The sequence below is a fragment of the Oncorhynchus gorbuscha genome, linkage group LG08 (assembly GCF_021184085.1).
Source record: "Oncorhynchus gorbuscha isolate QuinsamMale2020 ecotype Even-year linkage group LG08, OgorEven_v1.0, whole genome shotgun sequence".
Lineage (NCBI taxonomy): Eukaryota > Metazoa > Chordata > Actinopteri > Salmoniformes > Salmonidae > Oncorhynchus > Oncorhynchus gorbuscha.
In genome coordinates, this window is record NC_060180.1 from 24,156,885 (window position 1) to 24,217,832 (window position 60,948).

Below are 60,948 nucleotides of genomic sequence, written 5' to 3' on the forward strand. Positions count from 1 at the left end.
ATTTTTAATGAATGTATTTGCAAATTATGGTGGAAAATAAGTATTTGGTCAATAACAAAAGTTTATCTCAATACTTTGTTATATACCCTTTGTTGGCAATGACAGAGGTCAAATGTTTTCTGTAAGTCTTCACAAGGTTTTCACACACTGTTGCTGGTATTTTGGCCCATTCCTCCATGCAGATCTCATCTAGAGCATTGATGTTTTGGGGCTGTTGCTGGGCAACATGGACTTTCAACTCCCTCCAAAGATTTTCTATGGGGTTGAAATCTGGAGACTGGCTAGGCCACTCCAGGACCTTGAAATCCTTCGTTGCCCGGGCGATGTGTTTGGGATCATTGTCATGCTGAAAGACCCAGCCACGTTTCATCTTCAATGCCCTTGCTGATGGAAGGAGGTTTTCACTCAAAATCTCACGATACATGGCCCCATTCATTCTTTCCTTTACACGGATCAGTCGTCGTGGTCCCTTTGCAGAAAAACAGCCCTAAATCATGATGTTTCCACCCCCATGCTTCACAGTAGGTATGGTGTTATTTGGGTGCAACTCAGCATTCTTTGTCCTCCAAACACGAGTTGAGTTTTTACCAAAAAGTTATATTTTGGTTTCATCTGACCACATGACATTCTCCCAATCTTCTTCTGGATCATCCAAATGCTCTCTAGCAAACTTCAGACAGGCCTGGACATGTATTGGCTTAAGCAGGGGGACACGTCTGGCACTGCAGGATTTGAGTCCCTGGCGGCGTAGTGTGTTACTGATGGTAGGCTTTGTTACTTTGGTCCCAGCTCTCTGCAGGTCATTCACTAGGTCCCCCTGTGTGGTTCTGGGATTTTTGCTCACCGTTCTTGTGATCATTTTGACCCCACGGAGTGAGATCTTGCGTGGAGCCCCAGATCGATGGAGATTATCAGTGGTCTTGTATGTCTTCCATTTCCTAATATTTGCTCCCACAGTTGATTTCTTCAAACCAAGCTGCTTACCTATTGCCAATTCAGTCTTCCCAGCCTGGTGCAGGTCTACAATTTTGTTTCTGGTGTCCTTTGACAGCTCTTTGGTCTTGGCCAAAGTGGAGTTTGGAGTGTGGCTGTTTGAGGTTGTGGACAGGTGTCTTTTATACTGATAACAAGTTCAAACAGGTGCCATTAATACAGGTAATGAGTGGAGGACAGAGGAGCCTCTTGAAGAAGAAGTTACAGGTCTGTGAGAGCCAGAAATATTGCTTGTTTGTTATTGACCAAATACTTATTTTCTACCATAATTTGCCAATAAATTCATTAAAAATCCTACATTGTGATTTTCTGGAATTTTTTTTCTCATTTTGTGTGTCATAGTTGAAATGTACCTATGATGAACATTACAGGCCTCTCTCATCTTTTTAAGTGGGAGAACTTGCACAATTGGTGGCTGACTAAATACTTTTTTGCCCCACTGTATATATCATTTGTACCAAAACAGTGCTTGTATGATAAGTAATGGTAGCCTTAGTATCGTGTCCCATACATTCCATTCAAAAAGGTAGAGTTCTATTAGAATGGCTTCATGTCAAAAGTTTGGGCACACCTACTCATTCAAGGTTTTTTCTTTATTTTATACTATTTTATACATTGTAGAGTTGAAGTCGGAACTTTACATACACCTTAGCCAAGTACATTTAAACTCAGTTTTCACAATTCCTGACATTCAATCCTAGTAAACATTCCCTGCCTTAGGTCAGTTAGGATCACCACTTTATTTTGTTTTTTTATGTGAAATGTAAGAATAATCGTGGAAAGAATGATTTATTTCAGCTTTTATTTCTTTCATCGCATTCCCAGTGGGTCAGAAGTGTACATACACTCTATTAGTATTTGGTAGCATTGCCTTTAAATTGTTTAACTTGGGTCAAACATTTCAACAAGCTTCCCACAATAAGTTTGTTGAATTTTGGCCCATTCCTCCTGACAAAGCTGGTGTAAATGAGTCAGGTTTGTTGGCCTTCTTGCTCGCACATGCTTTTTCAGTTCTGCCCACAAATGTTCTATAGGATTAAGGTCAAGGCTTTCTGATGGCCACTCCAATACCTTGACTGTTGTCCTTAAGCTATTTTTCCACAACTTTGGAAGTATGCTTGGGGTCATTGTCCATTTGGAAGACCCATTTGCGACCAGGCTTTAACTTCCTGACTGATGTCTTCAGATGTTGCTTCAATATATCCACATAATTGTCCGTCCTCATGATGCAATCTATTTTGTGAAGTGCACCAGTCCCTCCTGCAGCAAAGCACCCCACAACATGATGCTGCCACCCCCATGCTTCACAGTTGGGATGCTGTTCTTCAGCTTGCAAGCCTCCCCCTTTTTCCTCCAAACATAACGATTGTCATTATGGTCAAACAGTTTATTTTTGTTTCATCAGACCAGAGGACATTTCCCCAAAAAGTATGATCTTTGTCCCCATGTGCAGTTGCAAACCGTAGTCTGTTTTTTTATGGCGGTTTTGGAGCAGTGGCTACTTCCTTGCTGAGCGGCCTTTCAGGTTATGTCGATATTGGACTCGTTTTACTGTGGATATAGATACTTTTATACCTGTTTCCTCCAGCATCTTCACAAGGTCCTTTGCTTTTGTTCTGGAATTGATTTGCACTTTTCGCACCAAAGTACGTTCATCTCTAGGAGAGCGTCTCCTTGCTGCGTGGTCCCATGGCGTTTATACTTGCGTACTATTGTTTGTACAGATTAAAGTGGTACCTTCAGGCGTTTGGAAATTGCTCCCAAGGATGAACCAGATTTGTGGAGGTCTACAAAAACAATTCTGAGGTCCTGGCTGATTTCTTTTGATTTTCCTATGATGTCAAGCAAAGAGGCACTGAGTTTGAAGGTAGGCCTTGAAACACATCCACAGGTACATCTCGAATTGACTCAAATTATGTCAATTAGCCTAACAGAAGCTTCTAAAGCCATGACATCACTTTCTGGAATTTTCTAAGCAGTTTAAAGGCACAGTCAACTTAGTGTATGTAAACTTCTGACCCACTGGAATTGTGATACGGTGAATTATAAGTGAAACACTCTGCCTGTAAACAATTGTTGGAAAAATGACTTGTGTAATGCACAAAGTAGATGTCCTAACCAACTTGCCAAAACTATAGTTTTTAACAAGAAATTTGTGGAATGGTTGAAAACGAGTTTTAATGACTCCAACCTAAGTGTATGTAAACTTCTGACTTCAACTGTAGAATAATAGTGAAGACATCAAAACTATGAAATAACACATATGGAATTATGTATTAACCAAAGCTGACATCAAGGAAAGGATGGCTACTTTGAAGAATCTCAAATATAAAATATATTTGATTTGTTTAACACATTTTTTGGTTACTACATTATTCCATGTGTGTTATTTCATAGTTTTGTGCTAACAAACCTTATGAAGCTTAACTAATCATAATTAAAAAGCCTGCACAGCATCGTCTGTGGGTCCCCAGTACCAGGGTTGAAGAACATTGATTTGGTATGTTATTTGGTACATGATATTGACATGGAGTGTGTTTGTTTACTTTGACAGATAACGGCACTAACCAGACATCATACTCCTCCGGGGTAGAGAGTGGAGGCCACAGAGCAGCGGATGCTACCTCAGAGGAGGAGTCTGAGAGTGTGTGTGAGAGCGCAGGAGGGCCAGAGTTTCACTGTGTGTCCTCTGTGCTCTCCAATGCTGCTTCAGAGGGTGAGTGTGGACGTTTCAGTGAGGGAGGGGGGTGTCCTCTGAAGTACAGCCGTCCCGGCAGCGATACCTACCTCACGGCGTCCGATGACAGCAGCTCTCTGTTTGATGATGACATGGAGCGTACTAAGCGCCCCCACTTCCACCTGCCGGGGTCCGGGGAGGGGGGGCTGGCGGAGAAGGACGGGGTCAGGGAGAGGAAGCTTGAGGACTGCTCCTCGGACGAACTCAACAAACGCTTCCAGTCCCAGAGACTAGACTCTTCGTCCTCCTCCAGTGATCCCTCCAACACCCCTAGCCCCATCCTCACCCCCACCCTCACCCCCAAGCGCCCCACCTCCACCCAGGACTCCAGAGACCTCCCTGCCTCCCCCAAGCAGCCCCGCCTGCGGACGACCGCTGGATTTGGAGTGATGAGCGTGGCCCTGGCCAAGAGACACCTGAGCCAGCCGCCAATCAGCACGGAGGCGGCTCATGGACGGACACGCAATGCCATCAGCATGCTCCGCCCCCTTAGGCCCCAGGAGACCGACCTGGATCAGGAACAGGAGGTCAGCATGGAGACAAGTAGAGACACTCCCCCTCAGCCAGCCACCAAGCCGACCTTGAGCACCTCACCAGCCTCACTCGCCACGGACGAAGAGGAGCCCCCAGAGATCCCAGACCCCCCTCCCACGGTGCCAGGGAGCAAACCACCAACACCCCCTCTACACAGGTTCCCCTCCTGGGTGAGCACTAAGTTCTATCTACCTTTTATTGTACATACTTTGAGTGTTTTATGCTTTGCTTGTGTTGACTGTTACTTTAGGAAAGCCGGATATATGCAGTGGCTAAGTCTGGCATCAGGCTGTCAGAGACCTCATGTACAGACCAGACAAGCAAAGGTGAGCGAGAGAAGACGAAATTACTGGGTCAGTACCGTTCTGCCATTGGCCCTGTGTTTTGTAGAAGGCTCTGTGATTGGCTGATTGAACTGTCATTTCTGTTCCAGACCCCTCCCTCCAGTCCTCGTACCCTGCTTTTGTGCTCTACACATCCCTCATCTATAAGAACATGACCACGCCTGTTTACACTACGCTGAAGGGGGTAGGTGTGTGCATGTGTACGTGTGTACGTGTGAGTGTGCAAATATACTGTGTGTGTGTGTGTCACCCACAGAAGTCCTGTTTTTAATGTGACCCTCTAGTGTGTGTGTGTGTGTGTGTGTGTGTGTGTGTGTGTGTGTGTGTGTGTGTGTGTGTGTGTGTGTGTGTGTGTGTGTGTGTGTGTGTGTGTGTGTGTGTGTGTGTGTGTGTGTGTGTGTGTGTGTGTGTGTGTGTGTCAAGCTGATGGTGTGTATTACCTTCTCTAGAAAGCCACTCTGCTGAGCAGTGGTCCATTCTCAGAGTCATGCAGCTCAGAGTCGTCGTCTAGCTCAGAGGAGTCGTCCAGCTCAGAAGTAGAGGAAGCATCTAAATGTAGCTCACACCCCTCTAGATCCGGCTCCCGCAAGAACAGCAACCCCGGCAGCCCCCGCTCCCTCAAGAGAGGTACTGCGCACACACACAGGCTCTTCATAAATACAGACACACACGGTCAGACACCTCACACACATACACACACACACACACTACAAGAAAACTCACACAAGAGTACGCATCTCACATTGCTTCATATTAAAACCAAATCCATACGTGTTTATTACCATGTTCTCATGACTGTTTGTGTTGCCCCTGCTTGTCCAGCAGTGTCCATGTCGTCCATGACATCAGAGAGTGACTATGCCATTCCACCTGATGCCTACTCTACTGACACAGAGTGTTCTGAGCCAGAGCAGAAACTGCCCAAGACCTGCTCCAGCACCCGCGACAACGGCAAGAGTGTAAGAACATTGTCTTTTTGTTGAGCACGTTTTTGTTGACCACGTTTCTCTCTCTATAGCTAGGTTTCCATCCAACTGGCGACAGATTTTCATTCCAATATTCTAAAATCTGCATGATACAATACGCCACCAGAGGGGTGTTTCCATCAAACTGACTCGTTGCGGATAAAAAGGCGCTGCGTGATGATGTAGTGCACATAAAAAACACTTTAGCAGTTAAGTTCCCATGTATGTACCAAAGTTATATGTGTTTCCATTGCATTTTCAACTCTACCGATGGTTTTGTCTCATCAACTGTTCCAATAATACAGCGAACTTGCCCAATCTGGTTTTGGCGCACGCCCTCTTGACAAGAGTTTGCTGATAACGTGGACAGGTTATATGATGAAATTGTGAATAATCATTTTATTTGATAATTGGCAACCAAGCACCGATCATCATGTCACCAGCAATCAAATAATAGCCTACCCTCGATATTTAGCCTATTGAAGATTTGTATGATCAACTATAGTTAATCACCATGTGACGTCCATAACTTTTTTTCATCTGCTGATAAATTTTCATGCGTTTCTACGTCATGGTGGTAGGCCGACTCCTTGTGGCGGGCCGACACATTGGTGCAGCTGGCTTCCGGGTTAAGCGAGCGGGTGTTAAGAAGCGCGACTTGGCGGGTCATGTTTCGGAGGATGCATGACTCGACCTTCGCCTCTCCCGAGCCCGTTGGGGAGTTAGAGCGATGAGAAATTGAGGAGAAAATATTTTTTTGTAAATAAGTTTTATTTTATTTTATATATATATATATATATATATATATATATATATATATATATATATATATATATATATATATATATATATATATATTCAGACCCTTTGCTATTAGACCTGAAATTGAGCTCAGGTGTATCCTGTTTCCATTTATCATCCTTGAGATGTTTCTACAACTTGATTGGAGTCCACCTGTGGTAAATTCAATTGATTGGACATGATTTGGAAAGGCACACACCTGTCTATACAAGGTCCACACAGTTAACAGTGCATGTTGGAGCAAAAACCAAGCCATGGGGTCGAAGGAATTGTCCGTAGAGATCCGAGACAGGATTGTGTCGAGGCACAGATCTGTGTGACATTAGTGCTAGTAATAACTTGGACCCAGGTGCAGAGGTAATGGTTCCACCATGGGTAGCTGAACATCGACGGAAGACCCGAATGAGTCCTGGGTTCAAAATGTCCCGGGCCAGAACCCAGGAACGTTCCTTAGGCCCGTAACCCTCCCAGTCCACGAGATACTGAGTCCCTCGCCGGAACTGACGACTGGAGAGGATGCGTCGCACCGTATAGGCTGGCTGTCCCGCTATCATGTGAGGCGGAGGTGGGGGCCGAGTGGCTGGAACCAGAGGACTGAACACCACAGGCTTAAGTCTGGAGATGTGGAAATTAGGATGAACCCTCATGGACCGGGGGAAGACGATAGACCACTGGATTGATGCGCCGTAGAACCTTGAATGGCCCAACGTACCAGAGAGCCAACTTCCACACGTAGAGACAGATCTCTAGTAGACAACCAAACCATCTGGCCTGAACGCAGGAGGGGACTCAGGCGGCGATGATGGTTGGCCTGTCGTTGAACCCAAGCTGAGGACCCCAGGAGCGCTGACCGAGCCCTCTTCCAGGTCCAGCGGCAACGAGAGATGAGTCGTTGAGCGGAAGGAACCGTCACTTCAATCTCCTGATCTGGAAACAAGGGGGGGCTGGTAACCGTATAACACCTGGAATGGTGACAGGCCAGTGGAGGAACACTGGAGAGTGTTGTGTGCATACTCCACCCAGGGAAGGTGCTGACTCCAAGTGGGGGGGTTGGCGGACACACAGCATTGTAAGTTGGTCTCCAGATCCTGGTTCACCCACTCAGTTTGACTGTTGGTGATAACCCAAGGACAGACTGGCTGATGACCCCAGAAGAGTACAGAATGCCCTCCAAAGTCTGGAGGCAAACTGGGGGCCCCGGTCAGAGACTATGTCCAGAGGAAGTCCGTGGAGGCGGAAATAATGCTGAATGGCAAATGGAAGCTTAGGCAGCGGAATGAAATGTGCCGCCTTGGAAAAGCGGTCCACAATGACCAGGATGACCGTGTGTCCCTCTGAGGATGGAAGGCCCGTGATGAAATCCATAGAGAGATGGGACCAGGGTCGAGAAGGTGTTGGCAGCGGATGAAGAAGCCCCAGAAACTGCTGACGAGAAGTCCTGTACCGGGCTCATGTCGGACAGGCAGCCACAAAGGTCTGAGTGTCCGCCTCCGCTGAGGGCCACCAAAACCTCCTCTTCAAAAACTCTAGCATTCGCTGCCCTCCCGGATGAGAGGTGAAACGCGACGAGTGAACTGAAGTTCAAGAACAAAAAAGTATTTTAGGTGGACAGCCGTCTGGAACTGCCTCCCGACCTTGCACCTCCCTCACTACAGTCTCTATACACCAGGACACCGGTGCGAGGATTAGCAACCTGGGAATGAGAGATTCAAGCTGCCAATCCTCACTGGAACTGGCGAGAAAGGGCATCCGGCTTCACGTTCTTAGACCCCGGACGATATGATAACATGAATCTGAACCAAGTGAAGAAGCGAGCACAATGAGCATGTTGGTGGTTGAGGCGTTTAGCCTCCTGGATGTAGGCCAGGTTCTTTTGGTCAGTCAGTTTGGATGTTCCAAACCCTCCAACCAGTGTTGCCATTCCTCCAAAGCCAGTTTGACTGCAAGAAGCTCCCGAATGCCGACATCATAGTTCCTCTGCGCTGGAGTGAGATGCCTGGAGAAGAAGGCACAGGGATGAAGCTTGGTCTTTCACCGAGCGCTGAGACAGAACTTCCTCCCACGCCAACATCAGAGGCATCCCCCTCTACCACGAAGGGGAGAGAAGGATCTGCAAGAATGAGAATGGGTGCAGGAAGAAAACAACGTTTCAGGTCCTGGAATGCCTTCTCAGCAGCAGGGTCCAGCATACATACCCAGCCAAGCCCTTGTTGAGTGTTGTCAATGGCGCTGCCACAACACTTAAGTTTCTCACAAATATCTGGTAGAAATTAGCAAAACCCCAAAAACGCTGAACTTCCTTGACCGTGCTGGGTCACGGCCAGTTGACCACCGCTCCTACCTTTTTGGAGTCCATCAGTATACAGCCCTGAGACACGATAGACACGATAGGAGGTCTGAGGAACGTGAAACTCACACTTTTTGGCCTTCATGAACAGGTAATGAGTGAGGAGTCTTTGAAGAACCTGCCGGACATGTTGGACGTGTTCAACCATGGACTTGGAGAAGATGAGGATGTCATCCAGGAACACAAACACGAACTGGTGAAGGAAGTCGTGATGCACATCATTGTCCAGGTTCTGGAAAACAGCTGGAGCATTAGTAAGTCCAAACGGCATGACCCGGTAGTCATTATGTCCATTAGGAGTGTTGAACGCTGTCTTCCACTCTTCTCCGTCTGATGCGCACCAGATTGTATGCGTTCCGTACATCCGATTTAGACAAAACCGTAACTCTCTGGAGCCTCTTAAAAAAAGCTGATGACTTAAATGGAAGGGGATAACGGTTCTTGATGGTAATATTATTTAAACCCCTGTAATCGATACAGGAACGTAATCCCCCATCCTTCTTCCCAACAAAGAAAGAACCCGCTCCTGCAGGTGAAGTGGACAGCTGAATAAAATCAGCTTCCAGCGCCTCCTCAATATAACTGTTCATGGACCTGAGAGAGAATACAGCCCTCTCTGAGGAGTGGTGGCGGACAGGAGGTAGATGGCACAATCGTAGGGCCTGTGAGGAGGTAGTTTGCTGGCCCTCTGTTTGCTGAAGACCTGACCCAAATCCCAGTAATCCTGAGGTACGCGGGAAAGATCAGGCATGTCATTCCCAGCCAGAGGAACAGGAGGATCGGAAGTCTCCAGACGAGCAGGACCGGAAAGGTGTGGAGAGAGTTGCTGGCAGGTGAACTGGCATGAAGGATTCCATTGGCGAGCTAATGTGTGAGGTGCGTACCGTATCAGTTGTAGGAGACTGTATCTGACTCTCCAGAGCGGAAAGTGTGGTGCCTCCCAATTGCATCGGCTCCTCTGAAGGAGAACCATAGCCAAATTGAGAACCCTGACGGTGGACAGGCTCAGCATACGGCAGTGGAACAAATGAAGAATCGACTCCCTCAGCAGAGCCCGAAACACTGGAACCAACTCGGGACCCCTCCATCCGCTCATGACGACATTCCCAAAGCCGGTTGTCAATCCGGATGGCCAGAACGATAAGCTCCTGTCACAAGTCAGGTTTTCTCCCTTGAATATACTACCTGTGGTTGCCACTGGAGAGCATCCCTGGGTTTCTTCTAGTATCCAGGTGCTCTTCAGTGGCAACCACAGGTAGTCCACTCAAGGGAGAAAACCTGACCTGTGACAATCTGGGGAAGGGTACCAACACATTTCTTCAGCATTGAAGGTCCCCGAGAACACAGTTGCCTTCATCATCCTTAAATGGAAGACTGAGCAATCGGGGGAGAAGGGCCTTGGTGAGGGAGGTGACCAAGAACCCAATGGTCACTCTCACAGAGCTCCAGAGTTTCTCTGTGGAGATGGGAGAACCATTCAGAGAGTAGTCAGGCAGAAGCCACTCCTCAGAAAAATACACATGATAGCCCACTTGGAGTTTTCCAAAAGGCACCCAATGGACTTTCAGATTATGAGAAACAAGATTCTCTGACCTAATGAAGATTGAACTCTTTGACCTGAATGCCAAGCGTCATGTCTGGGGAAACCTTGCACCATCCCTACGGTGAAGCATGGTGGTGGCAGCATCATGCTGTGGGGATGTTTTTCAGAGGCAGGGACTGGGAGACTAGTTACGCTTGGCATTCAGGAGACTAGTTACGCCGGGAGACTAGTTACGCTTCTAAAAACCTGTTTTTGCTTTGTCTTTATGGGGTATTCTGTAGATTGAGGGGGGGGGGCGATTTAATCAATTTTAGAATAAGGCTATAACATAACAAAATGTAGAGGCAGGGACTGGTCAAGGGGTTTGAATACTTTCCGAATGCACTGTATACCCTACAGCTGATACTATACTCACACACCACTCCCCGCCTTGTGGGTTTCTAGGAGCCCATGGAGAAGTCAGGGTACCTCCTGAAGATGGTGAAGACGTGGAAGAAGACGTGGAAGAGGCGCTGGTTTGTCCTCAAAGATGGAGAGCTGCTCTATTACAAGTCACCGGTCAGTTAAAGAAACTCACACAGTCACACACACACACACTCGCTCAAATCATGTATACCAACTGTCCTCAAGAGTTTGCTTTGAAATGAATGTGGACTGACACTGTTTGGATCTGTTATTTATGGGTTTATATATAGCTGAGGTTATATTTAGTGTGTGCTTTTCTGCCATGTCTCCTTGTACAGGCTCAAGTCTACAGAAAACAGATCTTAATTTGAGCCAGTTTGCTCAAATAAACCTGTAGCAACAGGAAATGTGAATTATTATGTGGATTATAATTAATATACATTTTTTGTTGAAGTCTGACATTTTAAAGTGTAAATTACAAACTTTAGAAGTCTTTTTATTAAACCTTGAATACAATACACGTCAACAAAAGAGTGATCAAATTAAGCTCTACGTCTGTAGCTCTCATGACTGCTCTGATGATTTGGTTTAGTGAACTGTAACACTCACTTATGTCATTTACTGAACAAGCCCATGTGATTGGTCTTCCCAGAGTGACGTCATCCGGAGACCACAGGGTCAGATTGAGGTCAACGCCACCAGTAGCATCGCCCGTGGTGATGGGAAGCAAGTGCTCCAGGTACTTGTGCCTGCGACAGAGAGAGCAAGAGTGTGTTCATGTGGATATTTGCCTGCACATTTTTAGCATTAACTATCATTTCCTGTTTGTGTGCGTGCCGTGCGTGTGTGTGATCTCAGATTGTTACAGGGAAGAGGGTATACTATCTGAAGGCAGACTCTCCCAACCTGCTGGAGGAGTGGCTGAGGGTTCTACAGAGTGTTCTGAGGGTCAAAACAGCCAGCCCACTTTTTGCTCAGCCTGAGATACGACCCGGGATGAAGGGCCACCTCATCAAGGTTCTGACTTACATCACTAAATATCCCTGATAGCCATGAACTTTAAAGGGGCTACATCCGTTTTGTTACTTTTTAAAATTCATAATATATATCTATTGGTTCTTGAGGAATATAACTTATAAATGCCTCACGAGCTTAGTTCAACTGTCTAACCCAATCAGAACCCGAAATATAAGCTTTTTTTACTCCTTTGTTTATAAACAATGTCATTGTAAACAAACCTTGTACAGCCTCAAAATGTTGTTTAAACTAGCATATCATGGATGATCAGCCCTTGCATCCATAGCTCTGTCTATACATTTTAGAGTGGTTACATTTCTTCAGCCCTACCCCTCATTTCTGCATCGCTGTTTACCAAAACAGTGGCCAGGTGCAAGGCTTTGTTATTGTTTGAACTGCAGATTGACCCTTAAACTCTCTATTTGAACTATGACTCTATGAGTTGACTGTTGACATTTGGTTGACTACGGTGGTTACCAATGACCAGTGCCTCATTGAAGCGAAGGTAACTTTTTTGTATCTCCGTCAGGTGAAACATGGCTACTCCAAGCGGGTGTGGTGTGCCCTCATCGGTAAAACACTCTACTACTTCCGCAGTCAGGAAGACAAGGTACACAACTCATTCACTAATACTCACACACTCTACTCTCATCTAGCTTCCCATTCACCATACCAACGTGCATGTGTGCATGTGTGCGTGCTTGTGTGCCCCATCAGTTCCCCCTAGGTCAGATCAAGCTGTGGGAGGCTCGGGTGGAGGAGGTGGACAGGTCAAATGACTCGGATGAGGAGCTGAAGTCATGCGGGAGGGGCTTAGAGGCCCCACCCCACACCATAGCTGTCCATCCCCAGGAGCAGGGCCCCACCTACCTGCTCATTGAATCCCGACATGAGAAGGTATGAGAGGAGCCAAAATCAGTATGGATGCATGGTAGAGAACATCCCATGATAAAAAGTCAGTACAGTATGGTCACACAGACACAAACATTACCTACAGTGAATACATTTTAGTATGTGTTCCACATGCTACAATCAAACCCACAACTGAGGTGTTGCAAGCACCATGCTTTACCCAAGTGGTAGATACTGCTAATACTGCCATATTTAGCCAATATACTGTACAGTGCCTATCATAATTCCCCCCCCCGCCCAGTTTTCTGAACATTTCATTGTGTTACAAAGTGGAATTTAAATGTATTTAATAGGGACAAAATGGTCAAAGATCTACACAAAACACTCTGTAATGTCAAATTTAGATTTTTTAAAGATTTTTTATAAAACACACATTTTAAATAGGTATTCACCCCCCTAAGTCAATGCATGTTAGAGACATCTTTTTCAGCAATTACAGCTGTGAGTATTTTGGGTAGCTAAGTTGCTAAAATCTTTGCACACCTGGATTGTGCAATATTTGAGCATTGTTCTTTTCAAATTCTTCAAGCTCTGTCAAGTTGGTTGTTGATCATTGCTAGACAGCCATCTTCAAGTTTTGCCATAGATTTTCAAGCGGATTTAAGTCAAAACTGTAACTAGACCACTCAGGAACATTCACTGTCTTCTTGGTAGGGCAACGCCAGTGTAGATTTGACCTTGTGTTTTAGGTTATTGTCACCAGACCTTGCCGATGACAAGCATACCCATAACATTATGCAGCCACCATGCTTGAAAATATGGAGAGTGGTACTCTATGGTGCTGTGTTGGATTTGCCCCAAACATAATGCTTTGTTTTCAGGACCAGAAAGTGTCTGGTTTTTTTTCTTACCCGTCTACCAATCGTTGCCCTTCTTTGCCAGGCATTGGAAAAGCTCCCGGCTCTTTGTGGTTGACTCTGTGCTTGTAATTCATTAATCAACTGAGGGACCTTACAGATAATTGTATGGGTGGGGGTACAGAGATGGGGTAGTCATTCAGAAATCATGTTAACCACTATTATTGCACACAGAATGAGTCCATGCAACTTATGTTGCTCCCAAGTGGCGCAGTGGTCTATGACACTGCAGCTCAGTGCTAGAGGCGTTACTACTACAGACAACAGACAACCTGGTTTGAATCCAGGCTGTAAAACAACGGGCCGTGATAGGGCATTTGGCCGGTGGGCCATCATTGTAAATAAGAATTTGTTCTTAACTGACTTGCCTAGTTAAATAAAGGTTAAAAAAATATATTTTAAAAAGTGATTTGTTAAGCACTCCTGAACTTATTTAGGTTTGCCATAACAAAGTGGGTTAATACATTTCATTTTTAATACATTTGTAAACATTTATATAATTTTCTTTTCACTTTGACGTTATGAAGTATTTTGTGTAGATTGGTAACATAAAATCTCAATTAAATCCATTTCAGTGTGAAAAAAATCCAACGGGGATGAACACTTGATAGCCACACCGCTAAAGCTACGGTGCCTATGTGAAAGTTCTGTCCTGTCTTCTGGTTTCTTTAGGATGCTTGGCTGTATCACCTGTCTGTGGCAGCGGGCACCACTTTGGGCAAGGTGGGCACAGAGTTTGAGCAGTTGGTGGGCAAACTGCTCAATGTGGAGGGAGAACCAAGTGAGTGTCATACTGCTCTTCCTGACTTTTGTCTGATTCAGTATCTCAACAGTTAGTCACTTTCAACAGCTGAAGAGCCTGTAAGTCGGGCGTGCAAGACTTCTCCTCAGTATGTCAATAGTTTGGACTGCGCTTTCCTAACTTGCTATTTGTCTCTTGCTCTTTCGTTCAGACTCTCAGAGCTGGAGACACCCCATGCTGTGTTTCAGTAAAGAGGGTCTGGTCTCTGCCCTCACCACCCTGCCCTCTCAGGCACTGCAGACTGAGGCCATCAAGTTGTTTAAGGTAGGATACACACACACACGCACACAAACACTCACGCACACACACCAACAGACATGTACGCGCAAAGAGAGTTGGTTAGCATTGCAGTCGTTTGACAATAAATGATATTCAAAGAGCTATGTCCATTTTTCCGAGGACTCTCTCCTCCTTTCTCTTTCTATCTCTCTCTCTCTCTCTTTCTGTCCCCCTGTCTCCCACTCCTCCAGACATGCCAGCTCTTCATCAACGTGGCCATCGATGCTCCAGCTATTGACTACCACGTGTCCCTGGCCCAGAGTGCTTTGCAGGTGTGCCTGACCCACCCAGAGCTACAGAACGAGTTATTCTGTCAGCTCATCAAACAGACAACCAAGAGACAGCCCCAAGGACAGCCCTGGCCCTTACAGGTACACATACACACTCTTACACCATCCGGGGGCAGCAGGAGTACATGAAAAACTGCATACAGTCCACACCTGACAAACACAATGGCTTGTGGCGGCCATGAATAGATTGTTGCGAATGCGTTAAACTGTAGCATGCAGAGTATGTATTTGAATATGAACTAGTGAACTGCAATGGATTTAAACAGAGTTTGCCCTTATGCCCTTAGTGAATAGGCAAGACAAAAGATTTAAGTGCCTTTGAACTGCGTATAGTAGTAGGTGCAAGGCGTACCGGTTTGTGTCAAGAACTACAATGCGGCTGGGTTTACAATGCAATATTAGGAAGGTGTTCCGGATGTTTAGTATACAGAGGTAACAAATCGGAGTGTATGTGTGTATGGTCTTCTACAGGGCTGGCAGTTCCTGGCTCTGTGTGTGGGTCTCTTTCTGCCCCAGCACCCCTTCCTTTGGCTGCTGCAGGTACACCTTAAGAAGCATGGAGACTCAAGGTGAGCATCCACACACGCCCACACACGCACACATGCAAATTGTCCCTAGTCTGACTTCCTAGTCGCTCATTTGCTCACCCAACCCTGTGTTTACCTGCGATTTGACTGTACTTTCCCCTGTGTCTCTCTCAGAACAGAGGTGGGTAAATACGCCATCTACTGTCAGAGGTCGGTAGAGCGGACACAGCAAAAGGGTGAGCGCCAGGCCAGGGCGTCCCGTATGGAGATCCTGTCTATCCTTCTCAGGAACCCATACCACCACTCACTGCCCTTCAGTGTACCTGTTCACTTCCTCAACAACACATACCAGGTACAACACATACTCTCTCTACCAGTTGGTGTACACAGGGAGAGAGAGGCACGGGTGTGCCTGCTAGGGTTGCCGAGCTAACCGGTAATTTACCAAAGTTAACGGAATCTTCTGTAATTTTGGTAATTAACAGGTCATATATGGCAGTCTATGGTGGCTTTGGTCATTTATACTTAAATCACTTTTTAAACTCTGCAACACTTTCAACTATTTAATTTTTTTCACAACGGCCACCAGTTTGGTATCAAAACATTTACAACAAAGAAATTTGACATGGTAAAATATATCAAATATATTTCCTGCTGAAACCCTCATATTAAACACCAGTGGTATTCACAAAATAATCTTATTTGATTATTTTATATATTCTACATGTGATAAGGCCACACAGTGAGATAATTACAGACACCTGTAATAATCTGAAGTACCCAAAAGGCAACTAGATGTAATCTGATTTTAAAAAATAAAGTTTCAAGTAATATGCAACCCTAGTGCGCACACACACACACACACACACACACACACACACACACACACACACACACACACACACACACACACACACACACACACACACACACACACACACACACACACACACACACACACACACATTTACAGTGTATTTACAGTGTATTGTACCCCATACAGGTAGTGGGCTTTGATGCCTCTACCACAGTGGAGGAATTTCAGTGCAGACTGAACCAGGACACAGGCATGAGGAAAACTGGTCAATCAGGCTTCAGCCTCTACACGGACGACCCTACTGGACGAGAGCTGGAGCACTGTCTACAGGGGGGCATCAAGGTCAGACTGAATAGCTGGCCACGTTCACAGAATCAACACACAAATTAAATGAAGGAGTTTTCTCCACTTAAAAATGTGGGACAATATCTGCTGTGTTTATTAGAAAAGCACTTAAAGGGCAATATCGACACTTTTCAACCACATATTCATTGTCTTCAGCTCCATACCAGTGTCTACATATGTAAAAATGGCGTGTTTCTATGATCGGTGGTTAAAAAGATGAGATTAAAGGTCCTATAAAATGCTTCTCTATGGTTTTCTCCAGAGTTTCTAGACGGAGGGAGGGTATTTTCTTGCTCCTCACGTCAACTCGAATCTCATTGCGTTTGAAAATCACCGTTTTTACAATGTTTCAACTTTTGATAATGTCATCGGGCAGAACTTCTTAACCGGATATTTGTTTGTACAAAATGTAAAAATGTGCCGTTTTCACATATGTAGACACTGTTATTGTGCTGAACAAATTGGTGGAATTGCCTTTTCAGGGTTCTTTATTCATTTTTTTTCCCAACAAAGCCATCATCACAAAAGTTGCGTGTCTACCTCTCTCGCAGATCTGTGACATCATCTCCAAATGGGAGCAGGCCTCCAAGGAGCAGCACACGGGCAAATCTGAGAACACCAGGACTGTCAGGCTCACCTACAAGAACAGGTAGATTAGACACTTTACATTCACATACCGTTTGTATGTAGAGATCTCATTCGCCACCAGTCAACCTTTTGTAACACTCTACCTGTGTCTGGGTGTGTGTTTGCAGGCTCTACTTCTCTCCTCAGGTGAGAGGTGAGTCCGAGAGAGAGAGGCTGCTCCTGGTCTATCAGGCCAACGAGGCCATCGCAGCAGGACACTTCCCTGTCAACAAGGAGCTGGCTCTGGAGATGTCTGCCCTGCTTGCCCAGGTCTGTGGCGTCCATATGCCTACTGTATATCATCACATAAGTTATACACATCATTGGTGTCTTTTCTCTCTCCTCACTGTCTGCCCATTGTAAATTATGTATCATCTATTCTGCCTTTGTCTATGTGTTGAATGGGGATTTTGCAATTGTATTGAATGCCATTGTAGTACCCCTAGCCTGGGTGTGAGCAGTTTGCCAACTTGTCATTGTCTCACCTTGTTTTGAAAGTCAACAGTGTATTCAGAGTTGTAGGATGTAGACAGGTTTAATGGGAACCTTTTAAAGTATTCCCTGTCAGTCGTGGACATTAGACGGTATCGCACTGTAAAGCCTAGTGTCCCCTTTTTTAATGTTAATGTCATTGTTTTTGGTCTCAGGTGGAGTTTGGAGATTTTGAGCGTCCGTTCTCCACCCCAGCCAGCCCCAACTCAGCCCAGACCAAGTCCAACCAGACCCTGAAACAGGTACTGGAGAGGTTCTACCCAAAACACTACCGCAGGACATCCACTGAGGAACAACTCAGGTAAGTTGCTAGAATGTGTTACATTATACAGACCTGGGTTCAAAAACGTTTGTCTGGAATTGACGCAAAGGAACCAATAGAATAGTTTTAAAAGTGCAAAGCCCGACCATATGACACTCAGGGCACGCTAAAGCAAATGCTAAAAGTATTTGAAAGATTTCAAATAGTATTTGGACCCAGGTATGATATTATTTCCTTCTTTACCCAAGTTACATACACCTTCTGAAGGGTAATTATTACTCTCTCTCGTTCTCATTCAAATACTTTCAGTTATTTATTCATTCCCCTCACCCCCACTCTGTCATTGATAAACTACCCTCTTCCCCCCCACCAGGCAACTGCGCCAGCGTCTGTCCACCCGATGGGCATCACTCAGGGGTCGAAGTTCATCCGAGTGTGTACGCATCTACTTGACTGTGGCTAGGAAGTGGCCCTTCTTCGGGGCCAAGCTGTTTGAAGCAGAGGTGTGTGTGTGTGTTTATGTACTGGACAAAGACTAATGATTTTATTTTAAAATACTTCTGCATACACATTTACCTATTTGTTGACATTTCAGACAACCTCATCATTGACCACACTGAGCATTGGGTTTTTTCTATGACCTGCACCACATGCACACGCACATTCTCTAAATACAACAGGTGTAGACCTTACCGTGAAATGCTTACTTACAAGCCCTTAACCAACAGTGCAGTTCAAGAAAGAGTTAATAACATTTTTACCAAATGAGCTAAAGTTTAAAAAAAAATGTTTTTAAGTAACACATTAAAAGGCTCCTTAACAGCTTCTACCTCCAAGCCATAAGGCTGCTGAACAATTAATCAAATGGCCACCAGACTATTTACATTGACACCCCCCCATCTGTTTTATACACTGTTGCTACTCCCTATTTATGTACTGGGCCGTACGCACTACCCTCTGTAGCGCCTTATAGTCAGATGCCGAGCAGTTGCCATACCAGGCGGTGATGCAACCGGTCAGGATGCTCTCGATGGTGCAGCTGTAGAACTTTTTGAGAGTCTGGGGACCCATAGCAAATCTTTTCAGTCTCCCGAGGGGGGAAAAAGTTTTGTCGTGCCCTCTTCACGACTGTCTTGGTGTGTTTGGACCATGTTAGTTTGTTGGTGATGTGGACACCAAGGAACTTGAAGCTCTCAACCTGCTCCACTGCAGCCCCGTCGATGTTAATGGGGGCCTGTTCAACCCGCCTTTTCCTGTAGTCCACAATCATCTCCTTTGTCTTGATCACATTGAGGGAGAGGTTTTTGTCCTGGCACCACAAGGCCAGGTCTCTGACCTCCCCCCTATAGGCTGTCTCATCATTGTCGGTAATCAGGCATATATATGTGTTCCTTGCATTGAATGAAGATGTTAACCACCTATCACTCTTTCTCTGTGCTCCCCCCTGATTTGTCTCTCTGACCCTGTGATCGTTCAGTCCATCACACCCTCTCCTGAGCAGGGTGCCCACCTGTGGCTGGCAGTGCATGAGGATGGCATCAGCGTGCTGGAGCACAACTCCATTGTAAGCATTTCTACTACCATCTTTTCATCTTTTGGTTTATGCATGGTTTCCTGTGGTTTCCCACTAGTCTCTCCGCTCACTACGCCCATCACTCTCCATGTTCCCCTTTACTGTGTAGAAACTGCTGGTGTCCCACCCTTATAAGAACCTGATGACGTTTGGAGGCTGCAGGCAGGACTTTATGCTGGTGGTAAGCCAGAGCATTGGCAGTAATGCTACCAAAGACAAACCCACAGAGAAACACCTGTTCACTATGGCCACTTCCAAGGTTAGTGTGTGAGGCACACAAGAACACACTCTCCCTATCCCCTTCTCTCTCTCTTCTTTCTCTCCCTCGCTCTCTCTCTCTCTCTCTCTCTCAATTGTGCACTCTCACTCTCCTACTCTCTCAACAGCCATTTCCGATTTCAGAGGCTCAGGTGAACTATGTGCAGGTAGATTTGCACTTATGTAAAGAGGTGAAAAGGTTCTGTTTTGTTTTTCAGAACAGGGAGATGACCCTTCTCATCTCCAGTTACATCAACAGTGCCCATCAACAGAAAGCCGCCACCCACCACCTCTCTGCCCCTGCTTTGCTGGTAGCTCAGCCTGTCAATCTCAAGAGCAAAGAGCTAAGGAGTAAATCCCCACCAGCGGCGGGCAGACCTAGCAAGGCACCTACTCTCCTGTGATCGCCCTTCTACAAGCTGCAAGAACCGCTACATACATTTATATCAGGCCAGGGGATCAGCGGAGTACGTGGAATCAGGGTTGTGTTCAGTAGGTACGAAATGGAGTGAAACAGTGGGGGGTACAATCTTAACCTGTCCAATAAGAAACAACCATTTACTTTTCCCATTGCAAAACGTTTTGACATGTTGTGGCATAATGACGCCACCCAGTCTCGTCTCTGATCACGTGACAGGGGACTGACGAACTCCAGTGCAGAAACTTATGGCATGGTACAGTGAGCTTTTTCTCATCCCTGTGCACTTTAATTCATCCGCTGTAGATCCTTCTGTTCGCTCACCAAAGAGCAAGGTCGGTGTTATTTATTGACAGACAGCCTTAAACTCTAAAGCCTTCTCTAGTTTAAGCTTTTCAGTATTTTCTATTGCTTGTTTTATATTTTTTGTAACACAGTTTACTTCCTGCCTTTAAACTTTTGTACCTCTATTACTATAATAATAATTCTGGGGGTGCTTATATTTGTCCTGTTACACACTAGTGTGTACTCCAAATGTTTTTTGTTTGTTGCATATCCCAACTCCCCATTAGACACTCCACAAGGAGTGGGGTCACGGCCAGGGTCGCCGTTGTATAGCGCCTCTAGATATTTTTCTTCAGTTTTTACTGCGACCTATAATGCCAGTTTCCAACAGAGGACCTTTTTTTGTTGTTCATATTCCTGGGTGTGAAATAAGGTAAAGGAAACCAACACGATCAGCCTATGATATAGCCTTAAGTACAAGTGCCATGTAGAACAGGATTATTGAAAGGATATAGGATGACGTTGGGGTTGCTGTTTTAGCCAACTGGCCCACTATGGTTGGAGTGAAGAGATGAATAAGCTTCCTTCGTGCAAAGTTGGTTGCATGGACAGTACAGAGATTGAGGAAAGGGTGTGGTGTAAGTGGCTAGTTTGTGGAGACGTCGGAAAGAATGCAATGGAAGTGATTGATGCACATGATTGGGTAAGTGGAAGTGACACAGTACAGGATTGAGAAAGACCGCTTTATGAGTAGTTGGTATGTTAAAAGTCCAATGCAGCCATTTAAAAAAAATATCAATTCCCATTTCTGGGTAACAAGTAAGTACCTTACTGTGATTGTTTTCAATTAAAATGGTCAAAAGGGAACAACAGCAGCGTCTTAGAAAAATTATATTTCTCCGGCAAGAATGTTGCTAGGACTGTCTGAGAGTGGCCTGAGTGAGGGGCCTAATCGGAGGAGCCTAATGGGAAGGAAGTGTAACCTTAAAACCAGCTTTTATTGACAGAGATGAGGGAAAACTCTCTTTGTTATTGGTCTATTAACTTATCTCGCTTGGTGATGTCGATTGGCGGTCCAAAATTCCACCCAGTCAAACAAGCTGAAATGTCAGGCACCCTTTTTAAATAGCCCTTACACTAAAAGGGCATTTTCACAATTTCACAGTATTATTCCAACCTTTATAGTGTGGAAATATATATCAAACACAGGAAAATCATGTTTTAGACTGCACTGCCCCTTTAAAAGATGGTCGAGCCCTATGAAGTGGTGAGAAAATACTGCATCAACTTCAAAACTCCCTTGCTAGTGATACAATCATGTAACTAAGAAACTTGCTGGAAAGTAACTTCAAAATGATTTATTGTTTTGTTGAATAGTCATGACTGGTTTAAGATATCTGTCTTAAGATGGCGGTGACGAAGGATATCATTGCTGCATTCCAGTGAATTTCTCAATTAAATGATTGTATAACTAGCAAAGGGATTCTGAAGTTGCATAATTTATGGGCTCCCGAGTGGCACAGCGGTCTAAGGCACTGCATCTGTGTTAGAGGCATCACTACAGACACCCTGGTTTGAATCCAGGCTGTATCACAACCGTCCGTGATTGGGAGTCCCATAGAGTGGCGTACAATTGGCCCAGCGTCGGCCGGTGTGGGCCGTCATTGTAAATAAGAATTTGTTCTTAACTGACTTGCCTAGTTAAAATAAAATGTATTTATTCTGAAGTTTGGCAATGAGGATGAAAACTAGCATAGTTTAGCCAGGGAAAACCAGCTCGGGCCAGTTGCACATGTGCGCCAATGCACACTATTCAGTATATGTGTTGTGGGCCTGGGGGGGTGGGAGGGGGTAAAGGAGTACAATTCTTGGAAGGAGTTTGGGAGGGTGTGACAGTTGACAAATGGAATTTAAAGCAAAGCACGACCCATTTGTTCCATTTTGCATCACGTTACTATAAAGATGAACTGGAAAGCATATTTTTGGATCAGAATGATCATTCATTAGAATCTGAACCCATTTTGAGCTGTATGTTCCTTGTTTCTTGTGCGTGTTTTGCTGTTCATGCTGCGTGTCATTCAAAAATACAAGCTTATACTGTATGACTTAAGTATTTATTTTGATATGCCATGCATTTTTATAAATATATGTAGAATGCATCTTTTAAAATGGTCATTATTTGTACAAATATTTAAATAAACGCAATTGGCAAACGGACACCCTTGGAGTTGTGCTTCAGACAGGCATTTGGAATCCCCACAAAGATGGTCCAGGGTTAACAGACTGCCTGCAGCTATTTAAACAGTGTAATTATCCTATTAAAACAGACTTATTAAAAAAATATATATCTCCCAGTAGTATTGACTGTTGTTCTCTCTTTGGCTGATGCTGTGGAGCTTTCAATAGGGCCTGTTCGGGGAACTGACACACCCTCATTCCAGGAACAGTGGGCGGAAGGGGAATATCTGACACCCAAACCTGTCTAAACTAGTTAGAGAGGCACTTTGTGTTGCTTAGGAGAGGAGGGAAACAGTAGAAGGAAGAAGAGTTTGAATGGGAAACATAGGGAAAACAATTTGTCATGACTATTGAAAATAGCAATTATTAATTTTTAAGGCTATTTTTGTATATTTGTGTAGTATTTTAGTTTTTGTTTGAAGGAGTAAGAGAAACTCCAGTGAGAAATGAAATCCTTTGTCAATAAGTAATGTACCAAATGCATGATTATAACACTTAGACAGACAGGTGTCCAATTCATTGGTTAATCAATGTTGACACCTGGAAACATCTCCAGAACCAAACACCAAACCCAACAGTGTGAGTAAGCTGAGGCAGGTTTTCAATAGTTAGCTTCTGGTGTTCATAATGTGGAAAAGATCTCTTGCCCTGCACCTTTCAAATGCAACAATCGTAACCCTTGTCAATTTGGCTAATAATCTCTCTCTCAGATGTAGATATACTATTCAAATCAGATGTTATTTGTCACATGCGATGAATACAACAGGTGTACTAGACCTTACAGTGAAATGCTTACTTACCCACAATGCAGTTTTAAGAAAAGTACAAAAATATAAATAAATTAACAAATAATTAAAGAGCAGCAGTAAAATAATAACGAGGCTATTTACAGGGGGTGCTGGTACAGAGTCCAGGTGCGGGGGGACTGGTTAGTTGCGGTAATTGAGGTAATATATACATGTGGGTAGAGTTATTAAAGTGACTATGCATAGATAATAACAGAGAGTAACAGCAGTGTAAAGGGGGGGGGGGGGGGCGGGCAATGCAAATAGTCTGGGTAGCCATTTGATTGGATGTTCAGGAGTCTTATGGCTTGGGGGTAGAAGCTGTTTAGAAGCCTCTTGGACCTAGACTTGGCATTCCGGAACTGCTTGCCATGCGGTTGCAGAGAGAACAGTGTATGACTAGGGTGGCTGGAGTCTTTGACAACTTTTAGGGCCTTCCTCTGACACCACCTGGTATAGAGGTCCTGGAAGGCAAAAAACTTGGCCCCAGTGATGTGCTGCAACCCGTCAGGATGGTGCAGCTGCAGAACCTTTTGAGGATCTGAGGATCCATGCCAAATCTTTTCAGTCTCCTGAGGGGGAATAGGTTGTGTCGTGCCCTCTTCACAACTGTCTTGGTGTGCTTGGACCATGTTAGTTTTAGTGATGTGGAAGCCAAGGAACTTGAAGCTCTCAACCTGCTCCACTACAGCCCCTTCGATGAGAATGGGAGTGTGCTCGGTCCTCCTTTTCCTGTAGTCCACAATCATTTCCTTTGTCTTGATCACATTGAGGGAGAGGTTGTTGTCCTTGCACCACACGGTCAGGTCTCTGACCTCCTCCCTATAGGCTGTCTCGTCGTTGTCGGTGATCAGGCCTACTGCTGTTGTGTCATCGGCAAACTTAATGATGGTATTGGAGTCATGCCTGGCTGTGCAGGGAGTACAGGTGGGGACTGAGCACGCACCCCTGAGGGGCCCCTGTGTTGAGGATCAGCGTGGCGGATGTGTTGTTATCTACCCTTACCACCTGGGGGCGGCCCATCAGGACGTCCAGGATGCAGAGGGAGGAGTTTAGTCCCAGGGGCTGCGGTCCAAACACTTAAAAGACACACCCTCGTCCACTTACCCTCGCCTTATTCCCTTGGGGGAATCCCTGTCGCCATCTTGGAGGGCGGTCCAAATGATTAGCCATGATTAGCCCTCGTTTTTAGTCAGCTTTGCTCGTGTAGAATTATATTCGCTCTGGGGCCTGAAACTCCCCACTCCCCATCGCGACGATCGTACATCCGCTAAGAAAAGTCTGCGAAAACGTAAAAACATCAATGGAGAAGTCAACATACAAGTGTAAATAAAAATGAATGCAAGTAAGTTCGAAATTGTGCTACTAAATCACATGATGGCACAAACACATCTCGTAAAAAGAAATATGTTTTTTTTAGTCATCTTTTGGAAATTGTAGAAATAAAAAAAAATCCTTCAGAAGTTCCAGCTAGGCAAGCTGACCTTAGTTAGATAATTAATTTGCTAGCAATCATACAGTAGGGATATCTTAATAATGATATATTTAATATAAATAGACATGCACTCATGAATGACTGTAGTGCATATAAAGCACCCACAAGCTACCGATGGCTGAAAACACAACACGAGATGAATGAGTGACGAATATCCAACCAAGGGTGGTCTATTTAAATATCATTCCTTCCTCCCTCGCCCTGCAAGTGTATACTCGTCATGATACGACATCAGAAGTGTCCACTAAATTTGTGGGCTGAAGGGATAATCCGTTTAAGTGTTTGCACCGCAGATCGGGTCCTGAGTTTTTAGGGCACTATGGTGCATAGAGAGACTGGTTAACTACAATTCTACTGATGTGCTATGACCTTAAGGTGTTTGACTTGACATTCTGACACCAACAGCTCTGATAAGAGAGCAATAAATACAGTTTACCATCCTGAGATGGCATGCCTCACACAAACTCAGTCCACTTCTTGGTTAGTAATAGCATAGAGAATTATGTGGACCTAAACTTAACAAACAGGGCTGATGTGATGCCAAACAGTTTCAGAGCCAAGGTTGACTAACCACATCAATTTTATCCAGAGCAATAAGGGTTAAATGCCTTGCTCAAGATCAGACAGATTTTTCTTCTGTACCTATTCAGCTTGGGGATTCGAACCAGCAACCTTTCCGTTACTAGCCCAATGCGCTTAACCGCTAAGCTACCGAGTGCCCCATGAAACAGGTGGTGTCATATCTACACATAGGCCCTTCTCAATTGACTGGCATGAAAAGACATTCTCAATTTAAAGCAATTCATGTTAATATTAACACAAGCTCAGAGATAATAGATCTTTCATAAACAATTCACACATTCAAGCATTCATGGTCATAGCTCATCCGTATGTATTGAATATACCTGGAAAAAATACAGGCATACTTTCAAAAGCCCCCACAAAAAGTATCAATGATCCCATGGTAGTAAGGTCTATAGAGACCAGACACTCAGTGGCATTTCTAACAGAGTATAAACAGATACTGAACGTGTGACTCACATGGAGCAGAGACCAGAGGTGACCACGCCCTGTTGAGTCTTTTCACCTGGGGAGAATAACAAAACGGTCTCTGAATGTAAACAAAGTGAAATCAAACCATAGTTGACTTTTCTACTGGATTGACTGACATACTCGGGACTTGTGGGCAGTGGGGTCAGAAAGAGAAATACGGGCACTACAGAGAAACTATAGAGAAGATTGAAGCCATTTCCACATAACATGGATTAACAGTCCTATTTGGCAACATATCCAAATACACACCCAGACGATTAGTTTGTACAGTGTTCAAACATGTCTGAAGTACACAATGTGTGTGAACATGCTCAGTGGTTCCCGTTTCTTCACTGCCTGAGCTCAGCTGGGATCAAGTCAGAGATGTGTAAATGGGCATGGCTGAGGTTCAGTGAAGTGCCATGACCAATACTCGCCATACTATTATGTTTAGGGGTAACAATGTTTACATATACTTAATAATATAAATGCCTACATGCAACAATTTCTACGATTTTAGTGACAGTTCAAAAACGAAATCAGTCAAATTAAATAAATAAAGCCTTTATCTATGGATTTCACATGATGGGAATACAGATATGCATCTGTTGGTCAGATACCTTAAAAGAAATGGACCTCAGGATCTCGTCATGGTAGTTCAGTGCATTCAAATTGCCATCGATAAAATGCAATTGTGTTTGAAGCTTGTCTGCCCATACCATAACTCCACCGCGGGCAACTCTGTTCAAAATGTTGACATCAGCAAACCACTCACACCCATGAAGCTATACACAAGGTCTGTGGTTGAGGCCGGTTGGACATACTGCCAAATTCTCTAAAATGGTGGCTTACGGAAGAGAAATGAACATTCAATTCTCTGGCAACAGCCCTGGTGGATATTCCTGTAGTCAGCATACCAATTGCATGCTCCCTCAACTTGAGACATTGTGGCATTGTGACAAAATTGTATATTTGATCAAATAGAAGTTTCGTAATATTTAGCTTGTGTACTGATACAGGACACTCGACATCCTGGCAACTTTGAAAAGATTAGAGTTGTCGAGATGCCTATGCATATTCACGTGGCCAGTAGCTCTCCACTGAATACAGGCAGCTAACACCCCTCAAATATTCCAACAAGATGTATCCACCAATCCAAAGAGGAAAAGGCAGGCGCTTGACAGCCCGCCATTCTGCGCTGGACAACAAATCCCTATTGCTAGGGTGGCGACAGACCGCATTAAATACAGTTGAAGTCGGAAGTTTACACACTTAGGTTGGAGTCATTAACTCGTTTTCAACCTCAAGTGTCTTAAATTATAGTTTTGGAAAGTTGGGTAGGACATCTTTGTGCATAAGTCATTTTTCCAACAATTGAGTATTTCACTATGACAATTCCAGTGGGTTAGAAGTTTACATACATTAAGTTGACTGTGCCATAAACTGCTTTGATAATTCCAGAAAATGATATCATGGCTTTAGAAGCTTCTGATAAGGCTAATTAACATAATGAGTCAATTGGAGGTGTACCTGATGTTTGTCAAGGCCTATCTTCAAACCCAGTGCCTCTTTGCGTGACATCATGGGAAATCAATAGAAATCAGCCTAGTCCTAAAAAAAAATAGTGTACCACATTAATCTGTGCAAACAATAGTACGCAAGTATAAACATTATGGGACCACACAAGTTATACCGCTCAGGAAGGAGACACGTTCTTTCTCCTAGAGAGGAAAGTACTTGGAGTGTAAATCACTCCCAGAACAGCAAAGGACCTTGTGAAAATGAAGGAAATCTGTACAAAAGTATCTATAGTGACATAACCTAAAAGACCGCTCAGGAATGAAGCCACTGCTCCAAAACCACCATAAATGACTACGGTTTGCAACTGCACATGGGGACAAAGGTTGTACCATCGGGCAATATGTTCTCTAGTCTGATGAAACAAAAAAACTAACGGTTTGGCCATCGTTACGTTGAGGAAAAGGGGGAAGCTTGCAAGCCGAAGAACACCATCCCAACCGTGAAGCACAGGGGTGGCAGCATCATGTTGTGAGGGTTCTTTTCTGCATGAGGGACTGGTGCACTTCACAAAATAGATGGCATCATGAAGGAAAATATATTGGTCGCAAATGGACAATGACCCCAAGCATAATTCCGAAGTTGTGGGGAAAACGACTTAAGGATAAAAGTCAAGGTATTGGAGTGGCACTCAAAGCCCTGACCTCAAGCCCAAAGGAAATGTGTGGACAGAACTGAAACACATGTGAGAAAGACCTACAAATCTGACTCATGTACACCAGCGCTGTCAGGAGGAATGGGCCAAAATTCCCCCAACTTATTGTGGGAAGGTTACCTGAAACATTTGACCCAAGTTATAATGTAAAGGCAATGCTACCAAATACCATTTGAGTGCATGTAAACTTCTGACCCACTGGGAATGTGATGAAAGCAATAACTGAAATAATTATATTATTCTGACATTTCACATTCTTAAAATAAAGTGGTGATCCTAACGGACCCAATCCTAACGGATTAAAATGTCAGGAATTGTGAAAAACAGTTTAAAATGCATTTGGCTAAGGTGTCTAAACACCACACACCTCTAATCTGACTGCACAGTAATTTTCCTTTGAGACACCTTACAAAAAGTAGTACCTGGCTCAAATGCTGAATCACTTGGCTTAGAAGAAAAGCAATTGACAAATATATTTTTTTAAACAAATAGGATACATTTTAAAAATCCATACTTTATTAAAGATCAAAAACACAAAGTTCATATGAAACCATACAACCTGCCAGTTCTGTTCTACATGATAGTAAAATTGCACCTACCTGGTGCCCCAGGTCTAAATAAGTCCCTGACTAGTGTGGAACATTTTATTATTAAAGTGGAATTGGCATCGATGTCCAGAGTCAAGTTTGCGGAATCTACAGCATTCAAACATTTCATTTAAATCAAGGTTACACGTTTAAATCAACAGCTCATAAATAAAAATGCTGGGTAGTAGTAATAGTGCTAAATAGATTTGACCAATTCTTTACAAAACGGCATCCCTCAAGTAACAATATTAAACAGCACAACTGCAAACAGAATGTTATATAAAAGGCACTATACAAGGTGTTAATATTTCAGCGTAGAACCAGCTCTGTGGTTAATATTTGTCTACATGGCCTCCATCTCTCTGGGCTGAAAGACACAAGCAACAAAACATCAGGCATCAGGGGGCAATTGTTTTTTTCCCAACAGGTTAGTACAGTTTTGATGATCGCAAACTAGTAATGATAGAGGGTTGCATTAATAAAACCATGACCACTTTACACATTTCAAGCACTTAAAAATCAATGAGACCTATTGGACCACTCACCTCTGCTTTGCTGTACCCCCGCTCTTGCCTCCTCCTAAGGTAGAGGACCAGCAGTCCGGCGGCCACGGCCAGGATGACCACCACGATGACGGCGATGACTCCCCCGGTCAGCCTCTTCATGGTGAAGGTGGGGCCCTCCTCGTCTACATAGTACACCAAGATATCCTCCATCTCCAGCTTCTGACCGTCCACACTGGGTTCAAACTTAGCCTGGTCCTTGAACAGTGGCAGCACCTTAACCTGGGAATAACATGGAATATTCACAGGTTAATCTGGGTTTTGACAAAGTTTATTTTAACTGGGAAGTCCCATTGAGGTCAGAAGGCATCTTCCCAACCTTGATCCTTGTTACTTTAGTGAAATCCCAAAGCAAAGAGAAGAAGCTTACGTCTTTCTCCATGTAGTAAGCCATACGAGACAGGTCGGCCTTGCGGTCTCCCTTCTCCTTCTTGACGTCGACAACGATCAGGCGAGCCTCAGGGTCGTACTCCACCTCCTTCACAAAGGTCTTGTCAAAGCTGTAACGGTTCTGGATGGCAGTTGCTATGGCACTGCATTAGGACAAAAGTTCAGTTATTCCACACAGCAACAATTTACAAGTGCTGTAATATTAATTCTAGAAAAATAGACAACTACTTACGCCTGCAACTTAGCAGCATCCACAGCGTTGTTCACTGGCTTGTGCTTGAGCTCCAGGCGAACCCAACTAGGAGAAAGGGACAGATTAGATTTAAATACTTGGTACAATGGCCTAGTCATCAGAATTGAGATTAAGCCTATCACTCTTTGGCATCTCTACCCTTCATATCTCAACTTACTCATCCTGCATGCATGGTTCACATGTGTAGCATAGGCTGTACGGCAATGCCAAAAACACATCTCGCATGAATGATGCTAACCCTTTATTCTAAAATGCATGAGGAATGACAATACATGATAGGCACTTACTAGGTCTCCACCAACTTCTCACACCGAAGGCTCTCGTCTCCCTTGTCGGTTCTGCGCACGCCAGCACTGTTGACACACCAACACTCCTTAGTGTTATTGCACTGCTTGGCCCGGAAGGCACCAGTGGTCTCACAGTCTGGGTCGTAGATGCCATCGTTGTCCACAAAGGCGGTCTCGACTGGCTTTCCTCCGGTACGAGTGGACAGGCCTTTCCTCGCACGGTACATCTCTGCCTTCATCAGGAAGCATTTGGGGACCACTGACAGGAGAGGGATAATAAATATTGAAAATAGCACCATCCAGGGACTGACACTTTTCTACCCATGAACACAGACTGTCGTTGCAGTATTCGAAACGGGAAGTATATAAAAATGTCCAATGCAGTCATAGCCATAAATTATTTGATATTGCTAACAAGTGTCTTCAATTAAATAGTTAAAAGAAACAAAAAGCTTCTTAGGAAAGAGCAATTTCTCAAGCAAGAATATGGCTACAACGGTCTGGGAGTGGTGAAAACTGAAAAGTCTTTATTGGCAGAGGTCTTGAAAGCAGGAATCGTTTGAAGACGGCGGGGGGGAAAGTGAGGTGGTTTGTCAAATGGTGGAAAGTTTAAGCCGCACATTGGCTCGAGGTCAGAGGTCAAATTAAAGTGAATAAGGGTAAATTAGCAGAAGTGGCAGGTGTGGTGAAGTTCTCAGAGCTCGAGGCTTGCACTGATAAAGATTAGTGACAGTAGGAGTGACGTTTTGAGAAAGTGGACACCTGCCTTTAAGCTGATCCACATGTGGTTTCAGGGTAGCTGGAAATGAGTTGGTGCTGTGAATTCTGAAGGTAACCTTAAGTGGTCTTGTGATAGTTGCTTGTGTTTCTGCCCGTCAGAGGGAATGGTTACTGCAGTTGACATGATTGATTACTGGTGCAGCCATAAAATGTAAAAGTGGACCAACTGAAGGGTAATATTCCCAGTGTTTGTGATGCTCGTCGTTTGGTGCGATGCAGACTGGGTGGCGTGAGCAGTGAAACGGAAGTCTGTTGGATCTTTTGAGTGTTGATGTTGAGTTATTGCCCGACAAAGTGATGCAAGGATATTCCAGTTACCCCATACAAGCTTTTGTGCCAAAATCCATTACGTTGTTACAGGTGTCAAGGGGGAGGGATCCAGAGAGGATTTGTGAGTAAATCTGTGCCAGTACAGAAGGATACGCTTCAGTAAGATTGGCTTTTTAGCATTCAAAGCAATGGTTATCAACTGTACCACAGGGATGGGACGTAAGTCGTAGAAAATGTAGGTTGTGGTAGCAGCTGCAGAGAAGTATTTGGGTGTACGAGATTTGAGGTGAAATCTAAATTTGTCACGTGCCGAATACAACAGCTGTAGTAGGCCTTAGTCAAATGCTTACAAGCCCTTAACCAACAATGCAGTTAAGACCCCCCCCCCCTCCCAAAGAGAGATAAGAACAAATAAAGAGCAGCAGTAAACAGCAGGCTATATTTTTTTTAACCTTTATTTTACTAGGCAAGTCAGTTAAGAACAAATTCTTATTTTCAATGACCGTCTAACCTTCCGATTACTAGTCCAATGCTCTAACCACTAGGCTACCCTGCCGCCCCATATACAGGGGGTACCGGTGTCGAGGTAATACGTACATGTAGGTAGAGTTAGTGAGTGCATATGCAAATAGGTCAGAAGAGTTAGTGTGTGTTGGAGTCTCATCCTTCCAGGCCATTGGCCTGAGCTGGACCAGACAGGTTTAAAATAGTGGAATAGGGTGGTGGGTTATTAATGTGTAGGGTATCCCCCTTTTCTCCAAACAAAGTATAAAAAAGTAATCACCTAGTAGGTGGCAGTAATGCAACATGTATTGAATGCCAGCCACAGTAAAACAGCAAAGAGGTTTGGAACTTATTGGTCAATTAATAAGAAAACGTACTGCCCGGCAGGCCAAAACAGGCCGAATTCTCAGGCCATCTTGTCAAACATCTCTTACAAAAGGGCATTATAGAAAGAATTCGAGAGAAAACAAAATCATGTTTGACTGCACCTTTGAAAAGTTCAAAATATAAGATGAACGTGGCCTGTTATTGATGAGGTACTTACAGTTCGAGCAGTTCAGGTTCTGCATCTCACCAGTTCCCACCAGAACGCCACACTGACAAGGGGTGCCATCACATGTAGCCCACTTAAAACTCTCACATGTGCCTGTGGAAGACACATTAAACCGGTTAAGTCTACACGAGGCTAACCGGTCAAGTAATTGACCTGTCTGCTAGAAAAATAGCCATTATATGCTAGAACGAAGTGACAAAGGAATCCCCATGAGGGTGTAATTAAGCCTACCGGTAGAGAACTCGAACCGGTTACACAACAGACCGCTCTTTGCGCACCGAAACTGATGGTTTGAGTGGAACTAAAATTCATACAATTACGTCATTGTAATATTTAAGCAAACGGTGTTATACCGAAAAGCTTGATTAGACCTGGCTGTCTATATGTAGGCAGTTCAAGAGCAGAGGGCAATACAATTACCCACGCAATATACACATTTTAGCCAACAGCCTCAAACTTTTGAAAGTTGGCTAGAGGTCAGGGCTACCGTAAACATTACTATATGTATCTGTTAGAAAACAAAATGATTAGAATACATTTACCTTGTTAAAAATGCCCATTTTAAAAAAGCAACTTACATTGAGCTGATGCACCCACTGCGAAAGTCGCAAGTAGAAGCGCAATCCAAATCTTCATAGTTGAATTTGAGAAAAACCGAGAAAAAAAATGGAGTAAACACCTGAACGACACAAGCGTACTCTCTTCCTCACAGCTACGACTCGTTCAACCAGTTTACACACTCCAATGATTCCTAGTCCACCAAACGAGCAACGGTATGTCCGCGTAGCACCTGTTTAAACGCTTTCTGCAACAACGTTGTAACGTCTATTTCTATATGATGATGTAGTTAAGAATCGTTTGATTTATAAGAAAGGTCAGTCTCATGACGTCAGCTAATTTACATACTGGGAAAGGGGTGTATGGGGTATTACCTGGCTCACCTTTTTTTCCGTCTTGACCATATTAGGAATCAATCTCTCTCCCCAACCCTTCTCTCTCTCTCTATCTCTGTGTGTGTGTGTGTGTGTGTGTGTGTGTGTGTGTGTGTGTGTGTGTGTGTGTGTGTGTGTGTGTGTGTGTGTGTGTGTGTGTGTGTGTGTGTGTGTGTGTGTGTGTGTGTGTGTGTGTGTGTGTGTGTGTGAGAGAACGAGAGAGAGAGAACGAGAGAAAGAGAACGAAAGAGAACAACATGAGTCAAGGGGGAGGGAACTTGAGAGGATTCATGCGAGTAGATCTGTGCCAGTACAGAGGGATATGCCATGTTTCATATCGGCATTTTAGCATTCATAGCAATGGTTAGCAACTACCACAGGGATGGAATGTAAGTCGCAAAAAATAGGTTTTTGTGGCAGAATATATATATTTATATATATATAAAATCAAACTAATATCAATGAAAAATAAGATGAGGTAATTAGAATATCTAGGCTTTATTGGTAAATTGTTTTGAAAAAATAATCAGGATTTGTAAAAAAAAGCATACATTTATTTCCCCTACAATGCTCATCCCCTGCTGTTCTCTTCTACACATGCCTTGCAAAATACCAGCTGTACAAGAAGTTTTCAAACTACAGGCTTCATTGTTGATATATATCATTAGATTCAGTATCATTTAAACAACCCAGGTAAAGTTTTCACACAAAACTGAACCAAAGCTTGAAACAACACTGATCAGTTTTGCTGATGCACTGACTCAAGTCTCCACGGGATGACTAATTTGTCTATGAGTCACATTTCTCAGATGCATCAGTAAATGCAGTGTGGGAAATTATTTACTGATCCACCAGTGAAAAATGTATTTCGATATTAAATAGAAATGTATTGTACAACTATTGTACAGCATGAGTAATCATGATATTTTTCAGAAATATGATATCAAAGCTTTTTATTGACCAGACAATAAAAATATATCAAAACACTCTATTCAAGTGATTGTTCCACCTGGGAATGGAAGTGATAAATCAGACAGGTAATTTCCCTTTAAATGGCCTCATTAACACAGTAGACTTACTTTATTACTTTATAACCGAGCATATATTATCTACCTGTAGCCTTTATCTCACCACACAGTTGATTAGCAGGTCTACGAGTGAAGCACCTGCAATGTATCCACAAAGCATCTCAGAGTAGGAGTGCTGATCTACGATCTGTCCTGATCTTATTCATTATGATCTAGAAGGCTAAACTGATCCTAAATCAGCACTCCTACTCCTACTATTTGGACTCCTGGGGCCGTATTCACAAAGCGTCTCAGATTAGGAGGACTGATCTCAGATCCGTTTTGCCTGTAGACCTTAATGAATAAGAAGAGAGACCTGGTAGCCTAGTGGTTATAGCGTTGGGACAGTAACTGAAAGGTTGCTAGATTGAATCCCCGAGCTGACAATGTAAAAAGCTGTCCTTCTGCCCCTGAACAAGGCAGTAAACCCAGTGTTCCTAGGCTGTCATTGTAAATAACAATTTGTTCTTAACTGACTTGCCTAGTTAAATAAAGGTTTAAAAAAATACTCTGAGATGCTTTGTGAATGTGGGCCCTGATTCCTAGAGGCACATTCTGTATAGTTTATGCAAAGGCCTTCCTCCGAGAAAACAATAAGTAATCATGATAAATGTAGAATGTAACCCAAATGTAAAATGCCCACATCCTATAATTGTGAACTATTCTCAGTAGAATAACACTGTAAAACTCTAACACTTCGTTACAGATGAACCTATCCCGACCAGTGTTCCTTGTCTATTTGACTCTATCCCTTTACAGTGAGGAGGACAAATGAATGCCTCAGGGGACTTGTCCAGTTATTGTGAGAGGAATGATACATAATGAAAAATATGGGTGTTCCCCTTCTCAGCGGTTTAAGATGTCAGAAGGCTCTCAGGTATGTTAGAACTCCTATTGTTTTGGGTCCCTCTGGGAGACAAGAGACAGGAGTGGATCCTAAACTGGCACACAGCCTGGGTAAGGAAGGAGGAGAGGACACGGTCACATCCATCTCAGAGAGACACACACCTTACAGCCGAGAGAAGTCTGCACTCTCAGCCCCAATGAAAGCCTCATAGACTCTGAGAATATAGAAAAATATGCGGTGAGTAAATCTCTGCTATGAAACCTGTAAATGCTTGATGTCTTTCTTGAGTCATATACATATATGTTTATGCAAGTTGTTGGTGCACTCTGACTTTTAGACACACAAGGGTTTCTAAATGATACATTTTGGAAAAGTTCCTAATTGGTCGTTTCATACTTATTTTGGGTGATTTAGAAACATGTTCGATGGTCATTTTAATAACGTATTGCCAAATTCTTCATGTGCTCCGGTGTCTGTGACACTGAGCAGGAAACCCAACATAGGCATTGTCTGATGACACACTTTTCCCTAGCAAGGTGGACAGAACATTTTCAAAGGCAATCCTTACATCGATTGGTTTAATAACATGGTCTATGATGGCTGTGATGTTAGGGTTGTTCTGATGTAATGTACTAGCGATTGTATCTTGCTATATATTTTTCATCTTTTACTTTAAGGTCTCAGGGCACCACTGAAAATGAGAACCTGGTCTCCCTGATTAAATAAAAGTAAATGCATAAAACTGGTCCTTGACCATATAGTCTTCTAGATCTTTTAACAATCTATACCCGTTCTTTGGTACTCAGTAAACGTATCCGTAACGGAAGGCGATGGTACATGCATGTCTCGTTCACCTTCATTTGCCAAGTTGTGATATAGATCATTTGGGTTTCAACATTGAAACTGGAATGTTGTATTAGAGCAATTACATTCTAATAGATTTCAACTTGAACCATTTCTGGACCTGAAAACAAATAGCCTACACTTCTTGGCCCAGTATCCATGGAGTACAGTGGACACTGCACCTAATGTTGAAATGTAGGGGTTTGGTAAGAGAAAAACATGACCTTTTAGTTCACTGTAACTGTATAACTGTACTGTGTAGAATAAGGTCCTCTGGGTCTTACAGTAGACTGTATTTTTATGTAAAACAACTCACCACCACCTAGGTTTATACGTATGAAGCTCTGTCCCCACAGGCCTCCACACGGACACACACTAATTGAACCTGGCCTAGAGGGAGTCTTAGCATTTAGCTTGTAACCCAATCAGAAAACAGGGATTATTCTTATCAGTTTCCTCTATTCAGTGGGATATTGTTAGGGGACTTGTATTTCCAACCCCTCTGGACTTAGACGTCTCACCTATTTGGAGGCTCAATACAGTCAAGGACATTCTTTGCACAAACAATAATGGATTCCAGTTCAGTGTCCTTTTTTTCCCTTCTAAGGTTGTTCATTTTGTGGACTAATCAAAGAAACAACAGTTTGTTATGCAGGTGAATGAGGACCCAAAAGCGACTTGGCGAAAACAGAGTCTTTAATCCAGTTTAAGGAAATAGCAATACTCCTAGACAAATCGGAGCGGTAAATAAAGCATAAAAACAATATCACTCGTAATCACGAGAACTGACTGGAGACTCGATAATAAACTGCAGGTTGCCTCGGGAAGGCACTTGACCGTAGCAGACTCAGACACCTGCTCACCACGCAGCATCTGAGGGAAACACGACACGACAGGGCGATACAAAGACACAGCACGGTGAACAATATACAAGGATCCGACAGGGCAGAAACGGAAAACAAGGGGAGAAATAGGGACTCTAATCAGAGGACAAGATAGGGAACAGGTGTGGGAAGACTAAATGATTGATTAGGGGAATAGGAACAGCTGGGAGCAGGAATGGAACGACAGAGAGAAGAGAGGGAGGGAGAGAGAAAAAGGGGAACGAACCTAAAAAGACCAGCAGGGGGAAAACGAACAGAAGGAAAAGCAAAATGACAAGACAATATAAGACAAAACATGACACAGTTAATGCCAAATGATTAGTAAAAACATACTGTAGCAGTCAAAAGTTTGGACACACCTACTAATTGTCACGCTCGTCGGAAAGGACGGACCAAGGCACAGCGTTAGTTGAGTTCCACATCTTTCATTACTGTGAAACTTAAACAAACTACTACAACAACCGTGACCGCCATAGTGCACAAAACACTAACACAAACAATATTCCACAATGCAGGTGTGAACAGGGACTCCTTAAGTATGATCCCAAATTAGAGACAATGATAATCAGCTGTCTCTAATTGGGAACCATACTCAAACCCAAACATAGAAATATAATTGACTAGAACACCCCTTAATCATGCCCTGACCTACAACACCATATAGAACCAAGGGTTCTCTATGGTCAGGGCGTCACACTCATTCAAGGGTTTTTCTTAATTTTTTACTATTTTCTAAATTTTAGAATAATAGTGAAGACATCAAAACTATGAAATAACACTTATGGAATCATGTAGTAACCAAAAAAGTGTGGCTACTTTGAAGAAATGAAAATATAAAATAGATGTTGATTTGTTTAACACTTTTTTGGTTACTACATGATTCCATATGTGTTATTTCATAGTTTGATGTCTTCACTGTTATTCTACAACGTAGAAAATAGTAAAAATAAAGAAAAACCCTTGAATGATTAGGATTGTCCAAACTTTTGACTGGTACTGTATACTCAAAATCACGTTTTATCACCAGATAATATCAAATACTTTTTTGGAATATGTCTTGACAAAACCCAAATATGAATAGCAGCAACCTCTATAATTTTGTTTCGTTTACTCCCTGTTTTATCCCATCAATGTTTAATAATATTCCGGTTATAATTGGATAATAATATCAGTACCTTTTCACTGATCTCTTGTGGTGGGATGATTCTTGTCTCAAAAATAATGTTAAGGTCATAGTAGACCCTGCACCATTGTTTGGAGTGGAAGAGGGTTACGCAAATAAACAAAAAGGATGCCCACAAATTTAACAAATTCCCTACCACCATTAAGCAGAACAAGGAATTGACCTACTTTCCCCAGAGTTGAGCTCTATGATATAACGCCGTCTCTGCGACTCATACAAATGCAAGGGATGAAGGTTAATGCACTGACAAATAACAGGACTTCCAGACCCTCCAAATCAGTCTCAAGCCGGTGTCAAATACATTTGCAAACTTCTATGTTATGCATTTCAATGTCACCATTTTCACTGTACTATGTTTCTTGTAGGTTGCCACTGCTGAGACTGGTGTGTCTTTGTGCAGTGCTGGGATACTGCTCTGTGGGTGAGTCTGTTCACAATCTGGTTGCATGTCATCTTGACTGTAGTCATCTCTCTCTTTATCAATTACATTTTGTTTCGGTGTAGTATAGTATATGAGTTCTAAATAAAGTCATTGCATAAATACGTTTATCTCTATTCTAACAAGTGCTTCTTTCTCCTCCTTCTCCCTTTCTCTCTAGTTGCCGATCTGAGTGACTGTGAAACGGTGGGAAGTAAATGCCACACCCATGCCGAGTGCCTCAAGGCTAAAGGCAATAGCTTTGTATGTGTGTGTCGGTTTGGCTACCATGGAGACGGACTACTGTGTGTGGACATTGACGAGTGTGTTACCGGCCTCCACGGCTGCCACCCAAAGGCCCGTTGCTTCAACACACTGGGCAGCTACAGCTGTGTGTGTCTGGATGGCTACATCGGCGATGGAGTCCAATGTGAGGATGTCAACGAATGCCAGACGAAGAACGGCGGCTGCCACCCCAGTGCCCTCTGTACGAATAGAGAAGGAGGACGAGACTGCAAGTGCAAGGGAGGCTTCAATGGCAACGGGTTTCAGTGCACGGACATTGACGAATGCACAAACAGTGGCATCTGCCATTGGAATGCCACCTGTATTAACAACCCTGGCTCCTATGTGTGCACCTGTAACTCAGGCTATAAGGGCAATGGGAACTACCTGTGTCTGGATTTAGATGAGTGTTCAGAGACTCCCGGTGTATGCTCGGCCTCCTTTGGCTACAAAGGCTGTAAGAACCTGCCGGGATCGTACCAATGCACCTGTAGTATTGGTTACCAGAGCAATGGGCAAACCTGTGAGGACATTGATGAGTGTGCAGGTAACATCTGTAGTTTCTACGCTGACTGTGTCAACACGCTGGGCTCGTACCGCTGCGCCTGCTTCGATGGATTCATTGGGAATGGGCTGGCATGTAGGGACATCAATGAGTGTAATGGGGAGAATACATGTGACCCCAACGCTGCCTGTGTCAATGTGCTGGGCAGCTATGACTGCTCCTGCCGCACCGGATATCTAGGGGATGGAAGGAAGTGCACTGACATCGACGAGTGCGCCACCCTTAATATCTGCCCTGCTTCGGCCGCGTGCGTCAACACCAAGGGGTCGTTCTACTGCGACTGCGGCACGGGCTACACCTTTAACGACTCCAAGTGTATGGACCTGGATGAATGTACCATCGGGCGCTGTAGCCCCTTCTCCACTTGTGCCAACTTCCTGGGCTCCTTCACCTGTGAGTGCAGGGCAGGGTACAGGGGCAACGGCATCACCTGCGAGGACTTGGACGAGTGCTCCTTGGCACAGCAGTGCCACTCCAATGCCCTCTGCACCAACCTTGCGGGCACGTTCAACTGCCAATGCCAGGTAGGCTACTCCGGGGATGGGGCGATCCAGTGTGCAGACGTGAACGAGTGTCTGGTGGACAACGGAGGCTGCCGGAATAAAGCCACCTGCGTCAATAGTAAAGGTTCCTTCTCCTGTCTGTGTCCACCTGGGTTCAACCTGGTCAACCGCACCACATGCCAGGATATAGACGAGTGCCAGGCCATGGAGAAGCCATGCCTCCTCAATGAACGCTGCTCAAACACTGAGGGGGCGTATGAGTGCCCCTGCCGGGTGGGCTTCGCCCGCCCCACAGCGACCAAGGCCTGTACGGATATCGACGAGTGCAAAGTCAACAACCCCTGCCACGTCAACGCCACATGTTTGAACACAGTGGGCTCCCATACCTGTACCTGTAAGCACGGATTCATAGGCAACGGCTCCAGGTGTGAGGATGTGAACGAGTGTGCCGAAGAAGGCACATGCCACTCACGGGCACTGTGTGCCAACATACCCGGGGATTTCTCCTGCTCCTGCCAGCAGGGCTTCTTTGGGGATGGCTTCCGGTGCCAGGATGTGGATGAGTGTGCCCTTTCCAACGCCACCACCTGTCCCCCCATCTCAAAGTGTGTCAACTCCCCCGGAGCCTACGTCTGCTCCTGTATGAATGGCACAGTGGCCTATAATGACACCTGTGTGGCCCCCAGTCCCCGGTGTGCCCCTGCCTGCCACCGCCATGGGCTCTGCCACCGCTCGCCCGCTGGCTTCCAGTGTGTGTGTGACCTAGGCTTTGAGGGGGATGGACTCGCCTGTTCGGATATAGATGAGTGTCAGAAAAATGTGTGCCCTCAGAATGAGACAAAGTGTGTGAATATCCCAGGCTCTTTTTCCTGTCTCTGCAAAGTGGGCTACAGACAGAACGGGACAAACTGCGTTGGTAAGAGGATTTGATTTAGTCACAAATACTACCAGAACCACTCAATATTTCTCAATAAACACTCGTTTGCAAAATCCTATGTGTTTTCTTCAAAATCTGGTGTTACAAATGATTTAGAATATGTTGTACTATAAAATTGTAAGATGTTAATCAGGTGATACTCTCTCTCTCTCTCTCTCTCTCTCTCTCTCTCTCTCTCTCTCTCTCTCTCTCTCTCTCTCTCTCTCTCTCTCTCTCTCCCCTCCCCCTCCCCCTCCCTCTCTCTCTCTCTCTCTCTCTCTCTCTCTCTCTCTCTCTCTCTCTCTCTCTCTCTCTCTCTGCCTCTCTCCCCCTCTCTCTATCTCCTCTCTGTCTCTCCCCTCCCTCCCTCCCTCCCTCCCTCTCCCTCCCTCTCCCTCCCTCCACCTCAGATGTGGATGAGTGTGTGTCTGGAGACAAGGAGTGCAGTGAGTTTGCCCAGTGTGTGAACACAGTAGGGAGTCACCTCTGTTTCTGTCTCAGTGGCTTCACTGGCGATGGGAAGAACTGTTCTGGTAAGCACAACATTTCTCTTAGAATTTCTATCATCAGTTTACATCACATAACTCTGTTAAGACTGTTCATGTATACCGTACCTGCTCTACTTTTGTGTGGATTATCTTGTGAGATTTCTTTTAGCAACTTGTGGGGCTGTTTTCCTGACACTGTCCCATTTTGGATGAATTATAGACATTGATGAGTGCCAAAACCAAAATGGAGGATGCCACCCCATTGCCAGCTGCTCAAACACTGCCGGATCACACAACTGTATCTGCCCGTCTGGCACCGAGGGCACTGGCATTGAGTGTCAGGATGTTGACGAGTGTGCCGACAACTCCACCAAGCCCCACAACTGCAGCCGCCTGGCCCAATGCAACAACACGGACGGCTCCTACCTCTGTCTGTGCCAGGAGGGGTACCAGGGGGACGGGTTCGTCTGTGAGGACGTGGACGAGTGTCTCTCACCCTCCACCTGTGGGAGGAACTTGACATGCCACAACACCCCCGGGGGGTACAACTGCACCTGCATTCTGGGACTAGCCTATGAAGCAGGCACGTGTGTGAGCGTGGATAACTGCCTGAACGCCAGCCGGGCGTGCCACCCTCACGCAGCGTGCCACCCCACCAAGGGCTCCTTCTACTGCCACTGCCAGAGTGGTTTCTATGGCAATGGGGTGGTCTGCTGGGATGTGGATGAGTGTAGCCAATCGGGGCGGGAGTACTGCCCGGAGTTCTCCTACTGCTTCAACACAGAAGGCTCCTATACGTGTGACTGTTGGGATGGTTACCAGGACAATGGGACACACTGCATGGATGTGGATGAGTGTGAGGCGGGGAACTACACCTGTCCTGACAACAGCACCTGTACCAACACAGAGGGCAGCTATCGCTGCCGCTGTGATCTGGGCTTCCTGGCTAGTAACAACTCTCAGTGTCTGGATCTTGACGAGTGTGTCTTGGGGCTGGCGCGATGCCCGAATAGCTCAGATTGCCAGAACACACCTGGCTCCTTTGTCTGTAACTGCTGGGACGGTTACCAGGGCAATGGCACAGGCTGCCAGGATATCGACGAATGCCTGGACAACTCCACCTGTCTTGAGAACAGCACCTGCGTCAACACCTATGGCAGCTTCCTGTGTCCCTGTAACGTAGGATTCCTCAGTATAAATGATCGGTGTGAGGATATCGAGGACTGTTCGGACCCCGACCTCGGGCCGCTTTGTATCAACGGAACATGCATGAACACCATTGGTTCATTCTTCTGCCTATGCTACGTGGGCTTCTGGAGCAACGATACTGAGTGTGTGGATGTGGATGAGTGTTCTGAGGTGTATTCCAACTCCTCTACCTCGGTCTCTGTCTGCCAGCCCTCCTCCACCTGTATCAACCTCCCTGGCTCCTATCAGTGTCCCTGTAATAGTGGCTTCCTCCTGAACGGCACAGATTGCCAGGATGTAGACGAGTGTAGCGACCCGGAGGGCGCCCCCTGCCCTGATCACTCCGTGTGCAAAAACACTATTGGCTCCCTCCATTGTCCCTGTCTGGATGGGTATGAGCCAGGGGCACAAGGCAATGACACGGTGTGCGGGGATATTGACGAGTGCCTCTTTAACACCACATGTCGCGTTGACCAGGTGTGCACTAACTTGCCCGGGACGTACCACTGTGACTGTCCCGGGGGGTACCATGAGGATGTGGGAGCGTGTGTGGATACGGATGAATGTGGGAATAGTAAGGGTGCCGAGGTGTGTCACCCCTCGGCGCGCTGTTGGAACACTCCAGGCTCCTACACATGCCTCTGCTCACAGGGCCACGCGGGCAACGGCACCTGGTGCGAGGACGTGGATGAGTGCTCCGTCCTGAAGCCGCCCTGTCACAAACGCGCCCTCTGCTATAACACGCCCGGGTCATTCCTGTGTGTGTGCCACCCAGGACTCCTGGGCATCGGGGCCCTGTGTGTGGACCTGGACGAGTGCCAACAGGACAATGGAGGATGCCACTCTGCTGCCACCTGTTCTAACTCTGCGGGGGGGTTCCAATGCCACTGTGCCAGTGGCTGGGATACCAGGGGGGAGAGAGGGGGGCATGGGGACAGAGGGTGTGTTGACCAGGACGAGTGTGTGTCGCCCTCGGCATGCCCCGCCCACACGTCCTGTAGAAACTACCCAGGGTCCTTCAACTGCTCCTGTGCCTCTAACAACACTGTTTGTATTGAGCTGGCTAAGGGTGGGCTACTCCTTCATGAAGCTATGCTGCAAGTTAACTTTGCTCTGTGTTCTGTATGTGGTTAGGGAATGAATGTCTCTGCATGTACACTACCGTTCAAAAGTTTGGGGTCACTTAGAAATGTCTTTTTTTTTTTAAAGAAAAGCACATTTTTTCGTCCATTAAAATAATATAAAAATGATCAGAAATACATTGTCAATGTTGTAAATGACTACTGTAGCTGGAACAGCTGATTTTTAATGGAATATCTACATAGGCGTACATAGACCCATTATCAGCAACCATCGCTCCAAATGTATCATTTTAAAAGGCTAATTGATCATTAGAAAACCTATTTGCAATTATGTTAGCACAGCAGAAAACTGTTGTCCTGATTAAAGAAGCAATAAAACTGTCTTTCTTTAGACTAGTTGAGTAAGAGGATTTGATTTAGTCACAAATACTACCAGAACCACTCAATATTTCGCATCAGCATTTGTGGGTTTGATTACAGGCTCAAAATGGCCAGAAACAAAGAACTTTCTTTTGAAACTCGTATTCTTGTTCTTGTATTCTTGTTCTGAGAAATGAAAGCTATTCCATGCCAGACATTGCCAAGAAACTGATGATCTGGTACTACTCCCTTCACAGAACAGCGCAAACTGGCTCTAACCAGAATAGAAAGAGGAGTGGGAGGCCCCGGTGCACAACTGAGCAAGAGGACAAGCACATTAGAGTGTCTAGTTTGAGAAACAGACGCCTCACAAGTCCTCAACTGGCAGCTTAATTAAATAGTACTCGCAAAACACCAGTCTCAACGTCAACAGTGAAGAGGCAACTCCGGGATGCTGGCCTTCTAGGCAGAGTTGCAAAGAAAATCTCAGACTGGCCAATAAAAATAAAATATTAAGATGGGCAAAAGAACACAGACACTGGACAGAGGAACTCTGCCTAGAAGGCCAGCATCCCGGAGTCGCCTCTTCACTGTATTTCTGATCAATTTTATGTTATTTTAAAACAAGAACATTTCTAAGTGACCTCAAACTCTTGAACGGTAGTGTATGCTGAACACATACTAAATGTGTCGAGTGTACACTTGAAGTAGTTGAAGTGCTAAATAGTGTAAAGAGCTTGTGTACTTCTTTGAATATTCTTGCAGCATAAATAGTCATTGGCATTTTGCTGCATATTTTCTATGTGTGAAAAGTGTATCAAAATGTCACAATTACAATGATGTAATTCACAGAGAGTGATTTGTACCCGTTTGGTGATGAGGTGGGAGATATAGGAGTGTGGTTGGACACGAAAGATGGGAACTCTCCTTACATCACACCACCTGTGGGTTTCCCCTTCATAGGCAAGTTGTATGATCGGGTCTATGTAAGTATCCACATCTTTACTCACAACTCTCAGACTGGCAACCCTGAACTGAAGACAGCAAGATAAATGATTAGTACTATTTTTTTAAACTCTACCGTGTTTTATTCGATGTAGATGCAAGAAGATGTACATCAGTGTATTTATTCTCTGAAATTGCCTTTGCTGTGAAACTCTATCTGCAATATTAAAACTGATCTACCCCCCCCCCCACACACACCAAAAAACAACAACAAACTAAACACTGATATATGTGCAAAACTACAACACATACATTCACCAAAATAAAATAATCACCTTTGACGGAACTAAGGATAAGCAATACTCAAAGAGGCCAAAGGATTGGTTCTATAGTACCGTATAAAGCCAGACTGGGAAAGACGTATTCTCCCACAATATTGAAATGTATTAATATGACAACAAAGATGTGCACCATTACGGTGACAATCTGCTTGGCCAAGTCAGTACCAATATTTTGATCGATAATGCTTTCTCATTGGTCAAATTATCTTTCCAAATGTTATAGTAAAGGACAAATCAGAATAGTTTTGACTAGAATGCCTGTTTCATAAGAAATACTGTAGGTTTGGCAATGAATATATATATATATATATATATATATATATATATATATATATAATAAATAAATCATTCTCTCTCTGGTTTAGTTCTCAGATAATGGACTCATTCAGTTCCAGTCTATCAGTCAGAATGAGCAGTTCCTGCTTCCTGTCCCTTTCCCTACGGGTTTCCATGGCAACGAGGGCATGGCAATGCTGGCCGTGTTCTGGGACGATGCTGACCTCACCCTCGGGGAGGGGAAGCTGTTCTATCAGGTGAGATTTCAAGGGTGAGGGGTGAGTTTGAGTCAGAGTGGAGTCAAAGTGGGGATGACAGTCATTGGACTAATCATCATCTAATCTGAATTATTTTTCTCTCTCCTAGGAATTCCACAAACTGAATATGTCAGATAGATATTCCCAAATTGTCTTCAGCCGTACAGCGGACGATGTGACGCGGTTTGAGGAACGGAACGACAAACCTGCGTTCACCCCAGCCTGGATTCTAAAGATCACTTGGGATCATGTGATGGCTGTCTCCTATCAGAAAATCAACTACTCTGAGGTATTGGTTCAATGTCCATGTCCCAATCAGGTCAATCTCCAATAGAGGCATTTCCTGTAGGTGTCTATTGGCGCTAAACATAATTGTACGTCTAGCAGGAAAGTGTGTTATTGGATGCTACAAGGTGTGGTAGTGTATGACCGGATGTCTGTCCTAGATTAGCATCCATTGTTGCTCAAGTGTTAGCTGGGAGAATGTAACCCACCTGATTCATCAGCCCTCACATATCACTTCTCTCCCCGTCTTTTTGTTCTTGTGGTGCCACCTTGTGGCCTGTTCCAGGCTAACACCTTCCAGTGCATCCTGACTACGGACGGGGAGCGCTCCTTTGCCCTGCTACGCTTCGGGGAGATGTACTGGGGTCCTGGCCAGAGGATCCACCATGACGCCCTCACTGGCTACACCGACGGTGGAGCCCACTTTTTCAACGAGACCACGGATCCAACAAATCTGTTTGGCCCAGGGGGGCGGTATAGACCTCAGGAGGTGAAGGGGAACACAGGTCAGCTGGGTCAGCTGGTGTATGACCTGACAGGGCCCACAGAGCGCGAACAGGACCCGAAGATGAGGTGCCAGGTGTGGGCCCTAAAGGAGCCCGAGCCGAAGGAGTGGGCCAAGGGGGTGTCCTCGTGCCCCTGTACCCGCGCCCAAGCACTGGAGGACTTGGCCTTCGGGCCTGAGACCCTGCCCCCCAACCAGCAGGATCGGGTACGGGTGACGGAGCTACGGGGGCTGCGCTGGGGGGGCAGTGGGGGTCACGTATTCCAGTCCATCCTGTCCAATCGGCACGGCTCAGGGAAGAGATGTGTGTATGACCCACAAGGTCCCCTGTTGGCTGGATACAGTGAGCGCTACTTCTCTGGAGCCACTGCACAGAAACACATAGGTACCGTCTCAGTTACGTCATATAGTGAAAGCTCAACCTGCCATTCAGGATGCTGTTCAAATCAATAACGGCATTCATCGAAGTAACCACCAGTTGCATGTCTTTTAAAGCAGCAAACTCATCCCTATGGCCTGTTGTCGTCTTGTTTCTCCTCCTCCATCTCCAGATGAGGATCTCCTTCCGTTCCAGTGGTGTTGTATCCAGTCTCCTCTGTGCCACCTCTATCTGGCCAAGAGACCCCTGGACCGTTGCCAAGGTTACGGCTGGGTGAGCCCCAACTGCTGCATAACCACGGCCAAGGCAACACAGGGCATTGGTGAGAGCTTACCTATACTCAGCGGAATGGGGGTGATTTACTTTCAACTCCTGTCAACTCGTTGAATGAATTATTATTGACTTGTGTCACAGACATATCGGACCGTATTTATCGGACCGTATACCACGGGTATGACAAAACAGTTATTTTTACTGCTCTAATGACGTTGGTAACCAGTTTATATTAGCAATAAGGCACCTTGGGGGTTTGTGATATATGGCCAATATACCACGGCTAAGGGCTGTGTCCACGTTGCGTATGCATAAGAATATGCATAAGAACAGCCCTTAGCCGTGGTATATTGGCCATATACCACACCTCCTCGGGCCGTGTTGCTTAATAATACATCATTTTGTCACTGTTTGTGAATGATATATAGCCCACATGTTTGGTCCCATTATGCGATAGTAGACAGATCCTTCACTGTGTGCCTGTCTGCTTGGACCCATTAGTGTAAATGAGTGTAAATGTCCTGTGTAAAGTCTCGGTTAGTGAAGTGTTTCCTTCTCATACAGTACGTACCTGTCTTGTCCGCAGGCATGGTGTACGGCAGCCTTCATTTCATCACCTTCGATGGGACTGAGTACTCCTTCAAGGCCCTCGGCGAGTTTGTCATTGTGCGCCTCTCCTCCTACACGGGCTCCAATATCTTCACGCTGCAGGGTGAGACGTGCGAGCTGAAGACGGACGGACGGGCTAGACGGGTCCCCACGGTGGTGAGGATGGCTGCTTTTCACCAGGGCATCGGCAAGGTCAGTGTGTTGTGTGTGTGTGTGTGTGTGTGTCTGTCTTATGGGTTGTAATTATGGGTTGTAGATCTCACGTGCTTGATTGTCCTTGCCTCTGTGTGAATGTGTGTGTGTTCAGGTTGAGTGGCGGTGTGCAGAGTCAGGAGAGGGACTGGAGGTCCTGGTGGATAATGTGAAGGTCCCAGTCTTTGTCGGTAAGAAATCTAAGCGGTGCACAGGCCTACACTTGGCCTACCATAGCAAACATGGCACAGAAACAGGACAATTACTATGAAACCTTTTACTACTATTCTACCGGACTAGACAATGCAATTTAGGAATATAGTAAATCTCTATCCAACTTTACAAACGACCTGGAACATCATTCTCCAACCCTTGTTACATACAATATTACAGTAGCGTCTTCTTCTTCTATGATATCATGGCGGTTCCGCAAACAAACGCTGAAGGTGCATGCTGCCACTTACTGGGCCGGAGTGTGTGGTCAATCAGAGTTTACAACATTAAGCTCCACATTTCTAAATCATCCTACCTAACACAGTACCAACGCAGTCCAATCTCAATGACCCTACACTTCAAGCTTTCCCTCTCTTCAACATACTTACGACAATATGACAACGCGTGCTCCGCCGTTTCCTCGACCGTACACTCCAGACACAAACCATTCACATGCTGGCCAACCGGATGTAACACCACCTCTTCCTTCCTAATCTGACCTTTGAATCTTGGTCCACCGACCTTTCTATTGAGGGCACATAAATGACACTCGGACCTTGGGCTCAGAATCCCATCTCTTCTGCCACACGTCCATCAAAATGGTTCTGATCTTACATTTGGCCTCGTCTTTAACCAGTGGAAGATGAATATTAATTATATGGCTATCTGGTCTGCAATTTCATTCCCTTCCACACCCGAGTGGGCTGGGACCCAGCATATTGCAGTAGCAATGGAACGCTATCCTCATATCCCTTTAAGATGACATAACAGTGCCCTCTGCTGTCCTTGCAGGTGTGGTGCACATGGGCAAGGAGGGTTTTGCGGTGCGCTGTACTTCGGCCAGTAGCTGTGCGGCAGTGTATGCCGGGGGGCTCCACGTGGTGGTGTGGAGGGTGGGTGGAGGTGGTGGTGCACAGCAGTTGGCCGCCCTGGTGGAGGTCCCCCAGACCTTCTACAACCGCACAGTGGGCCTCCTGGGCTTCTGGAGCTCCAACCGCACCGATGACTTCCTGCAGTCTGACGGGAAGCTGATAATCTCCCCCAAGAGCAACCCTCCCCCGGAGGAGAGCCTGCGCCAATTTGGCCTGTCCTGTGAGTGAGGCTGAAGTCAATATTTCACATTGAAGGAGTTGGCGGCACATTGAATGTCAATACTAACATACCAATTAGAATCCATGTCCAATACATTGCTTCATTCTAGGTAGCGTGCTAGTGTGGTCCCTCTACCCTAATTCAAATATAGTGTATCACACAGATTAAGTACCCCTAACTCCACTCATGCGTAAGTAGCCATTCACAGACATTGCTAGGTGTCTGACGGATGTCTTGTAATGTGTTCCATAGGGGCTGTGCCCGTTCCAGAGAGCCTGCTCTTCTCCATCCCACCCACTGGTCGGTTTACTCCAGCCTCGACAGAGGAGCTGATGTCAGTGAGTCCAGCTGTACAAGACAGACTGAGGAGGACATGTCAGGGCAGTTTGCAGTGTGTTCATGACATCCTGGCTTCTAACGACACTGGACTGGGTTTGCAGAGTCTGGAGTCCCAGGAGCTGTACTACAAGCTGGCTACGGTGTTTGGTGAGTCAACTGTTATGTCAGCCAGAGGATCAAGAATTTGTATCTTTATTGTAGATGTTGGCACTTCCTTTTCGAGTCACATGCTCTGGGTCAAAGTTGCCCTCTTGACAAAGATCTAGGATCAGTTTACCCTCCCCAATTACAGAGTCTAATCTTAAAATATTAGCCTAGTTGGGCTAGTTTAGGGGCGTAAACACAAAACTAACCTTATATCAGTGTCTATCAGTGGTGTAAAGTACGTCAGTAAAACTACTTGCGTATATTTACTTTACTTTACTATTTATATTTTTGGCTACTTTTACTTCACTACATTCCGAAAGGAAATAATGTACTTTTTACTTCATACGTTTTCCCTGGCATCCAAAAGTACTTGTTATATTTTGAATGCTTAGAAGGACGGGAAAAAGGTCCAATTCACGTACTTATCAAGAGAACATCCCTGGTCATCCCTACTACCTGATCTGGTGGACTCACTGAACACAAATGCTTTGTTTGAAAATGGTGTCTGAGTGTTGGAGTGTGCTCCTGGCTTTCCGTAAATACATAAAAACTAGAGAATGGTGCCGTCTGGTTTGCTTAATACTGTATAAGGAATTTGAAATTATTTCTACTTTTACTTTTACTTTTGATACTTAAGTACATTTAAAACCAAATACGTTTTTACTTTTACTCAAGTAGTATTTTACTGGGTGACTTTCACTTATACTTGAGTCATTTTCTATTAAGGTATCGTTACTTTTACTACAGTATGACAGTTGGGTACTTTTTCCACCACTGGCCTAGTATGTGCAACTTCATCCTACTCCACAGCATTCTGCCAATCGCTCTGTAACAATTTATTGAATGCAGTGTAGTGTTGATTGAGGTCAATTGACATGCTTCTCTATAGGTCAGGGGTGTTCAACTCTTAGCCTACAAGGTCCAAAGCCTGCTGGTTTTCTATCCTACTGATACTTAATTGCACCCACCCAGTGTCCCGGGCCTAAATCAGTCTGTTATTAAAGGGGAACAATGAAAGAAAGCAAAGGAACTGGCTTCGAGTTCCAGAGTTGAGTTTGACATGCTTCAATTTCTCTCCTATGTAGGGAACATGCCTCCCATAGTGACTGAGCCCACGGTGATCCGTTGTAAGGTCAAATCCACCGTTCGCGTGCAGATCAGCACTCAAGACTCCAACCTAGACCCTATAAGCTTCTCACTGCTCTTCCCCAGACCACCACAAGCATCTGTTGGGAAAAGTGAGCTAGAAGCACACACACACACACATGTACACTCACATACACACACACACATGCACCCCCCCTTGGCAAAGTTTCCTATAATTCCTTAATGTGTCTCTCCCTATAGGTGATGGCATATTGACCTGGACACCACTCAACATCCAGCCAGTCTACCTGACCATCAGAGTTGATGACCAGCTGTTGAGCTCTCAGTTCACCCCCATCCTGCAGGTGTGCAACTGCCTCAACGGTGGCACCTGTCAATATAACAGCATAGTGGACAACCATCTGCAGGGGAGATTTCTGGTAAACAAACATGCAGACAGACAGACAGACAAAACAGTAAGGGGAGTATTTCTATATGGGCTTGGGTGTTTTCTCCCAGAGCGCAATATGAACTAGTCCTGTGTTTTTTGAGTGTGAGATGATGTTCCCGTGCCGATCAACCCACAGCACTACTTCCTTTGTGCCTTGTCCTCCCAGGTGGTAGGGTGTCTGTGCCCTAAGGGTTTCAGTGGGAAATTCTGTGGGAATACCACCGACGTGTGTAAAGGGAAACCTTGCTTCCCAGGAGTGCAGTGCCAGTCCCAGTCTCAATCCCAGGGAGAGCCAGACCAGTTCACCTGTGGAGAGTGCCCCTCACCCACCATCTACGGGGATAAGCAGGGATACAAGTGCTTTGAGAATGGTTGGTATACGTTGGATAACAAGGGGTGTGTTCATTAGGCACTAAACGGGAGAGAAAACAGGTTGGGGCTACCTGCTCGCTTTGTGTTGCCTGCCCTTATGAGCACGACTCAGCTAGCAACTTTTTACCTGTATTCAGGAAATTATTCATTACGACTAGTCAGGAGTTTTTCCTCATCCAGATAAACTCCTAGCCCTATTCATTACCATTGAGCTGTTCTCATTCATGTTTCTCCTTCTTTTCCTCTCAGACCTCTGCCTCCCTCCCTTCCCCTTTCCCTGTCACACGATGGCCGACTGCCTCAGCTCAGGGTACAACTACACCTGCAGGTGCAAGCCTGGCTTTACTGGGGATGGACGCAACTGCACAGGTACTGACCATTGACCCCTGACCTCTGACATAAACATACTGTGTTGTAGAAAAGTCAGGGGGTAGTCCTGACCGGGGCTTGAACCCTGGACTTTGTGAAAGTCAAGCCAACACCATAGCTTTCACGACAAGAGATCCAAACCTCTCAATGACGTTGTAGGTGTTGAGTTAAGGTCACTATAGTATACATACATTCTGAAAACAATGTAAAATACACTACATGGCCAAAAGTATATGGACACCTGCTTGTCGAACATCTCATTCCAAAATCATGGGCATTAACATGTTGGAACATTCCTGCGGGGACATGGTTCCATTCAGCCACAAGGGCATTAGTGAGGTCTGGCACTTATGTTGTGCGATTATGCCTGGCTCGCAGTCGGCGTTCCAATTCATCCCAAAGGTATTCGATGGGGTTGAGATCAAGGGGCTGTGCAGGCCAGTCAAGGCCAGGCATCCGTCAGGCCAGGCATCCGTCAAACCCAGATTCATCCATCAGCCTGCCAGATGGTGAAGCGTGATTCATCACTCCAGAGAACGCATTTCTACTGCTCCAGAGTCCAGTGGCGGCGAGCTTTACACCACTTCTTCAGCACTCGCCAGTGCCGTTCTGTGAGCTTGTGTGGACTACCACTTCGCGGCTGAGCCATTATTGTTCCTAGATGTTTTCACTTCACAAAAACAGCACTTACAGTTAACCAGATCAGGTCTAGCAGGGCAGAAATTTGACGAACTGACTTTTTGGAAAGGAGGCATCCTATGACGGTGCCACGTTGAAAGTCACTGAGCTCTTCAATATAGGCCATTCTACTACCAGTGTTTGTGTATGGAGATTGAATGGCTGTGTGCTCGATTTTATACACCTGACAGCAACGGGTGTGGCTGAAATAGCCCAAATCCACAAATTTGAAAGGGTGTCCACATACTTTTGGCCATCGTGTATCTCTGAGCCATATTGCAGTTGTTTTCTGAAGAGATTACAGTACATAATGGTAATATTCCTCCTGACTCAGACATAAATGAGTGCCTGGACCCATCGGCCTGTCGTAACGCTAAGTTTGAGTGTGTGAACACGCCAGGGTCCATCCGATGCTCCTGTCGCTACCAAAGCACTGAGGAAACCGATGGCTGTGGTACGTACACAGAACGGCCCAGTTACTGTTCCAGTATTGTACTGCATGAAACAGTATCTTCTGCAGGGCATTATTGATCTTTACACTATGTCAGGCATGTAAAGGCTCTCTGTATAATGATGATACCATTTAATTTGTTCCTTTGCAGGGGACTCTGCCAATCCACCAGGTAAGCCTTCTATTTTTCAAAAGAAATCCCCCAATACTGCACAGCAAGACATGACTACTGTGTCACCATGGTGATCGTGACCACATTGTGGTTGTGTGAGGTGATCTTCGGGTCTAGGCCCCATCTGATTGATGTTGTTGATGTTGTTGACAGGGTTCAACGTCTTCAACGTGTCCTTGGGCTGGAGGAACCAGGGGTCTGGAGGAGAGGGGCTGAGGCAGGTGAGAGAGAGAGAGGGTGTGTGTGGGCTCCAAATGAAGAATTGCTACATTTGTGTGTGTGGAACACATAAAAAGAGCTATAGGGCCATACGGTTTTTCCAGACCACATGACCTGACCAGGGATACCAGTCCAGAAATGGAAAGGGGAAAACTCTGGCTCCTAGGATTGTGTGTGTAAATTTAGATCATGGCTGAGCGGTGTGATGTAATGATGTGGCGATATGTGTATTTATACCAATGATGACACACTTCTCCGTCCTACAGCTGGAGGAGATTCTGTCCATGGGCTTCCAGAACAAGTTCTACAACGCTGTGATGAAACGGCCGATGCAGGGCTCAGGTCTGGATGAGTACAGGATCAACGTGTCCAGTGACACACCCCACTGGTACATCAGAGACTACCTGACCCGCGTCAGTGCTTACTACAGCATCAAAACCGCTGAAGTTGGAGGTAAAAGGAAGGCGTTTCTCTGTTAAACTCGACTCTATAGTCACGAGGAGTTGTCTGACGGAGAAATGATTGATTGCAATAGTGGTAGGAAAGCGTTATTATCCCTGACAGGTGGCAGTGCAAGCGGCCGTCACACTATGTAATGTAAAACAATGCCCTCGGGGGGGGGGGGGGGGGGGGAACTTGAACCGCACATTTTGCATTATCATGTCAACAATGATGATAATGGTGATTATGATTAATGCTGTTGTCAAAGATGCAGTCCTAAGTCGGTGTTTGCCAGCAAGAATTGAGATGGTTTTGTATTACAAATTGTTTGTCTCTTTTATCCTCTCGCCTCTGTTATCCTCTCGTCTCTCTCTCACAGACTTGGATGAGTGTAAATCAAATGAGGCTGTGTGTAGGCAACCTGCTCTTTGTGCCAACACTTACGGAGGGTACAGGTGTGTGTGTAACGGGACCACCGACGTCGACTACACCCAATCCTGCATTTTAGGTGAGGCTGTGGGAAAAGATGGGTCGTTGACCGTTTACCATTTTAATGCAAATACCCAGGGTGTGATGCTTTTCCTGGTCATTTCATGTGGTCATTTCATACTATGGTTATGGAAAAGAGTTTCCACTAAGCCTGTATTCTCTGAATCCAGAACCAAATGCACTGGCCAGCTACTAAATTGTGTTAACTTGGGAACTGACCAAGATTTTTTGGGGGCCCTAAGTATGACACAATAATGTGTTAATGGCCTATTAAACCTAACGTTTCACTGTTGTCCCACTATTTAGACATGGGTGGTTTGAACAGGACGGGGATAGCCGTGGCCCAGATGGTGGAGGATAAGAAGCCCCTGATCCTGGGCCTGGTTTTAGGCATCGGGATCCCTGTCCTCCTCCTACTGTCTGCCCTCGCCTGCTTCTGCTGTTCCCACAAGAAGACCATCACAGGAGAGTGAGTAGCCTGAATATCCTCACAGACGGTTACATGGTGTATACAACATTCACACAGACCTAATGGTATATAGTACCTTCCCGAAAGACACTGAAACCACAATATATATATATATTTACAGTAACAGATGCATAGTCTACCCTCAGTTCAGTTCACAATGTTGACTGTTATTGCAGCAGAACATAATCACAAAAACACAAGATTGGGTGGAAGCACGACACCAAGTTTGTAACGAGTGCGCTGAGAGTCTGGACGCAAGTACAGGGAGTGAGTGTTTTAATAAATAAACAAAACAATGAACACGAACCACAAACAACACACCGATATGATCAGCAGCCTGATGACCTAGAGGCCGGAGAGGGAGTATACGTGGCAAACTTCATGAACCGACAACCTCAATATACTAGCTAGACACTAACTGCACTGGTAATCGCATCAAATGAATTCCACAGTAGTTCTCAGAAGCAGAACAAAACCTTAACACTGTGTTGGTCTACCTGACCTCTGCAGGATAATAGAGGTACATCTGGTGTCCGTATGTCCATCAGCCCTGTTTGTGTATTATCTCCATGACTGCAGGGCTACAGTCTGCAGATGTACAGCATCTGGAGCAGGTGGCAGTAGTCTAGAGACACGTAATCCTGCTGAGTCCTGGCCCTGCTTTATACTGTAAACCACAGTGTAATGTATGAGTCATTCTATTTGAGTTCACTTTTTGACCTCACCCCTTTTTGAACTTTCCATACATGGTAAAAGTGGTCAGAAAGTGACTTTTTGAACCTAAATACCAAGATATTCCCGGACGTAGAGGTGCTCAAAGTTGACCCATTTTGCATATCCCACGATACCATGAGACAAGTCGACATCACTGGATAAAAGTGTAGGGTTGAGCTTGATATAATTTAAAAGCTTGCCAAACAGGATTGTCAAACTATTTGATATATCTTAAAAGGTCTTATAAAATCTGCCATACAGCCATGCAATCTCCATAGACAAACATTTGTAGTAGAATGGCCTTAGCGAAGAGCTCAGTGACTTGCAACGTGGCACCGTCATAAGATGCCACCTTTCCGACAAGTCAGTTCTTCACATTTCTGCCCTGCTGGAGCTGTCCCGGTCAACTGTAAGTGCTGTTATTGTAAAGTGGAAACATCTAGGAGCAACAGCGTCTCAGCCGCAAAGTGGTAGGCCGCACAAGCTCACAGAACAGGGCTACCGCCTTCTGAAGCGAGTAGTTCCAGCAGAATGCTATCTGCCACAATGCATAGTGCCAAGTGTAAAGTTTGGTGGAGGAGGAATAATAGTCTGGGGCTGTTTTTCATAGTTCGGGCTAGGCCCCTTAGTTCCAGTGAAGGAACATCTTAACACTACAGCATACAATGATATTCTAGACGATTCTGTGCATCCAACTTTGATATGTTCGAATAACAGGTGTTCACATACTTTTGGTCATGTAGTGTATGTCATAACCGCTGACATAACTTGTCATAACCATCCATGGCTATATTATAAACAGGTAATGACACCTACATAAGAGTGTAAAAACCCACACAAACTACCACACAAGTCAATTGGGGATGTTGTAGAATTAGGTTATTATAATGATAGGAAATAGGCCATTGTCACAAGGACACACATAGTGCTCTTCATCTGATAGAGATTATGCAACATATTTGGATTGTGTCTGTGTTACTGTATTCATGTCTAATGGCATAATGGCCTTTTTGTTTTAAGTCAGTACTGAGTGTGCCAGATGTAAGTGTTACTGTTGGACAACTCTCATTCCTTTGTGTTGATTCTGTGCAGAATTCCTCAATTGTTACCCGAATACGTTCAGGAGCAGTACAACCCTCCGCCCTTCAACTACTCGGACCCGGCTCTACACTACAACGTCCACGTCAGCCCGCGCGTCATCGACGACCTTACACCCAGGAAGCATCGCAGTACAAACTTCACACACGCTTGACAGCGCTATTATGATTGTACATGTCAAAAAATAAAACAAAGTAAATATATTATTTGTACTGTAATAACCATTCGCTTAAAGCTGAGGTACTTTCAAAGTCCAATGTATTTCAGAAAAGAAGAAGTGGACACAGAGAGAAGCTATGCATATCTCGTGCTGTGATTCTGACAAGCACTCTGAGCAAGTACATCGAAGTAAAGGCTGGACGGCTCTGGGCGAGGGAACTTAATAAAGCCGTAGACAAACAAACATGGAGCCATTCATGTGCCTTAAGTATTTCCCATGTGACACCTAATGCTTTCTGTTCATTATTTTTTATCATAGTTATTATATGCATGTGTAAAGCACATTTGTATTAATATTACAGCGTGAGCATTACCACATATTTGTACATGCAACGGATTAACACAGATAAGATTGCAGTCATTTGATTTATCTGACAACATGTTGTGGGGTCCTTTTCTTAACCTTCAGTTCATCAGCTGTTTTACTTTAGAGCTTAATGTCTACCGCTTTGTGTTGGACTTGTGGTGGAGGGTACTGTAGGGTTCTGAGTCTTGATGGTTATGAAGATACGGAGAACGAACGAGAAGCACTTGAATCCAATTCAAGGTTTCCTTAACAACCGGTCGGTAAGAGTAGTATACACCGAGCATATAAACTTTGTCATACATGGGTCTCAAACACCCTTATATACGTTATGAACGGGCTGTCACCATTATCCTGAGTGGAGAGCTCAAAAACAAAACCTCATATCGATCTACAAGACCAGAGAGAGTCAGCGGCTACAGAGAAGTCGCAGTCAGTCGATGGCTGGGATGGCGAGGCATCGGTGAGACGCCTTGTTCACCACATCCTCCCTCTACTCAAGCCATGTGGTTCCCTCTTGACTGTCACTCAATCTTTTGGTAGCTTGAAATCTTTAAAAAAAAACGTTCAACTCTGGCTGAAAATAGTCATCCAGACCCGAATCTATATAGCTGTTTTATTTGATTCTTGTTTGTTTAGCTTTTTCACGCGCTTTGAGACTCATTCTGTAATGAAAAGCGCTATAGAAGTAAAATAAATTATTATTGTCATGTACATTGAAGAGAGAGGAGTCTCCTTTGCCTTAAACCTATGGAATAAATGCAATATTAATAATGATACATCTCAATGTTCTAAAATAAACTAAATGCATGATCCCTTGGAGACGATGTTTTAATCGCTGAAGTCATGAACCAGACAATGGTATGCCCTCGATTCAATTAGAAAACAAAGGGGGTTGCATGTTTACAAGGGGATACATGTTTCACGATTGCCACCCAAGTTACAGAGAGGCACAGATGGTGAAACATACACTACATGGCCAAAAGTATGTGGACACCTGCTCGTCAAACATCTCATTCCAAAATCATGGGCATTAATATGGAGCTAAGTAATAAATATGGTCCCCCTTTGCTGCTTTAACAGATTCCACTCCTCTATGAAGGCTTTCCAATAGATGTTGGAACATTGCTGTAGGGACTTGCTTCCATTCAGCCACAAGAGCATTAGTGAGGTCGGGCACTGATGTTTGACGATTAGGCCTGGCTTGCAGTCTGTGTTCCTATTCATTCCAAATGTGTCCGATAGAGTTGAGGTCAGGGCTCTGTGCAGGCCTGTCAAGTTCTTCCACACCGATCTTGACAAACCATTTCTGTATGGACCTTGCTCTGTGCACATGGGCATTTTGGGGCTCAGCGGCCTAAGGCACTGCATCTCAGTGCTAGAGGCATCACTACAGACCCTGGTTCGATTCCAGGCTGTATCACGACTAGCCGTGATTGGGAGTGCCATAGGGCGGCATACAGCGTCGTCCAGGTTAGTGTTTGGCCAGAGTAAGCTGTCATTGTAAATAAGAATTATGCTGAAACAGGAAAGGACCTTACCCAAACCGTTGCCACAAAGTTGTAAGCGCAAAATCATCTAGAATGTCATTGTTTGCACATGGGGATCTTAGGCTTGTGTGCGCGGCTGCTGGGCCATGGAAAACCATTTCAAGAAGCTCCCGACGAACAGTTCTTGTGCTGAAGTTGCTTCCAGAGACAGTTTGGAATTCAGTAGTGAGTGTTGCAACCATGGACAGGGCATTGTTCCGTGCTTAGGCACTCGGCGGTTCCGTTCTGTGAGTTTTTGTGGCCTACCACTAAGCGGCTGAAACGCTGTTGCTCCTGGACGTTTCCACAACAATAACAGTACTTACAGTTGACCTGGGCAGCTCTAGCAGGACATACATTTGACGAACTGACTTGTTGGAAGGTGGCGTCCTATGATGGTGCTACGTTGAAAGTCACTGAGCTCATTAGTAAGGCCATTCCACTGCCAATGTTTGTGTATGGAGATTGCATGGCTGTGTGCTCAATTTTATACATGAGGCTGAAATAGCTGAATCCACTAATTTGAAGGGGTGTCCACATACTTTTGTACATATAGTGTATCTGCTTGGCTATATATTACCATCAATATTTTACAGTACCACCATACTTTGACCATTCCCATCCTGTGGAGGTGTTATACCTTTTCCAATCATTAGGTGTCAGCAGCGAGTCACGCAGACAGGGGCAGCAGAGAGGCTGATCAATCACATTGCTTGTGGGAGGTTGAGTTGAGCTGAGTAGCACAGTAGCACAGCAGTCACCTGCTCAGACTGCAGCCCTGGCTCCTTAGAAAGTGGCTGCAGCATGCCGTGTGGTGCCCCCTGCAAGATGAGATCATCTGAGTGCGGTGCACAGCGCAGCTCTGCAGTTCCCAGCACTGCAGAGAGGCAGCAACACTAGGGTCAAGGGCAGGGCACTGCCACCACACTACCCAACCCACTTCCTGAATGTGGATCCCCCTCCACCCCGCCCACCACACCTCTGCAGTGCCACAGTTCCTCTTGATTTCATCCTTTGGAGGAAGCGAACACAGATAAGGTCAAAGTCCTCTTCAGAATATGCATAGGAAAAGTGCTATAAAGAGTCATTGAGAGATGACATGGCAAGCAACACAGCTGACACCTGTGCATGAAGAAACATCAAGTCGAATGAAGAAATACCAGAATAACTCACCTTTGTAATAAATGGAATTAAGCATTGAAGATGAAAATATGACAAGCACTTAGCCTACTTCTATCCTGCATAGTTTAGTCTGGAGCTAAACTGAAGGCTGCAGCGTTTGAACAGGGATCCTACTCTGACTGCAGCAGACACCTGGAGGTACGCCAGAAGGAGGAGAGAGAGAGCTGAGCGCTAAGATCAACAGCAGGGATTCGGTTTGACAGTTTCTAAGTGGTGGTGTCCTTCTGAGCACCTCAGATTAATAAAAGAAAAGCCATCCGATGACTTGAGCTACAAAGATACTCACAGATGGACAGAATTAGAAGGATTCATTTGGATTCAACACTGTTCATATCCATTTCATCAGAACATGATTGAAATAGCTTGGGAATACCAGCAATGCTAGATCCTCTTATCAGATTTGGCTCATGATAATGCAATTGTGAAAACAACAAGTCATTGTTCTGTAAAAGGTAGCTATGCATGGATCTGCTTACTGTTTAGCTTGTATAGAAGGACAATAACAACTTTTATCCAGGCATGATGTCACAGTACATTGAGCAGTGACACTAATTCAAATGAAGTGGTGGACACAGTGCCAGAGTCCCTGACTACAGCCCACCTCCCCTACACATGACCCTGACCTTGTGGTGCGACACCAAGAGCTTGTGGTGTAAAGTACTTAAGTACTACTTTTTTGGGGAGGGGGTATCTGTACTCTGTATTTTTTGCCAACTTTTACTTTTACATCAATACATTCCTGAATAAAATAATGTACTTTTACATTTTTCCTGACACCCAAAATTACTCGTTATATTTTGACAGGAAAATGGTCCAGTACACACTTCTCAAGAGAAAATCCCTGGTCATCCCTACTGCCTCTTATCTGGCAGACTCACTAAACATAAATGC

General features: G+C 45.0%; 3 protein-coding genes across 5 annotated transcripts in view; 2 read left to right on the forward strand and 1 right to left on the reverse strand.

The window, feature by feature from the left end:
* plekhh2 (pleckstrin homology domain containing, family H (with MyTH4 domain) member 2) overlaps positions 1–22,647 on the forward strand; it is a 79,722-nt gene extending 57,075 nt beyond the window's left edge. Inside the window, exons 8-30 of one of the 3 annotated variants that reach the window (XM_046358894.1) lie at positions 3,548–4,434; positions 4,515–4,617; positions 4,698–4,792; positions 5,058–5,235; positions 5,431–5,567; positions 10,709–10,822; positions 11,322–11,408; positions 11,528–11,686; positions 12,216–12,296; positions 12,404–12,583; positions 14,128–14,236; positions 14,409–14,521; positions 14,728–14,907; positions 15,298–15,395; positions 15,528–15,705; positions 16,357–16,512; positions 17,067–17,164; positions 17,271–17,412; positions 17,790–17,935; positions 18,270–18,399; positions 19,374–19,460; positions 19,579–19,728; positions 19,946–22,647. In XM_046358894.1, coding sequence (XP_046214850.1) covers positions 3,548–4,434; positions 4,515–4,617; positions 4,698–4,792; positions 5,058–5,235; positions 5,431–5,567; positions 10,709–10,822; positions 11,322–11,408; positions 11,528–11,686; positions 12,216–12,296; positions 12,404–12,583; positions 14,128–14,236; positions 14,409–14,521; positions 14,728–14,907; positions 15,298–15,395; positions 15,528–15,705; positions 16,357–16,512; positions 17,067–17,164; positions 17,271–17,412; positions 17,790–17,935; positions 18,270–18,399; positions 19,374–19,460; positions 19,579–19,728; positions 19,946–20,131 — 3,794 coding nt within the window. In that variant the 3' untranslated portion in view covers positions 20,132–22,647. The remainder of the gene's footprint in view (positions 1–3,547; positions 4,435–4,514; positions 4,618–4,697; positions 4,793–5,057; positions 5,236–5,430; positions 5,568–10,708; positions 10,823–11,321; positions 11,409–11,527; positions 11,687–12,215; positions 12,297–12,403; positions 12,584–14,127; positions 14,237–14,408; positions 14,522–14,727; positions 14,908–15,297; positions 15,396–15,527; positions 15,706–16,356; positions 16,513–17,066; positions 17,165–17,270; positions 17,413–17,789; positions 17,936–18,269; positions 18,400–19,373; positions 19,461–19,578; positions 19,729–19,945) is intronic. The other 2 variants (XM_046358895.1, XM_046358896.1) reach the window with 2 other exon arrangements.
* A 6,060-nt stretch (positions 22,648–28,707) lies between these two features.
* Positions 28,708–33,264, reverse strand: epcam (epithelial cell adhesion molecule). Its single transcript, XM_046358897.1, has 7 exons — positions 32,979–33,264; positions 32,392–32,493; positions 30,294–30,552; positions 29,986–30,051; positions 29,734–29,896; positions 29,346–29,585; positions 28,708–29,167 (listed from the first exon to the last, which is right to left on the reverse strand). Exons 1-7 carry the CDS (start codon positions 33,034–33,036, stop codon positions 29,144–29,146), a joined length of 912 nt encoding a protein of 303 aa, XP_046214853.1. The 5' UTR covers positions 33,037–33,264; the 3' UTR covers positions 28,708–29,143.
* Positions 33,265–35,302: 2,038 nt separating this feature from the next.
* On the forward strand, positions 35,303–58,168 carry si:ch73-105b23.6 (mucin-like protein). Its single transcript, XM_046358898.1, has 24 exons — positions 35,303–35,483; positions 38,522–38,577; positions 38,756–40,843; positions 41,254–41,376; positions 44,814–44,947; positions 45,613–45,780; positions 45,890–46,069; positions 46,352–46,955; positions 47,122–47,271; positions 47,809–48,023; positions 48,139–48,214; positions 49,029–49,328; positions 49,581–49,814; positions 50,900–51,052; positions 51,162–51,340; positions 51,518–51,722; positions 51,973–52,092; positions 53,105–53,224; positions 53,373–53,393; positions 53,547–53,614; positions 53,879–54,065; positions 54,433–54,561; positions 54,849–55,011; positions 56,818–58,168. The coding sequence occupies exons 1-24, from the start codon at positions 35,479–35,481 to the stop codon at positions 56,975–56,977; spliced, it is 5,838 nt and encodes a 1,945-aa protein (XP_046214854.1). The 5' UTR covers positions 35,303–35,478; the 3' UTR covers positions 56,978–58,168.
* Positions 58,169–60,948: the final 2,780 nt, after the last annotated feature.

What these genes read in the sequence shown, in the direction of transcription:
- epcam (XM_046358897.1), bottom strand. Translation starts at nt 33,036, where the DNA reads ATGAAGATTTGGATTGCGCTTCTACTTGCGACTTTCGCAGTGGGTGCA. An exon ending in AGTGGGTGCATCAGCTCAAT is followed by an intron (nt 32,494 to 32,978) that starts GTAAGTTGCTTT and finishes TGTCTTCCACAG; the next exon opens with GCACATGTGAGAGTTTTAAG. An exon ending in CTTACTACATGGAGAAAGAC is followed by an intron (nt 29,586 to 29,733) that starts GTAAGCTTCTTC and finishes TGTTATTCCCAG; the next exon opens with GTTAAGGTGCTGCCACTGTT.
- si:ch73-105b23.6 (XM_046358898.1), top strand. An exon ending in GCGCCAATTTGGCCTGTCCT is followed by an intron (nt 49,329 to 49,580) that starts GTGAGTGAGGCT and finishes TGTGTTCCATAG; the next exon opens with GGGCTGTGCCCGTTCCAGAG. An exon ending in ATACAAGTGCTTTGAGAATG is followed by an intron (nt 51,723 to 51,972) that starts GTTGGTATACGT and finishes TTTTCCTCTCAG; the next exon opens with ACCTCTGCCTCCCTCCCTTC.